The sequence below is a fragment of the Diadema antillarum genome, unplaced genomic scaffold, assembly GCF_040938485.1.
Source record: "Diadema antillarum isolate AM-2024a unplaced genomic scaffold, OU_Dant_1.0 seq00000581_RagTag, whole genome shotgun sequence".
NCBI classification, from domain to species: domain Eukaryota; kingdom Metazoa; phylum Echinodermata; class Echinoidea; order Diadematoida; family Diadematidae; genus Diadema; species Diadema antillarum.
This window is the reverse complement of record NW_027271515.1, coordinates 1,341,217-1,393,141: the sequence shown is the minus strand read 5'-3', so window position 1 is coordinate 1,393,141 and position 51,925 is coordinate 1,341,217. Positions and strand designations below refer to the sequence as shown.

The window sequence follows — 51,925 nt, the reverse complement described above, 5'->3', positions numbered from 1 at the left end:
ACCGGTAAGTATAACATTGTTAATGAAGTGATGGTTATAGATTTAAAAATAAAGACTGGTATACTTGTATGAGACATGTAAACAGAGTGTACCTACAAGACTCCACGCTGACTTATTTTCTTGGTAGCCCCATCGGGCCACATGTATATTGATTTGATAATAGTCCTAATACTTATGATTTAATCATCACAGTGATTAATAAAAAAGTGGGAGTTGATGTACCATGAAGTTCAATGGATAATCACATCTTGTATAAATTTTTCTACTAACTGTGCACATTCACACTTAACCTATCTGCATGATGTATTAACTGATATCTGGCTCAAGTAGCAATAAATGTACTTGAAACAGTGGTACCGAATAGCAATAGAAATTAATGCCAAGAAAAAAAAAACATAAAAATAGTTCAACCCCTTAAAAGATTAAAATGAGGGCCAAATTTTTGATGTTATATATTTGCATCCTAGAATATGATTATAATTCTTCTTGCTTTCTTTTTAAATTCAGATACCAAGTAGTGAGCAAAGGATGTTGCAGCCAAGGCTGTTGCGATGCAGTACCCCACTTTGTGAGACACCACACAAGGTGCAAAAGGACATGTAAGTTTATACTCGTAAGTTTATGTGATCTACAACTTTTTTTTAGCCCTCTTTAGCAGAAAGCTTAAGTGACATACCTTAATTGTAACATGGTATCTTATTCATCTAGCTTGCAAAAACTTCAACATTTTCAACTTTCCTCAAGAGCTAGTGGACAGAATTAAGCAACCAAACGAGGAGTTGATCATCCTTGTTTAGTTAGGAGGCAAGGACCCAAAGTTTTTCAGGTTATGGGCATGACCCCCTCCCCCCCCCCCAAAAAAAAAAAATGGCCTTTACAGGGAAATTGCATCTATTTCTTAATCAACTCATTGTGCAAATATACAGGCAATGTGGGGACTTTTTATAATCTTTGATGTACCTTCTCATAGATGTCTAATAAAGTTGTGTGCAGATTGGCCTGATTCCATGACTTGGGTTCGATAAACGTTAACTTCAACGTAACGTAATGTAACTTAAGTTCCAACATGCCAGTTGCGCCGTTCATTTTTGATAAACCTATTCTTGTTTTCTTCCATAAGAATGCCACTACATGTATTTCTACTGCTATCAGAGCTTCATCAGTTATAGTCAACTCTGTGCCAAAGTCAAATTTGTTGAGACTCAAGAAAAAGCTTTGACTTACAATGCATTCTTATATTTCAGGAGTATACCTGTATGGCAAGGATCATGGATTCATTGAGTATCGTTTGAAGACCTTGAGGAGCTATGACACCACTCATCACCTCAGGCAGAGAGAGAGAGTAGTTGCAGCTCCCACCAAGCCCCTGACCGAGCACCATTCCATCGTTAGATTAGAAGCCCAATGAGAAGAGACAGCTACCATCGGTGTATAGGTCTAAATACCCTTGCTTTTTCCTCTTTTGAGATACAGTATATGCTCCTCTGACGTTGGAACTTATATTCTTGTTGAAGAGTCAGCCTCATCAGGCTCAGCGGTAGTTTAGCATGAAGCTGTTACCAGGATGTACTGCAGCACTTCAACATTAAAAGTAGAACAGGGCTCGCCGATGAAAAGAGTTTGTTGCATAGAATGTGTGATTGTTAATGCTTTAAATTGTTGATCGTTGTATATACTAGTAACTGAAAATAGTTTTGACTTATATAGTCAAGAAAAAATCTCCTCTTCATGGCCACATGTTAATCAATACATTCATCTGTAAGGTGTTCCAAGCATATGAAAGAATGTTTGGCCACACACAGCTTGGCATTCCGCATGATACGAATCTGGCTGCGCTCGTGATTAAGCACCCCCTTCTCTCCAGGCAATTCTGACTTGCTTTAATAAAACCTTTTTATGGTCTAATATTCAAGAGAGAAAACTGTTGACAGACACTCGTATGTATTTTTTTTTTCTTTCCCTCATTTTTTTTTTTTTTTTTTTTTGGGGGGGGAATGGTACAAATAGCAGCTAAATAGTAGAATCTTCCAATGGTCATCCATGCTCTTGGGATGAAGATCATGTCTCCATGTTGTGATTAAGTTACCACATACATTTGTCACCCCTTTGATGAACAGTGATGCAGTACAATATGCATGTGCTCAAATCTATTGCATCCATCTTCTTTGGAGTAGAGGGAAAAATCTAAAAAAAAAATAAAACAAAATTGATGGGAATCATTGATCCCTAGGGTTACAGGACCCAGAGTTATTTTGTACATTTTCACCTTTATGTAATTGATGTACTGTACTTTGAAAAACTTGTGGGTAGAAGCTCAATTGGTTCAACTTCTTTTTCCACGAAACATCTGCAGCCCATCATTGATAAATCCACGGCATTAGAGTAGATGGAGCCAAATAGATTACTTCACTAATGTGCCAAGTCAAACTTATGGATAATTCTTCCCTTGACCTCATAACAAATTATTAAGATAACCTGCAACTGACAATCATATTTTGTTATAGAGTGTTAGCAGTGATGTCATAATTGCCCACCATAAGGCTGCGTTCACATAGAAGTATACTATTTGGGTATTCGGGGCTCGTTTTCGAGGGCACGCGAATAGCTTGAATCGAACGATAGGATTTCCTAACAACGGTTCACATAAGAGGGCACTATTTGAATGTACCGAATAGCATAGAATAGTGTAGCAAAGTGGGAATCGAGCTTGTTCGATTTTCCTGCAGCGTATACCGTCTCACGTTTATGAAATAATGACAATTTTGGTCTGGATTTGCCCTTTAGCAAAAATAAGCATGTAGACTAACATTCTGATGCAGTTTAGAAATTGTTAATAAGATTTGCTGGGATGTAGGAGGAAGAAATCCTCACTGCATGGGATGGCAAGTTGACGGTGAGGGTGATGGTGTACTGGGTGCCCGAATAGCGAATACCGAATACCGAATACCGTACACCGTATATTTCTATGTGAACGCAGCCTAATGAAGTCAATTGCCTAAACTGACTAGAAATCAAGACTGCATACAAAAGCTGCAGCAATGTTTACTTCAGGGAAACCTAAGGCAAAAGAACACCTTTGTTAGAGAGGCATGCATGAATGAATATTGATAGCCTTTGCTATGGAAGCCACCATTATGGTGGCCAACATGACGTCACATGAAATCACTCTATAAGAAATTCAGTTTGCATGCATTAGTTGTTGCTACATCTGGCAAAACTCGGAAGGATTACAAGTGTTCAATATTGTACAATGATGCCTTATTTAGGTGAAGAAGATCAATGATATGATACATGTGGTGTCAACTGTATTGATTGCAATTCTTTTTCCATAAATAGTAGGCCCGGTTTTTTTTGGGGGGGGCCTACAAGCCCTCCTCCCCATTGACATTCCATGCCAAATTTCATGAAGGCATGATTATTTTGGGGGGTTATTGATTGTAATCAATAACATAAATATTTTCATGCTGGACGTGTCGCTGACAAATTTCATAGAAAAGGCAATGAAAAACAAGAAGTAAGAAACAAAGAAAACATGAGTAAATAGAAAAAACAGATACTTCAGAATTTTTTGATGGCACAGTTTTTTTCTCTTTCATATGCTATGGACGCTAGAAAGAATATTTACACAAAAAACAAAAAATGTGCCTTTTTGGAACTTTAGTTATGGCAAATGGTCTGATTTCATGCTCAAATTAGCATAATTTAGCCAAGTGACTTTTTTTGTTGTTGAAAATCAACATTACCGTTTTATAGATTATGTCACAGGCAATTTGTGTGTGGATTTTGTAATGATCGCACGGTTGATGGCCAAGGTCTGGGGGGTTTCAGGGAGGCCCCCCTCTGGCTCTATCATCTACATAAATACCCCACCTAAAGCCTACTTAAAGTCAAGACCATGCTTCTCTGATCGAGTATGTTTAGGTATTTGTGCAATGTACTGGTAGAGCATCACTGTGTTACATGACAGAGGATCCAAACTTGATTAACCATGCAGTATTGAAAATTTCTGTATTTTTGTCAATTTTTCAAAGCAATCACAATTCCTGGCACATGTGTAATTGTTTTTGTATTATAATATAGATAATGGTAACTATCCTTTGCAAGTCTTTTGTAGCTTATCATTGAACATGCAATAATTATATTCACTTGTAGTCGAAAATTAAACATGTTCAGTAAGGGTACTTGTAACATTTTTCACGTTTGCACAAACTTTATGAATTTGGCATATTTTGGGGGAAATGTGTGATGCTAATATTTGAAGAGTTTGTTCGCAAAAACCGATAAGTCCATTTTTGAAGATTTTGAAGTACGGTCTCTGTCATAAAGTACAAAATAATACCTTTTGAATTATATATTGGTCACTACATATAAAGGTACATTTTTGAAGTTATCAAAAGAAGCAAACATTTTCTTATTATTCTCTGTATTTTTCTTGACCTTTAATCGCAAATATCTCCATTTGGCACATATGGACTTATCAGTTTTTGCAAACAAACTCTTCATTTGTAGAGCTTTGGGAATGACAGCTAGAATAGCATATTTACAAGGACCTTGTGATGATTATGGTGACAGTTGTTCTTAAATGATAAAAATATGTATAATTATTATTGGCCACATAATTCATGGAAAACCAGATACTCACCACATGAAGACTGTTTGTAATGGTGTACTGCTCTGTAGTTGAAGTTTAGATATTTAAAGAGGTATATTCCTTTTTTTTTAATTTCAGGTGATCCAGTGGACATCACACATTTATTTAATATAGAGAATCAGCTCATTAAAAAAAACATATCATGCATAGCATTTAGTACATTATCTTCTTATATCCCCCTCAATGCTACTTAATGAAAGAATAAATTAATAAGACAGAATGAAAAAACAGCCAATTGGATTACTAGCTTATATTTATTCAGTTTCATGTATTGATCCAGCTCGGGTAGGAATGACTTTCAAAACTGGAACACAAAGTTGGCAATGCACTGGGCTACCAGTGGTGGATCGTTGGCTTCAAAATACATGCATTAATATTAACAAATATCTATATTATGAACGTTGCTTGCTGTTTTTGTTTGTATTAGTTTGATTGGTATTCATTATTCCAGAAATGGCTCCAGACCACCTAGATTATTCCCAAATTCATCACCATTGTCACTTTTTCTTCCAGGGTTGAATAACTATTGCACTGAGTGCTGTGATAGAGATGTGTGCTCGTGTAGAGTGTAATTCCGTTTGGGATTGAAAAAAGATTGAAAAAGGAGTGAAAAAAGATTGAAAAAGGAGTGAAAAAACTCCGGAGTTAAAGAAGAGTGAAATAAATAGGAGTGAATTGAGAGTGAGAAAGGAGTGAAAAACGTCTGACAAAAGAGTGAAATACGTCAGGAGTGAATTTAGAGTGAGAAAGGAGTGAACATCCCACCAAAAACATTTCCGTCTTTTTTCACTCTCTTTTGGAGTGAAATTTCTGTTCACTCGAAATTCACTCCACTTCTAGTGATCCTTGACGTCACTACCAAGGGGAGTGAAAATCGAGTGAAAATTCACTCTTTCTTTTTTAGAGAGTACTGTCACTCGCACACACCTACACTTTTATTGTCTATACCATGCAGTAGTCAATGGTGCTGCGTGCTGTTTTTTTTTTCTTGTTTTAAAGCGCCAAGTCACTATTTTTCTTTTCTGTTTTTTTTTTCTGTAGCAAAATGTGTTTTGTGTATTAAGATTAAGAGTTTTATGAGTACATAATTGGTGTTGTATTACATTGGTATCACATATTCAGATAGGGCCTCATCCACGTCAAGCTCTGCTTATGATGACGGTCCCCTGTATTGATTTCTCCTTTGTTAATAGATACAGTATGCCTTAGTATGTTATTTTGATTCATAATTATGCCACTTCAGACTGAATGTTGTTACGCAAATGATTTTTCTTTATATTGATTTGTATGTATCTGTATCATTTTGTTTTCATTTGCAATTGTTATATTCGGAGAAAGAAAATGCAGAAATAAACCAACCAAACAAACAAACAAACAAACAAGATAGATGACATAATGATGCCAAAATTTAACTCTTTTCTTCGTGATAAATTGCCGATGTTTTCACTTAGATTTAACCTTTGTTAATGACTTATCATTCTTTTAAGGCAAAAACTATCATAGGCCTGTCACATTCGAGATAAATTGCCGATGTTTTCACTTAGATTTAGCCTTTGTTATAAGCTCATTCTTTTAAGGTGAAAACTATCATAGGCCGGTTATACCCTATAAAATCGCCACATTAACCAACAAGGAGACCATTAACAGGAATGCGTTATGATATTCTGATTTCGTTTATAAACATCAGACACCGCAGACTTAATTTTTTTACGTTGTTTCGCGTGTTCTCAAGGTTTTTATTCCCTTTTCCCTACTGAAGTTTATCTCGTGTCTAAAATTGAGCACTCTGAGTAAACTTGGGATTTCATCGAAAAATAAGTCGTCCGATTTGAACCAGTGTGAACGGTGGATCGGGGTGCGCTCTTTGATGGAGCCATGCGGTGTGCAGGGTGTGAACTCAATTCATGACGTTTGTGGAGTGGTAAGGCCCTATAACTTAAGTTCACAATATTGTTGCGCATTGTTTGTAAAACAAACAAACAAGCAAACAAATCAACGAGGTTTATGGTTACAGCTTTTATAGCCTCTTCAGTGTTATCCCATTCAGCATTGCCAGTATAACAGTATACCGCATGCACTGATGTCGTGGGTCGAGAGGGACGATTACAGTAAGGTTCGTCCTGGAAGTGAAATAAGGCTCGGTATTATAGGTTCAGACTATCCGAAACCGAAATAAGCATCGTAATTCGTTATAGTTTTGATACGCATTCTTTCCATATATTTTGATTAACGAACCTTCATTTTCGGATTATCGAACCGCTGGAATAACAAACTTTTTTTTTTCTTTCGGATTATATAACGAACCATCGCAATAGATAACGCACCCCTTTTCACTCTCTAATTAACAAACATCTGGGGATTATGTAGGCCATTTTATACGGAATAATGTGTGTTCGGAATAATGACTTTTCGGAAACAAACCTTCGGAATATCGAACCTTTGCTCATTTTTGGATTAATGAATCTTCGGAATAACGCTACAAAACAAAAATGTTCGGGTTAGCGGACGCTTATATTCATGTCGAATCAACGAACATCTCAAGTATCTGCGTGTTTCGGAATAACGAACCTTCGGAATAACGAGGCTTAGGCCCATTTCATTTTCGGATGTCTTGAAATGTTCGGAAGAACGAATGTCACCGGAGGGGGACATCCTGCGGGTTAGGAAAAAAAAAAAAAAAAAAAAAAAAAAAAAACTTGTCCAAAGGGCGCCATCTGGCAATAACCAGGCAATAACCAGTAGGACTTATAAAGTCACGTGGACCTACTCAGTATACCGTTCAAAGTCAAGAGTTGTATCCCCTATACAGTGATATCACTTGAGGATTAGCTCTGTTCATGCTCTCATTACAATCGGCAACTTGTTTGTGTACAATATCAATGGGGTTTGAGGTTTGAACCGTCTAAGGATTGGGGAATGTAGTTGCAGAACACTAACTTACATGTCAGAAAACCTTGAGGGTTATGAATAGGACAATCCGTTCTTTGAGTTATGGGTTTTTGAAGTTTTTTCATTGCCACCATTGCCGGATGAGAAGACTGGAATTTTGTGAAGCCCGTCGAATGGACAACAACGATGAAGGATAATAAATAGAGAAGGAAAATTCAATAATCATTGTGTATTTCAGAGGTGGATCCAGAGGGGTCGGACCGGGCGCGCGCCCCTCTTTATTTATTTTTTTTTCAACAAAAGAAACGAAAAGAAAATTGGGGGGGGGGGGGGCTCCCTAAATTTTGTAAAGGCGCCTCCCATGGACGGACGAGTGCTTTATGTGTTTCAGAGAGCAGGGAAAGTATGATATGCCCATGCATAATCTAAACACTGTTTGGAGGAGATTGTAAAACTTCAAAGAGATGAAGTCTTCGTATTCCTTTGACACACGACAACGTAAGTATGTTGCCGTTATATAACCGTGTTGAAATAAAATGAAAATGCAACGTTTGATAATCGAAGGTTTACATAACACAGGAAATATTCCAAAACAAGAACGGGCCTATCATACTTGTACATTAAAACAAAAAAGGTTCGTGTAAATATTCACAGTCTTCAGGCCCGTAGCCAGGATTTTTCAAGGGGGGGTGCGGTCACTAAAAAAATGGACCTTCGGTACCAATACCAATGATGACACACACACACACACACACACACACACACACACAATTATATATATATATATGTATATATATATATATTCTTTGGACGACCGAACTACAAAAGTTGTATAAGAATTTGCGCGCGAAGCGCGCCGCAAATTGTGAATTTTGACTGTTTTAATGACGTTTTAAAGTCTCGAGGAAATTTGTATTTTTGTCTGTTGCATGCAATCGCGTTACGGTATTTCATCTATATAGGAAATAGTATAAACTCATTTAGCCAGGAAGTTGCAAAGTTTAATTGTGTTCGAGACTCTGCGCGCGTAGCGCGCCGCAAAATTGAGAATAGTGATTTTCCTGGTGTTGTTTTAACTTTTATTTTTTCTATTGTATACCCGCGTTAGCAGGCCGGAAGCCAGGATTTTTAAAGGAAGGGGGATTGCGTTAATTAACAAAACGGTCCTTTGATACTGTCCCGGGAGGGGTAGCGACAATTAAAAGGTGGACACCATGCTCATACATGGACTTTCAAAATGGCCCCTAAACGAGTAATGATCATATGATTTTTTTGGGCCTTAAAAACAAGTATTCCTTAAATGTTTCCTGCACCCTAAAGAAGTACTTCATCATGATTGAACAATATACCATTTTCCCAAATTTCGGCCTTTTTGATACCCTTTGATTATATACGCTCGTACATCACACTTTCCATCTAATCCGTGAGAAAAAACGACCCCTATTACGCGTTTTCTTTAGCGAGTATGGTCACGGTGTCCACCTTTCAGTTGGAGTTTTCCATCCCATTGGATGCTGCTTGGAAGATGAAACATTCACTTTACTATACAGTATATCAGCCGTTGGTGTGCGAGTTTGTCACAAACGAAAATAAATAAGAAAATTTTTAAAACAAAATGAATTGTAAATGTGAACCATTTATATTTTGCCTCCTTGTGGTAGGATATTTCCAGCATTTCCGAACTTTCAAATAATCATTTTAGATTTAATAATATTAAAGGTAGTAGATCCGATTCGCAAACATCTCCAATATCAGTCAAATGTCATATTAACCATCATGCTAAGAAGGTTTTCTTTGTGAAATTTGGAGGTCAGTGAAATTCAAAAATTAAACATCCGTTAGCCATTGGAAGAAGTTGAGTGCAAATTCAGACCTCAGGCTTAGTGCTCAGATGTTATCCTATTTGATTTGATCTGTCTTACTGTGCACACTAAGATACATACTGGAATGGTTATTTCTTATTTATTAAAATAATTATAGTAGCATATTTGGTTACTAGCTGTCTCTAAGCATTTTCGAATTTGGGCTGCAAAGAGATCCACTACCTTTAAGTTAGAAGAGAGATAAGTAAATAATGAAACAAACAAAAAAGAATGAGTTTCTTTTGTAATACTATCTGACAAACTTTTTACTTTACCATTTTACTTCATAGCTCAGCACTTTCCATTCTCTCTCATACCCTCTTACCCATTACATTTAAATGAAATACAACTAAGAAATGAGTTTGCGTGCCTGCATAATACTCTTTGGAAATTATAAGTGAGAATGTTCTTAGGTTTTGGCTCACTTTAAAATGAGAACCAATAGAACTGTCACAACATGAGAAAATGTATAAGTAATAATCAACAGTACATTTCCGAATTTGGCCTGCAAAGAAATCCGCTACCTGTAAGTTAGAAAAGAGATTAGTAAATAATGATAAAATAAACAACAAAAAAGAATGAGTTTCTACCGCCGTATCCAGAACAGAGCCTGAAACGGTGCAGGCTCAAGAAATCGTTTGTACTAATACGTCTTGAAGTACTGTGTGATACTGTTGACTCAGACTTCTACAAAGCTGTAAGAATTTTAACCCAATCCGGCTCATTACCTGTGTTTTTTATGAAAAAGATGAATAAAGAATGTAAATTAAATAACGACGCGTCACAATGCAGTCTAACGCTCTCACAATGTTATCATACATAGGGTTTTTCCCTGACTGTTTTTACTCCGGAGCTCTTGCAATATTCAGGCTTTTGTAATACTATCTGACAAACTTTTTACTTTACCATTTTACTTCATAGCTCAGCATTCTCTCTCATACCCTCTTACCCATTACATTTAAATGAAATACAACTAAATTGAGTTTGCGTGCCTGCATAATACTCTTTGGAAATTATAAGTGAGAATGTTCTTAGGTTTTGGCTCACTTCAAAATGAGAACCAATCGAACTGTCACAACATGAGAAAATGTATAACTAATAGAGAACTGGAGTAAGACAGGCCTTTCATTTTGTTTTGTCTCTCCTGATCGTTCGTAAGAAATGCTAATTCATGACCACCTTTTCACAATTTGATTGGAGCATGCATTCATAATGGAAAATAGTTGACATAATAATCTATCCCCAGGCATTATCATGCCAACATGTACTTATATGTACATGTACCATATCTTTGTGAGACGTAGATATAAAATGTCTCAGGTTTTCGATTATAGTAATTTCGAGGAAATTTCTTTAATTTTTATCATAATAATTATATGTAAACTTGAGGCTATTAGATTTTCATCCACTTACCTCTGTTCCTGTGAAAAAATGCAAGTGTCAACCTCAATGTCATCCACGAATCGCACGTACTCGGGCGGCCAGTGGAAAAAAAAAACACCGGTCACACGCGCCAAAGGCCATGGCATGCAGTGCCAATATAATAATAGCTCGCACAAATTGATACATTTGTGTTTGTGTGCATGGGGACGATCCGATGGTTCATACAACAAAAGGGTTTCGTACAATTATTTTTAACATTGTTAAACGTACTCTTCCACATTTACGTAGCATATAATGTGTCTTTATATTTATTTGGATTGTTATCTTGAGAATTGCTAAAAACCGTTATTATGAAAAAGTGGACCTTTCAGAATTTGGGGGGGGGGTGCGTACGCACCCGACGCACCCCCCCTGGCTACGGGCCTGAGTCTTTGTTTAAAATCAAACTAAATTTGATAGATCTATGTTATGCAAAATAACATGCCTCCCTGCCGCTGCGCCACTAAACTGCAAAGTGGCAGCAGATGGCGCTATGACTGAAACGGGTACGACAACGGTCGGTGGAACTAGCTTGCGTTGCGTGTGGCGTACAGCCGGTCTGGTACAACGGTACCGTACGTACCGATACTACACATGTTATGCATATATATCATACTGCGTCTCCGTATCATCACCTAAGATCTTACAGGAAAATGCCCTAGATCTACAGTAGTACGGCAACGACACCCCTTGGGCCTTCGATCACCACAGCCAGGATTGCTGCTATAGGCTCGTATCGTCTCAGCTTGGCTTGTGAAAAACAGTCGCAGCGATAACCAAGACGATAGACGGTAGACCAGCGAGCAAGCAGCTGGAGCTTACGGTGCACTACACAGTCGGAACCAATTTAACTTTCATCATGTCGAACAACCAACCCGATTATGGACCCCTTCCGCAAACCATCGCGAGGGCTCTTAGTGACAAGATGTATGAGAAAAGAAAAGGAGCTGCACTAGAAATAGAAAGGTCAGTCGATCTGTAAAGTATTCATATTCATGGACTGATTAAGGTTGTTTTCTTCACTTAGGTCAGGCGAGCGCGAGTGGAGGTGACCTCAGGTGGCACGAGGGCGTGTACAGTCGTGTCGTCGCGGTAACTCCCCCGTACGCTGGTTGTCGCGTCCCGTTGAAGTCGCAATGCCTGTGTACCGTACGTCTCTAGCGTTACGTGTTCCTTGCGTGTCCAGCGAATTGAGTGGGCGAGACAGTGACTCGTGATCAATCAAATTTCAATGTTTTGATTGTTACTAACAACAACATTGTTATTAACAACGTTTGGCAGGTATAGAATAATCCCCTGGGGCCGTATTCTGAGGGCTTAAAGGACAAGTTCACCTTCATAAACATAAGGATTGAGAGAATGTAGCAATATTAGTAGAACACATCATTGAAAGTTTGAGGAAAATCAGACAATCCGTTCAAAAGTTATTAATTTTTGAAGTTTTTGTGCAGTAACCGCTGGATGAGAAGACTACTGCAGTGTATGAATAACTTGGATGTCACATGCGTACAACAATATAAGGAAAATATAAAGAGAATTTCACAAAATTCCATCTTTTGAAAAAAGTACACATTCCACTGACTCGTTACCGACAAATGTTATTGGTAATATTATTCCCCCTGCCTTTAGAAAGAGGCAAGTCAAGTGCTCTTTTATTATGCGAAAAAAGTGAAAATATGTTGAATTTTCTTTTACATTTTCTTTATACTGTTGTACGCATATGACTCACAAGCTGTAGTAGTCTCCTCATCCAGCGGTTCCAACACAAAGATTTTAAAAATTCATAACTTTTGCATCGATTGTCCAATTTGCCTCAAACTTTCACTGATGTGTTCTACTAATATTGTTGCATTCTCTCAATCCTTATGTTTATGAAGGTCAACTTGTCCTTTAAGTGTCTGGTTAGCACTTAATTAGCGAATCGGTATTCTGAGAGCTTAATTAAGAGGGGGTCTATAACTACCATGACAACAAGAGTTTTGGCGGGAAAGTCTTACGCGCTTGCGCGTATACAATGCGCGTACACCTCTGAGAGGACTTAACCACAGAGTTAATCACAAAAAATCGGTATTCTGAGCGTGTAATTAAGTATGAAAGTTAATGAAAAACTTAATGATACCAAAGAGTGTCATTTACTACTCCGATATCACGCATTACAGAGTTTTTTCTCGGCCACACCGATGCTTACCTTCTTCGGTAACCGAGGAGCGGTTGAGTCTTGTTGTCATGGTATCCGTAGAATTCAGAGAAAAAAAGAAATATAGGCGATCTTCAGGGAATTTTGTCATTTTATGTGAGCTCTTGGCGTGTGTAGGTGAAGGGTTGTAATCAAAGACCGCAGTGTGCGCACGGAGCTCTTGCATTGTAATTACAGGGGGTGTGTGGAGAAGCGCGCATTGAGGGCATATTTGCGCGCGTGATCATCATTTTGGCTTCTAACAACGCGTCTGATTGGATGGAATAACAATTAGATGGGAGGAACCTAAGATAATTATAGGGGACTTAATCATACCCTAATTTATATGTCCTCAGAATACCGATTTTGCCCATGATTAAGGGCCTATTAACTTCTCGACTTAATTACGAAGTTAATTACAAACTTAATTACGACCTCAGAATACCACCCCTGGCCTATGTCATGTTGCTTTTCATGTATTAACGTTATATAAATTCCAAATTCTTAATTCTTCAAAACAGTGTTACACTGCACTGTTAAGTTAGTGGAAAACTCCATTTCTGTATTTAATTCTATAAACATCACTAGAAAATAGTAGAATTTCTAGGCCCTAAAGTAAAGCCTGGCTTAGACCCTATATAGCTAGGTCATGAGGTATGCTCCAAGAGACCAACTTCAAAATGATTTAATCCAACAAGGTTCCTTTTTCTGTGGCAGGCAAGATATCAGTTCGGGAAACCCACTTACAAGGGGGGCCCCTCCTTATAAGTAACCCGTCCCCCTTATAAGTAACCCCGTCCCCCTTATAAGTAACCCCCGGGGCACCCCTTATAAGGAGTCTCCACGCTTTTTTGCAATGTAACGCGAAAATGAAAGGACTGCGGCAATTCGCTTGATTATGTCCATAAAGCTTCACAAGTTTCCTAGTTACTCACGAAATTTGAGCAAAATCGGTTTGAGGCATCATATCTAAAATCATGGATTTAAATGCGATGTCAAACGACCCATGCGAATGCTGAAATGCGAGCGATTACTGGCGTGAGTGTCGCCAGGCGCGGCGGCGCGGCAATGCTTGAGTGCAGACGTGGCGACTGAGTCAGTCGCCACGTCTGCACTCAAGCATTGCCGCGCCGCCGCGCCTGGCGACACTCACGCCAGTAATCGCTCGCATTTCAGCATTCGCATGGGTCGTTTGACATCGCATTTAAATCCATGATTTTAGATATGATGCCTCAAACCGATTTTGCTCAAATTTCGTGAGTAACTAGGAAACTTGTGAAGCTTTATGGACATAATCAAGCGAATTGCCGCAGTCCTCTCATTTTCGCGCTGCATTGCAAAAAAGCGTGGAGACTCCTTATAAGGGGTGCCCCGGGGGTTACTTATAAGGGGGACGGGGTTACTTATAAGGGGGACGGGTTACTTATAGGGAGGGGCCCCCCTTGTGAGTGGGTTTCCCGAACTGATATTGGGTCATAGACATAAAATTAAAGGTAGCAATTTGCTTGCATGCAATTGCTTCAAGCACAAGCACAAGCTTGACAAGCAAAAGATCACAAGTAAAGTTGTTGCTTAAAATTAAATGGTTATATTATATGCATAAGTATAATAACCTAGCTCTTGCTCATTCATAAAGATTTTGCTTGTCCTGCACAAGCGATTGCTTTTGATTTTAACAAAAGACTGAAAGAGATGTCATGCCTGTGCAGACACAAGAACAAATGTGGGTTTGGTAAGATGTATTTGAAAGGGTGTGTGTGTAGGAAACATTTCTTGGCATAGCAGAAGTAGTCCAGTCAATCTAGCGATTTTTAGGGGGTAACCCACCACTAATTGCAACAGTAGGAATTTTACTGCAGAGCAAGTCGTTGAGGCCTCCTGAACACCATACTAAAAGTCCCAAAAAATCCAGCGGGGCAAAATAGTAAAATTTGCATAATATGCAAATTAGCACCTGAAATGAGAAGAAATTGACAGATCTCAGCTTCCCGTTATCCAATTTTAAAGATTTAAATGTATAAACTTATATTATGTAGGTCAATGAACACGATAGATGCCTTTTCGAATTGGTCGTACAAAAATAATTTACATAAAATGCAAATTAGCGGTAACTGTAAGAGTACATTCATAACAACAGTACTCACGTTGGCATAATGCACGTTTTGCATATGGGGACGCGGGGTTGAGGGGGTAACTTTGGGCGCCTCCCAAGGCCGCTTTAAATGTGCATCACTTTTAACTATATAAGTATTGTAAAGCAATGTCTCCTGTATTGATTACATTGCATTTCTTGAAAACAAAAATACCCTTGCTGTAAGGCACGATCGAATTTTGACAGTATGTACTTTTGGAACATATATATTCGCGTTATATGATATCATATGTTTTCTATATTGCCAAGAGGATAAAGGGCATTTCGGGGGCACACGCCACAGGGTCGCCCTTCAATAAGCACCCTTTTTATTGTGTAGATCTTGTAAAGCAAATCTTCTTCTATCATATTCATGACTTTTCATTTATATAAGAGTGTATTTGCTGTATTGCTGGACCTACATTTAAAACCATTCACGCTAGAACAACTGCATTTGCGTTGCTAATATCCGTATCTTGTCATAAAGGGCGTGAGCGTAGGTGTAAATTTAGACACCTCCCCAGGGATTACCTTTGGATGTCCACCTTTTTGACAATGTAGTTATTGTAGAGCAATGTTTCCTCTACTAATTAGTTGCATTATTTGGGGGAAACAAAAGTGCCTTTGCTATACGGCACGATGGAATTTCGAAAACATGTACGTTTGGAACATATGTATATTCGCGTTATATGATATTATATGTTTTCTATATTGCCGTGAGGGTGGAGTATTTTTGGCACATCCCACAGGGTTGCCGTTTGATGCGCACCCTCTTAAGTGTATAGGTCTTGTAAAGTTAAGTTTCTTCTATCATTTTCATAACTTGTCATCGATGAAAATTGTATTTGATGTATTGCCGGAACTACTTTTACAACCATTCATGCTAGAACAACGGTATTTGCGTTGCTAATATCTGTTTTGTAATAAGGGGGCGTGAGCGTAGATGTGAATTTGGACACTTCCCAAGGGATTACTTTTGAATGTTCACCCTTTTGACAATATAGTTATTGTAGAGCAATGTCTCCTCTATTAATTAGTTGCATTTCTTGGAAACAAAGGTGCCTTTGCTATTCAGCACGATGGAATTTTGAAAACATGTACGTTTGGAACATATATATATTCGCGTTGTATGATATTATATGTTTTCTAAGTTGCCGTGAGGGTTGAATATTTTTGGCACATCCCACAGGGTTACCATTTAATGTGCATCCTCTTCACTGTATAGATCTGGTAAGGTTAAGCCTCTTCTATCATTTCCATGACTTTCCATTGATAAATAGTGTATTCGCTGTATTGCCGGGACTACTTTTAAAACCATCCACGCTAGAACAACGGTGTTTGCGTTGCTAATATCTGTGTTTTGTCTTAAGGGTGCGTGAGCGTAGGTGTAATTTTGGACCATTCCCAAGGGATTGTCCTTTAATGTTCACCCTTTTGAGAATATGGATATCGTTAAGGGATGTCTCCTCTATTAACTACAATGTATTTTTGAAAACAAAAGTGCCCATGCTGCATGGCATGATCGAAGTTTGAAACATGTACGTTTGGAACATATAGTATATTCGCGTTAATGATATTCAATGTTTTCTATATTGCCGTGAGGGTGGGGTATACTTTGGGGCACATCCCACAGGATTGGAATTTAATGTGCATCCTCTCACTGAATAGATATTGTGAAGCAATGCTTCTTCTATTATTTCCACGACATTCATCGATATAAAAGTGTGTAGTTGTATTGCCGGAACTACTTCTAAAACCATGTACCAAAGAACGTCAGTATTTGCGTTCATAGTATCCGTGTGTTGTAATTACGGGGCTTGAGAGGAGGTGTAATTTTGGACACTTCCCAAGGGATTGCTTTGAAATGTTCACCCTTTTGAAAATAAAGTTAAGGTAGAGCAATTTTTTCTTCTTTTAATTATATTGCATTTCTTGAAAACAATAGGGCACTTGCTGTACAACCGTTGGAAAATTGGAACATATTCGTGCTAAATGATAGTGCATGTTTCCTATATTGCCCTGGGGGTTGGATGATTTGAACACATCCCACTCTGTGGCCTTTGAGTGTGCACCCCTTTGACTATATGAATATTGTAAAGCAGTGTCTCTACCATTTAAAAATCATGAAAAGTAAAGTGTTTTTATTTACAACCCGTCAAAACGACTTTCTACGTGCATGTACAACTGAATTTGCTTTGGCATACAATGCATGTTTTGTTAACCTGTTTTGGGACCACGAAGGTCAAGGTATGGGTGATTTGGGCACTTCCCAAGGGTTTGCGTTTGAATGTCCAACTTTTTGACAATATAGATATTGTAAAGCAACGTCTCCTGTATTACCTGGATTGCATTTTACGACAATAAAAGAGTATGTGCTAGACAGGCGGAAGAACTTTTCAGAGGCATGTACCCATGGAACATTTTTTTCGCTGTTGTATATACTGCATGTTTTTCATTGCCTTTAGGATTTCACCTTTTCATCTTATAGATATTGTAGAACAATAATTCTTCTATAACTTCCACTGAAATTTAATGGAAATGAAACGAAAAAGACGTTATAGAGGGTTATAGAGGGTGTATTCACGTGTATATACTGTGTTTTGTACCGGGCTGTGAGGGTATAGGGATAAATTCGGGTACCTCCCTCCGAGTCGCTTTTACTCATGTGCACCACTTTTTAAAGATATACTTTCACGGAAATAGTCTTTGCTAGACGGCCAAACGACTTTAAAAAAAAAAAAAAATCTTGTACGCTTAGAACAACGGAAATCGCGTTGGTTGATGCATGTTTTGCAAATGGCCGTGGGGATATGATCGATAGGGGTAAGTTTGGTCACTACCCACCGAGTTTCCTTTGACTGTGCTATCTTCAATATCTCAAAACCCTGAAGGGTGCAAGAGCTGAATCATCCAGATTCGAATGAGCACCTCTCCAAATAGAGTTCATTAATTACAAAATTGGACAAGTTATAGATGTTGACAGTTGTTTCTATTATTTGATTCTACGTAATTAATGGATAAGCTATCATTATCTTTCTGATAACAAACTATTATTCGCTTAAAATTATTCATGCTAGGTTTCTAATGCTGAAAAGTTTGTTTTTGGTGAAGAGAAACTGAAATGTCACATTTGAACACTCTTGATATGCTCATATCGGGCACTTTGGTGCATTTGAATATTCCGTTGGCTCGGTATAGTCTGGGTGCCAAAGCCACTTTTTGGGCCTAACCTTGTTTTACCGTCCACCCAACGTTGTTTGATGGTTTAACCCTATTTCGAAGGTGCTGAATCCGAATCTGGATGATGCAACTCTTGCATCCTTGAGGGTTTTGAGATATTCAAGATGGCCGCCAAAATGGCCGCCAAAACCGGAAATTCTCACGTATTTCATTCTCAATGGTGAGAAATTGAAAACACTTGACGGTTTTACCCTATTTCGAGGGTGCTGAATCCGAATCTGGATGATGCAACTCTTGCATCCTTGAGGATTTTGAGATATTCAAGATGGCCGCCAAAATGGCCACCAAAACCGGAAATTCCCATGTATTTCCTTTTAAATGGTGAGAAATTGAAAACAATTGATGGTTTTACCCTATTTCGATGGTGCTGAATCCGAATCTGGCTGATGCAACTCTTGCATCCTTGAGGGTTTTGAGATATTCAAGATGGCCGCCAAAGTGACCGCCGAAATAACAGCCAATTAAAACAAGAAATTTCGATGTATTTCCTTCTATATGGTGAGAAATTGAAAACAATTGATGGTTTTACCCTGTTTGGAGGGTGCTGAATTCGAATCTGGATGATGCAACTCCTGCATCCTCGAGGATATTGAGATATTCAAGATGGCCGCCAAAATGGCCGCCAAAACCGGAAATTCTCACGTATTTCATTCTCAATGGTGAGAAATTGGAAACACCAACCACCTTGATGGTTTTACCCTATTTCGAGGGTGCTGAATCCGAGTCTGGATGGGTAAGCACTATTTGGGCACCCGTCCCGCTTCATCATGAATATTCATCAGGCAGTAAGATACTGTACTATAGTAAATGGCAGAACGCTGGATACGTGCAAAACGTATGGCCGGGAAATGTAAAAATCTCGAAAAATTGCATCAACGGGGAATGTTAAAACGTCTCTCCGGGAGATGGAAAAATGTTCAGTTTTGCCGAGAAATGTAAAAACGCTGCCGGGAAATGAAAAAAATATGTATTTCAACGGTATTACGGATACATGTAGATGATGAATATTCATGATGAAGCGGGACGGGTGCCCAGATAGTGCTTACCGTCTGGATGATGCAACTCTTGCGTCCTTGAGGATTTTGAGATATTCAAGATGGCCGCCAAAATGGCCACCCAAACCGGAAATTCCCATGTATTTCCTTTTAAATGGTGAGAAATTGAAAACAAGTGATGGTTTCACCCTATTTCGATGGTGCTGAATCCGAATCTGGATGATGCAACTCTTGCATCCTTGAGGGTTTTGAGATATTCAAGATGGCCGCCAAAGTGGCCGCCGAAATAACCGCCAATTAAAACAGAAATTCCGATGTATTTCCTTCTAAATGTTGAGAAATTGAAAACAATTGATGGTTTTACCCTGTTTGGAGGGTGCTGAATTCGAATCTGGATGATACAACTCCTGCATCCTTGAGGATTTTGAGATATTCAAGATGGCCGCCAAAATGGCCGCCAAAACCGGAAATTCTCACGCATTTCATTCTCAATGGTTCTAAATTGAGAACAATATGGTTCTATCCTATTCCGATTCCAAAATGGCCGCCCAAACCGGAAATTTCCACGTATTTCAATTTTAATGTTTCGCAATTGAGAACAATTTTATTGATGATTCTACCCTATTTTGATCACTGTGCTGAATGCGAATCTGGACGAAACCACCCTTGCATCATTGAGAGTTTGAAAATATTCAAGATAGCCGCCAAAATGCTCGCCAGAATAGTGAGAAATTGATAATTGATGGTTTTACCCTATTTCAGGTTTTCATCAATGGCAAAATCTAAACCCAACCATACTCTGCTGATAAACGAATGCATATTGTACATCCCAGTTTGAACTTGCTGTACAGTGAAACCAATTTTACCGGATATCTTGGAGTTTGTAAGATACAGCTGTGCCAGGAATGAATCCTGCAAGACTACAGATGAGGTTGAATATTTGAAAGATTATACTGTTTCATCTACATATCATGGATATGTTTTGAACACTAACAATCAGTGGACAAGACATACCCATCTCGATCATATTGTGATAGTGATGTAGAGAAGTTTACTGAGATTCCCAATATTACCTGTTTTAATCCATGAACAGTTTTAATCGTTTCATCCATGAACACTCACTGGTGGTCTTGATGACATTGTCGAAGACAAGAGTTGGACATTTTTATAGTTCTGCTTCAAATTTTTCTTCAATATGATGTAATATTATATATATATGGGGCGACAAACCTCGTAACTACAAAATGTCACATGTTCAGGAGAGAAAAACAAAAACAAAAACAAAAAGTAAACAAACATGGTAGCCAAAGCACTATAACAAATGAGAGAACCTTTCCTTTGACATGCCATGGTAGCTTCATTTTTGGGGTAAGACAGCAAAGGTTTGGACAGGACATCATTAACTGATTATCTGTTTATTCAAAAATGTCATTTTCACTAAAAATTTCAGATACAGGGTCTTGTCGCCCAAGCGACGATATCATATATACACACGAGGGGATGGAAAAATCACAGGTAACGCGCAGTAAAACAAACAAACAAACAAACAACAACATGTAAGGTAATAGTTGATAGTCCAGTACTTACGAATTTCATAATCACGCAGAGTGCTTTTGAAATTACCTTTATATTGATATCTACTATAGTGGTCATGGATGCAACCATTTCTAGTGACGTAATCAGAATATGCCACAAGTTTCATAAGAGTACGCGGCGAGACTCATACGAATACAAGACAAATTTGAACACCAAATACCAGCAGGCCATAATTTAATATTACTCTTATAACCAAAAAGGATCAACTTCACATCAGTCTGTGGAGCCCTTATTGGCTACCACAGGCATTACTTTATAACAATTGTGCATAAAGAAATTTTCAGTCTTATCTTTGTGTTTGTACGTTTCAGTATGATGTCAATATCATTTTTCTTTCCATTACGTGTTAAAGTTCCGTTTGAGACATATCGGAATATCTCAGTATATTACAATACCATTGTGACAGCCATTTTGGATGCCATTAATTATTGGCTGATTTGACAAATTTGCTCAACCGAGTTGAATTCAAGAATACGGATTATTGCTTTTAATCACTCGTTTCACGTGATAGCGCAATATTCCACAATTTATAAGAAAATATCAAGGAATTTCCGTTTATACAGGACATTTGCAAATATCTCAAAACATTCAGCACCCTCGAAATGGGGAGGGATCATCAATTCATTTTCAAATTTTCACCATTAAGTAAAAAATATTAACATTGGAATTTCAATTTCTGCCAATTATTTTGGCGGTCATCTTGGACATCTCAAAACCCTAAGGAACGCAAAAGTGGCAACAACAAAATGTCGAGGGTGCTGAATAGGGTCTCAAAAATTTCAATATTGACAGTTATTTTGGCGGTCATCTTGGAATTCTCAAAAAAAAACCAAAACACAAGAGTTGCATCAACCAGGTTCGGATTCAGCACCCTCAAAATAGGGTAAAACCACCAATTGTTTTCAATTTTACACCATTTAGACCGAATTAGGGGGCGTACATGGGAATTTCCGTTTTTGACGGCCATTTGGGGGCCATTTTGGCGGCCATCTTTATCATCTCAAAACCATTAAGGATGCAAGAGCTGGATCCCGCAGCTTCAAATTCAGCAAACTCAAAATAGGGTAAAACCATCAGTTTGTTTTCAATTTTACACCATTTAGAAGGAAAAAGGGGGTCTCTACTCTACATGTGAGTTTCCATTTTTGGCGGTCATTTTGTTGGCCATCTTTATTATCTCAAAACCCTTAAGGATACAAGAATTTTATGAAGATTATGATTCAGCACTCTCGAACTAGGGTAAAACCATCAATAGTTTTTCAATTTCTCACCATTTAGAAGGAAATACAGGGGAATTTCCGGTTTTGGCGGCCATTTTGGCGGCCATTTTGGCGGCCATCTTGAATATCTCAGAACCCTTAACGATGCAAGAGTTGCATCATCCTGATTTGGATTCAGCACCGTCGAAATAGCTTCGAACTATCAATTGTTTTCAATTGCTCACCACTAAGAAGGAAATACATAGGAATTTCCGGTTTGGGCGGCCATTTTGGCGGCCAATTTGGCGACCATGTTGAATATCTCAAAATCCTCAATGATGCAAGAGTCGCATCAGCCAGATTCGGATTCAGCATCCTCGAAATAGCTTAGAACCATAAATTGTTCTGAACTTCTCACCATTTAGAAGGAAATACATTGGAATTTCCGGGTAATTTGGCTGCCATTTTGGCGGCCATCTTGAATATCTCAATATCCTCAAGGATGCAAGAGTCGCATCAGCCAGATTCGGATTCAGCACCCTCGAAATAGCTTAGAACCATGAATTGTTTTCAATTTCTCACCATTTAGAAGGAAATATGTGGGAATTTCCGGTTTGGGCGGCCATTTTGGCGGCCATCTTGAATATCTCAAAACCCTCAAGGATGTAAGAGCTGCATCATGCAGATTCGGATTCAGCACCCCCAAAATAGGGTGAAACTTTCAAAAAACATTGGGTGGACTGTAAAACAAGGTTCAGCCTTTGGCACCCAGACTAGTACCCTTTGCATATTATGCAAATGAGGCCCAGATTATGTACATGGAATTGTTTGCATCGCACTAAGTGACACTGCAAACATATGTTTCAACACTTTCGGTGTTCCAATCTGAAACCTAGAAGCATAGTTTTCATGGTTTGCATCGCACTAACTTACATTGCAAACATATGTTTCAACACTTTGGGTGTTCCAATCTGAAACCTAGAAGCATAGTTTTCATGGAAACACTGTATTTTTATCATTATTGGAGCTAATTTGCATATTATGCAAATGAGGCCCAGAATATGTACATAGACATGTTTGCATCGCACTAACTGACATTGAAAACATAAGTTTCAACACTTTCGGTGTTTCAATCTGAAACCTAGAAGCATAGTTTTCATGGAAACACTGTATTTTTATCATTATGGGGAGCTAATTTGCATATTATGCAAATGGGGCCCAGTTCATGTCCTTGGAAATGTTTGCATCGCACTTGCTGACATTGTAAACATACGTTAAAACACTTTCGGTTTTCAAATCTGAAACCTAGAAGCATAGTTTTCATGGAAACACTGTATTTTTATCATTATGGGAGCTAATTTGCATATTATGCAAATTTAGCCACTTTACCCCATTGGATTTCTTGGGACTTTTAGTATGGTGTTTAGGAGCCCATAACAAGTTGCACTGCAGTGGAATTCGTACTGTTGCAATTAGTGGTGGGTGAAACCCTATTTTGACTGGACTAAAGAACTAGCAGAAAAAACATGTCACTCATTAATGCGCACACACATACTGGCTGATTACCATCACTTCCCACACCCTGCTTCCACAACTGCTACCTACATTGTAGTAGCCCTGCTACTCTGTCATTAAAGACCAAGATCTCTACCTTTTATGAGGCATTATCATGCATGGTTTAAATGGTTGATATGGATCCTAAAACCACATGATTAGTTGCGAGCAATCACATGACCAATCTTTCATTGAGCTGAACGACATGTCCAGAGGTTTTTTTTTGTTTTTTTGTTTTTTGTTTTTAAAACCAATGTCTTGTAATAAAAGACCGCTCAGCAATATCATTGCTCAAATATGTGATTGTGGCTTGCTGGTAATCTAGCTTAGTGACGTCACAATTGCTTACCATGGGTACTCTAGCATTACACATTTGAATAGTTCAATTAAAGCGCCTGCTCAATTTTATATTTACTGTAAACAGTTTTTAAGATTGTGTTCAGTATGTTTAGAACATTTTTCCAGACGTCTTAGCTTTTGAGCAAGTTCTACAGTGTACATGTACAATTGAGGTGGCTGGTATCTAACCGTGATCATGAAGACAAATAAGAATACCATTATAGTTTACAGAATCATTTTATAAAACAAATAGTGCACTGGTCTAAGTTTGTGATGTCACTAATAGTGGAGATTCATCTCACTCTCAGGTAACACTAAACCAGCATTCCTGTTTGACTTGTTTTGATGTCAATTATTAACTAAAATGGTGTTTGGTAGGAATTATGTATCTACCTTGAAAAGCTGATTTTAAGGCAAGATTTATGAAATTCCTCGATCTGTTAAACGTTGATCTTTCCTCAAAAATCTGATTTGTGATCACTTTTTGTTTGTTCTGTGATACAAATTTGCAAAATAATCACTGCCAATTGATTTCGTATTCCAAAAAGTTGGTCTGCACATTGAAATCAACACTAAAGTCTGGAACTCACACTGAATACATTATTGCATTTTTAAAAGAATTATTCTAGTTGAGTGCCAGCCTCTTGGATTAACCAAGAGCTTTGTCGCATAATTTGCAAGTTAATAGAGCTTGCTGCTTGCTGTATAGACCAACTGGGCTTTAAAACACTGTGCTTTATGTTCAGCCGTATCTGAGGGGCTTCAGACATAAGAAAAGATGATTCAATGGGTTATGCAATAAGTCAAGTGCATTGTTAGACATACCAAACCCCCAATTGTGGCTGAAATAGGTATATAACATAAAAGACAGGACTCACTCACACCGAATCTGTCTGTACTGAACATGCCATGTGATACTTGTTACCATTAAGAGACATGTCTGTCATTGGGAAGACTCAAGTGGTGGGGAACACACTCTCACTTTCGAAAATAAGTTTGTTTTGAAGCATCGCAGTAAATAACATCAACTATGGCCTCACCAACACTCATGCAGCATTCACAATTGTCATGACGTATGCAGAACAGGTTTCTATTAGATGACTCTGTACATACACTCCAGATGCTTCAAATTTGTTTAAGTGGCAGCCATTCTCAGAGTAGGCTGAGTATTCTACAACCAATGACAGAGGATTAAATTCATGCAGAGTCGGGTGACATCCAGGATGGCTTTAATGTGAAGTGGTGTCACATTTACACTCACTTTATTTCTTGCTTCAGAAATGCAAGATCAGAGTTTGCTTTTAGATGTATTCTAAGTGCTTCTTGTCGTGGCCATGCCCAAGGTGTCCTATTTCTAATGAGGGTGCCTCTAAATGTCACTCAAGTGTACATCATAGAGCTGCAAAAATATGTGATTTTGATATTGAAATTAGCATGTGTGAATATCATAACTTTTGCTCTGAATTTTGTAGTGACCTGGGAAATATGCATACTGTCCTATTTTTAGACTGCCACATCTAATGAGTGGTAATCTCTTTACTGTCATTGAAACCTTTGAACTCTCATTTTGTGTTTACAGTTATCTGAAACACCATGTCACGAATGCTCAGCAATATCTCAGCAAGGCAAGATAGGCAGTGACATTAGGCTATTCCCAGCATGTAGTTTACTGAATATTCAGTTCTTTTTGTTAAAACATTTTAACATTTACATTTGTATTCACATTATGTGTTATCATAATTTAAGATTATCAAAATTCATATTCTCTTTTATAAACTAGTCTTACATTTTTGTATGTTTCTAATTTGGTGTCATTATCAAAGACATAATACCATATTGAAGGTTTGATTTTGTTTTATGTCCAGTGAATATATGTTATACATGTAAATGATTTGGCATAGTGATGTATAGCTAAAGGGTATCAACACAGCTATTTGTGAAAGAAATTTCAATTTCCTCAAAAATCAACCACTGCATTTATGATATGATAGTGATTTTTTTTTTTTTTTTTTGCTTATTTGTCAATTTGTAATGCAGTATATTCGTCTATCAGGAAATGTAATATCTCGTACATGTATGTCATGTGTTTCTAATGTACTAAGTGGCACAGTGGAATATGAGAGCATCGTGATCCCTTATGCTCACAAAAATGCAACATTCTACAAAAGTTTCTGAAGTTACTGTATATGCTAAATATTTTGCAAGGTTTTTATTTTCGCAAATTTTGCGAGTCGGGTGTCATTTGTGAAATAAAAGACATGCAAAAATATTGACTCTGATCCTGATATGAATGTGACGTACATGTATGTATTTCTCTGTTCAGTACGTGTAGGATTCCACGATCGCGAATTTAACCACTCGCGAACTCGTCAGGAAGTACCAATTAGTAAAAATTTAGACTTGCTAAATGTGTGGTGTATATACAGTATTTGTGCTCTCTGTTCTTTTGATTATCAGATTGGTGCGGGAATTGGCAGCCAATGGAGGCAAGGACCAAATCAAGAAGTTGATAGAGGTCCTAGGAAATGAGTTTGCTCTGGCAGCAAACACGAACATGAAGCGAGGAGGATTGATCGGACTGGCTGCCACGGCAACAGGTCTTGGAAGGGTGAGATTCAGCCATAGTACTCTGCAATATCTACCATCTTTTTTTCAATTCAATTCAGTTTTTTGACAGAATTTTTGGTATACAAAGTGATGATTGAAATTAGACATGGTTATTACATTGCGTGGGTAATGTTCATGACTTCTAAAACCTGTGAAAATGTCTTCACAGTTTTATCTGCACATTTTGAATGGGTTGATAATTGCAGAGCTTGTGAATTCATGAACAGGCAAATGTGTTCTTGAGCCTCTCAGCACTAAAATATTGGATTTTACAGTAGAAAGAAAAAGAAAGTGCACAAAAATAATGAGGAAACAAGAAATAGAAAGGAGAAAAAAAAAGAATCATGATTCATTTATAGTGATTGAGGATTGAAGTATCCATTATTGATAAAAGAGAGTATGGAAGAATATGAGGCAGAACTGACCATGCTAGAAGAATGCATTTCATTCAAGTCTCATGTGGGACTCTTTTTCAGCATTATCAGAACAGATTGTCAAGAATTTGAGTGTGTAATTTTTATAAATAGACAATGACCCCAATTTTAACATTCTCCTGTGTTTTTTTTTTTCTTTTTCTGTCTCCTGTGGACCTCAAGGAGTCAGCAGGATATGTGTCAGACCTGATCAGACCTGTGATTCCCTGCTTCAAGGACCCTGACAGCAGGACTCGCTACTTTGCTTGCGAAGCTCTTTACAACATCGTCAAGGTTACGCGGAATGCCATCCTCAAACATTTCAACACCATCTTTAATGTGCTCTTTGTAGTAAGTTTGAATAGTCTCCTCAGACATTTGATTATTGTAGAAATCTTTGATTCATTTGATTGCTACTTTGCATTCATGACCATCAAAGATTTGTTGCACTATGAATAGTCATTACCATAAATTCTATTATTAATCAATTAATTGCTCCATTGTTGATTTCAATATGTATGTACTCATACCTTTGTAACTTTGTACCTAAATAGTGTATTTTGTGCTTGACATTAAGAGTGAAATAGAATTTGTAACAGTTTGATAGTAAGATATGAAAGAATGATCTCGATTCAATATCATTATGAATCAGTGGAGATTTTGTTGACAAAATCTGTAATTTTATGTGGCTGACTGCTGGATCTTGGAACCCAACAAGATATTTTGCTGTGAACTACAGCTGTACTGAATTGTTTGTCATGCTTTCCCTTTGCAGTTTTCACTTGGGAACTAGAATCTTTATCATTTAAAAGTATTTGAAGATGAATAACTTTCTCAGTTAGAATTAAGTGATAGGTGATCAGAAGTCATTCTCTTTTTTTTATTCTCTCAATATTTCACTTCTGTGTCTGATGATCAAGAGGATTGAAGTTCACATTCACTCTTATGTTATTACCATATGTAAAGGACTATAGGTTGTGACATTAAGCCTTCATCTTGTCTTCATGTGGTTCCTCCTTGTTTCAATGACGATTTCTAATTATCCATTCGACTTGATTTGACAGCTTTCTGCAGACCCTGACCTCAACGTGAAGAATGGTTCGGAGCTGCTTGACAGGCTAATGAAGGTGGGGAAGTTATGTCCACAATACATGTCTGTAGCTGATTCTCCATTCACATAGAAAAGATCGCAACTTTAGTGAATTGGTCAAGAGTCAAGTGTTTGTGTAATGCTATAGGAAGTATTTGATTTCCCTTCCTGCAAGTTCATGGATAGTACACCAGAAATGGTGAGGAAACACAAACAGACTGTGAAATCTTTTTAATTCCTAGTGCTAGTCACACAGAGACCATATCCTATAGCAGTGAAAATAAATAGCATGATATGATATTAGATAGCAGAGAATTAATGACCATTAAGTTATTGTCGTAGTTATATTAGTGGGAACACTGTGGTATAATGGATAAGACTCTTGATTTGCAGTGAGTGGTCCAAAGTTCAACTCCAGCCTAGTGCCTATTTCCTTGGACAAACTGTTTTTCCGCGTGTTCCTTTCCCCTTGTGCAACATACTAGAAATTTGGCAATGCTTGGTTATTAATGGTAAAGTAGCAGCAACAGTGAAGAGGCTACCCTCAATAGAGAAGACCTAAAATAATATTATTATCTTTATTATTATTATTATTATTATTATTACTGTTATTACTGTTATTATCATTATTATTATTGTTGTTGTTATTATTATTATTATTATTATTATCAGGGAATAATTTTCAGACTCATATTTGAGTAGCAATCTAAGCTGATGAACAATATTTTGAATGGTACCCTGTACTCTTCTATGGAATAAAACTGCTACACAAAGGTTAGTTTGTGTAGCAGTGTTATAAAAATGCATATCAAATTGCGATGCGATACCAGGAAAACTATTCCATTATTATTGTTATTATTATTATAATTATTATTATTATTAGTATTATCATTGAAATTAATATTGATTACTATTGATGATGCTATCACCATTTTATAATCATTATTGATATTGTTATTATTTTTCTCATAAATCTTTTTATTAATATTCCAAAACATTTCCTGAAAATATATATGCAACTATAACTTTTGTTGCTCACCTATATCATATGGAGCTGTTGGACAGGCAGGGAAGCTGTTGCATGTACAATGTACTGTAAAAGTGGATATTTTCGTGTGACTAATTTTTCGCGCTTGGCCGGGTCGGAAGAGTTTCGCGTGGTTTTAATTCTGCGGAATCAAGACATCACGCACAGGCACATATGGCAAGCAAAAATATTCGTGTGCTTTTATTTTCGCGCTAGTTTCTGGTTGCGCAAAATGCGCGAAAATTTGAACACCGCTAAAATTTCCACTTTTACAGTATATTGTTGGTTCATCTCATGGCAAGTGTGATGTAATGCATTTCAACTGCAGTTCCTGTACATGTGGTATGAATGTTCGGTACATTTCCTCATGTATGTCTTTGCAGGCTCGGTTTATTTGAGTGGGTTCTCTGATCCAAGGAAGAGTAATTTAAATGTGCACTTTAAGGAAGTTAACCTCATCATTTACATATTACATTATTGTTTTTAAAGTAGGCTTGTAAGAAGAATCATGCTGTTATGATTTTTTTTTTTTTTTTTTTTGTGGTTACACTCACAGGACATAGTGACGGAAAGTCCAAACTTTGATTTGAATGCCTTCATCACACTTCTCAGAGATCGGATTTACACCCAGAATTCCTTTGTGGGCCAGTTCATTCTCTCATGGGTAAGTTTGAAAGATTTGTGGTTGATGGATTACAAAATTTTGTAGACATGTGTTTCATTTACATGATAAGAAAAAATAAAAACACTTCCTCAAATGGACAATAATGGTGGTACAACATGACATGAGCAGTTTTGTACAAATTCACATAAAGTCTAAACATTTTGTAATTTTTGAAGTGATTGTATGACTTTCATGAAACGTTCACCGAGTATTTCGCTAGGCTCTCCGCACTTGTTGGATCCACATGCACTTGAGGAAACTATCCCTTTTAAGGCATAATTTACCAATTGCAGATGAAACAAAAACCCAACATTAGCGCTTCAAAATAGTTCTAAAATGTGAGTTAGGGATAGTAACAACCAATGTAAAAATTTGAACCAGTGTAATCAATGTTAAGTATTGTTTAGCATACAAAATGTTAACAATAGTTATGATAAAAAATGTTTTCAGACTAAGCCGTCTACAGTTATGGTTTAATGAGAAAAATATTGATATCTCCTTATATTTTAGTCTTTATTGCAAAAAATATATGGTAGAATGTTTTGTGATACAACTGACCTACACATATGCTTCAAAAGTGATATTTTGAACATTGTTTAAATCACTGCTCCCTAAGGTAAACAGGACCTTTACGCACAGGGCAGAACAGAAAGTGGCGAGCAAGTGATGTCTTGCAAGACAATACATCCATCACAAGGACTGTCACATCCCTTTCTTCCTGTTATGATTAGTATCCACTGTACAAATGAGTCATAAGGTGTCACACCAGATAATGGCAAGACAATTTGTATTGTAGAAACTTCTGTACTGGCTGGACAGTGATGTGGGTAACTTGCAGTACAGTTTTTTATGCCTCCGCCACGAAGTGGTGCCGGAGGCATTATGTTTTCGGGTTGTCCGTCCGTCCGTCCTTCCGTCCGTCCGTCCTTCCGTCTGTCCGTCCGTCCGTCCTTCCGTCCGTCCGTAATGAATTTTGTGGACAGGGTAACTATAAAAACCTTTTGAGGTATCCTAATGAAACTTGGCATGTATGTGTATTAGGGGGTGAAGTTGTGCCTATCAACTTTTTGGTGCACATGCTCAAGGTCAAAGGTCAAAAGGTTAAGGTCAAATACATAAAATTTCACTATTTCCACCATATCTATGCAATGCCTGAAGATATTTTCTTGAAACTTAGTGTATACATGTATTACCCAATTAAGATTCTCTGGTGAAAGTTTGGGTCATGAGGTCAAAGGTCAAAGGTCAAAAGGTCAAGTAAAAATATTAAAATTTCACCTTTATTCTCTGTACCTTGGAAATTGTTCAAGGTATCTTCATGGAACATAGTATATATACATGTACTGACTGGCAGTGATTATCTAGAACATTTAGGGTTCATGGGGTCAAAGGTCAGGGGTCAAAGGTCAAGGGAAACACTTCAAAATTTTACTATTTCCGTCATGTTTATGCAATGCTGGCAGGATTATTATATTTTTTACACTTGGTGTATGCATGCATAACCTAATAGAGATTCTTTGGAAAGTTTTTTTTTTCTTTTGTTTTTGCCTCAAAGGTCAAAAGGTCAAAGATCAAGTGAAAGTGCTGAACTAAGCTTTTCCTCCATATCTCGGAAGTGGCTCAAGTTATCTTGAAACATACTACATATTTATGCATGTTCTGCCTGACAGTGATTATTTTATGAATTTTAGGGTCAAAGGCCAGATGAAAATGGTAACAATTTACTATTCAATATAGAAATTGCACTTTTTCTCCGTACCTTGAAAATAACTCAGATGCATAAACATATGAATGGGTCAAAGTCAAGTCAAAGTCCTTAACTCCCAAATACATGCTCTCCTACAGTTGTATTCATCCAATTAAACCTAGGTCAAGGAAGGTGAACATTTAACACATTTGTGACAAACTTGTCGTTTTAATATTTTGCCACTTTTGTGAAAATGTAATCACACATTGTCCACATGTACTATCTGTACCTATTAGGAGAATCATGCATTATGGCGGAGGCATACCAGTCGCCATAGCGACATTTCTAGTTTTTATTTGTTTTGTAATGGGGATTATTGTATACATGTTTTTCTTTACTCTCCACAATTGGTCTTTGTGACGAAGCATTTAAAAGATGATGATGTCATGACATCTATTCTGCTAGGTCACCACACTAGATGCAGTGCCTGATATCAACATGCTAGTCTACTTGCCAGAAATCCTGGACGGATTATTCCACATTCTCAGCGACCAGAATAAGGAAGTTAGAAAAATGTAAGTGCTGATGGAACTCACCAATGTTTTAGTTGATTACATGTATTTCTTTTTCTTTCTTTCTGTTTTTGCTAGTACTGCCATGAAATAGTGCAGGAAATGTTGTGTTTGTGAGTTTCTGTCTATTTGTATACAAAACGTATGTCCTTTCACTTGTGATATGTATCAAAATGAGATTTAGTGTAAAAATGGATAACCATGCAAAGATATTCTGAGTTTTTTCTGGGGTCATGAGGTCAAAGGTGACATGTCACAGGGTTAAAGTCAAATACACAAATGTACATTTGATTTCAAGTGATAGAACAAGAAGTGTGGGATTAATTTCAGTCATATCCAGTGCAGTTAAGATAAAGGCAATAACCTTAGGTGATTCTAAGTTAAATCAGGTACAAACACCTATTCCAGATTATTTGTGCTTTTATTCTCAAATTGCATCATGAAACTCCTTTGACCTTGAAACAATGCTCAATCCTCACAGAGATTTTGAAAAATTGTACTTAACATTTGTTGGAAGACATCATGATGAATCAAATTTGTATTGTGTGACTGATTGCTAATCAAATTTAAACTCCTTCTGGGTATTTGATACTTATCTAAAATGAGTTTTAAATGGTAATAGTTGCAAAAGATATCTAAAAATTCTGTCTGTGTAATTTAAGTTGTCTTTGTCCTTTTGCCTCAAATTCTCATGGGAAACAATTTTATATTCGTAAAGCAAAGTTGAAGGCCAAGCATAGAACACAATCAGAGATATATGTATGCTGGCCATTTTTCAGTAATCAGTGTCAAATTTACTTCCATCAAATTATGATTACATAAAGTCATCAAATTAATACAGTCAATGTAACTGAGAGTGGTCGCTATATAGTGATTGTATGTATCTTGTTTCTGTGGCTCTGTAGGTGCGAATTCTGTCTGGATGAATTTTTGAAGGGCATCCGCAAGTCTCCGAGCAGCACAAATTTTGCCAGCATGGTGAACATCCTAACAGCACAGAGCCAGTCACATGGTATGCCCAGCCCTTGACTCTATTAAAGCATGTTTACTTCCTGTTGCCAAACTTTTTATTGCACATTACGATCTGGGTTTCAGAAGTGGAAGTACTTTGATGTTCTGCAAGTTTCATTATGTTAACAGTTCAAATGTACTCTTTATCATTTGTTTTGTCTCATGACAGCAAGAGGGACCTTAGAAAGAATCTCTAGGAGAACAAAAGCTTATTGTTTTGGTCTGTGCATTACCAAAAAAAAAAAAAAAAAAAGGTCTCAGGTATGTCACAGATACATGCGTAGTTTCCTGAGGAGACATGCTGTGTAAGTACCTTATCCAGTGCTACCAGATGAGAAGATTACTGTAGCCTAAGAAATTAATGTGTGTGAGCTATGTCTTTGATTATCAAGTAGTAGTAATCTTGCCCATGGTTGTGTTTCTTCTTTAGTCCTTTAAGATCCTCAATGACAGTACCCAAGTACGTCTGGTACATGTTTGTTCGTTTGTTGGTTTGTTTGTTTTTTGTGAGGGATTTGACATGACACCTTGAATGTAATTTTTCTGAAAGCAGATACGCAGTATCTCACCTGTTTCACTGTAATGATGATATCCCATATTATATACATGGAGATTTATTTATTTCCAATTTATTTTTTCTGGACAGACAAGTTCTACAGATTTTGTGTACTGAGTGAGGATAAATGAAATTCACCTGAATGTTTCTGCCAAGTTTCAGTATCATACGTACTGATAGAAATTAAGGCTAACAGTAGTTGAGGTCGCAAATGTAACAGCTGTAATAAAGCAGTTTTCAAAAAGAAAGTTGGACAAGAGCTAATATACACTCTTGACTGGTAGCCGTACGCAAGTAGAATCTCCTGTCGAAATCGAGATCTCCAAGTTTATTGGTCTATTAGGGACGATGATAGTTTGCATAAGAAGACTTGGCATCACCAGCACCAGGATACCTGGCTCCATTCTTTCAATTCCGAGACAATGATTGTTTGATTTTACGACCCTGCCTTCTCACATTGAAAGTCAATCGGCGGCAGCCAGTGTTTGGTGATGATGTTAATGATTTATTGTAAAGTGCTTTGAGCGCGTTTATGTGCCAGAGTGGCCTGATCAAATAGCTGTTGTTATCATTATCATTAGTAGTAGTTGTAGTATCGGTAGTAGAATTGTCATTATTATCATCATTGTTATGATGTTGATGATGATGATGAAGAGTATTAGTAGTAGTAGTAATAGTAGTAGTAGTAGTAGTAGTAGTAGTAGTAGTAGTAGTAGTAGTATCATTATCATCATCTTTATTAATGCTTTTCAACATAACATTCCACTGTTTTCCACTTCGGTAAGAACAATTAAGCATTGATTTTCTCATGTAGTAAATGATCAAAGAGTTTTAGGCCCCAGAAAAATGAACTACAATTGATATGATGCAGTACTGAACTCAACCTGTGAATTGAATGTTTTGTCATATTTATGAAATAAGATACCACAAAGCAATGCAGGAAATCTTTATCTGTAAGTCTTTCTTAATACTTTACAGTGATTGTTATTTCCTTCATACAAATTATTCAAATGTGCCAACATAATTTGTCTCCATGAAATGAGAGATTTCAAAATGCAGAGAAGAGTAGTTTAAGTGATATTAATACTGTTGGAAACATGAAGTATATACCATGTAATCTGAAAATCATAATTGACATGAATGCAAAGTTGTGGAAAAGCTTGCTGAGAGCAAAAACATATATTTTTTTGTCTCTATTTTTTATATCTACCAAAACAACCTTTATGTTATTTGATACCTTTGGTAGTCTTGAGTCATAATTTAGTTCAGTTTGTTCTCTATTAACTGGATATGAAACCGTTATCTTTGCAAAGTAGTCAAATAATGTCTGTACTTTGAGACTCTTGTAAATTAGAGGCAAACATGTCACAGTACGTTAGATATTTGACTTTACTACTGTTTTATTGCATATTCCGTACTTGATTAAATATCAGTGTACAGTAGTCAAACAACGTCCCTGCTTTGAGATATTTGTATTTTACAGGCTAATAAATGACAACACCTGGGATATTTTCCTGAAATTATGTGCTTTATAGCGTCCTACAGTCACAAGGTGAAAAAGGTATCAAATCATTCTTGTGATTGTTGCACCACATAGTGTTAGATGAAAATATTGATATTCTGATAGATAAATGATCATTATTCCTAATGAGAGGCATATTTACATTTGAGACCCGCACAATGATCAATGACTGAGAGTTATTCAGTTCAATTTAATTCACTTTATTGATAATTCAAAAAAAAAAAATATCTACAGTGCAAAATGTGAAAGGGATTAGATGTCACCATTTTACTTTTCTTCCATGTAACAAAATCCTGCATGTCACATGTTCATATCTCTGTGTGATGTTCCGCACCTTTTTTTCTTCCTTTGTTGTTATTGTAGATGAACTGATACAATTCACTGCCATGACGTGGATCAGAGAATTCCTGGGACTAGCGGGACGGACATTACTAAGCTTTCTGTCTGCCCTGCTGGCCGCTACGCTCCCCTGCCTGGCCTATGAGGAACCGCAGAGGAGAAATATCCTTGTTTGACTCTGAACAAGTTTGGTTTACACTGTAGCAAGACCTTTGGACTCTTAACCCCATTGAGGATGAACTGATTATGCTATAACACACATTTCCCATAGACACCTGCCCAAGTGTACTCCACACTAGTCTTCAATGAGATAAATGAAATGAAATTTGAATATAAATGTGAATTGAGTGAATGCAGCAATATTCATAGTAGAACACATCAGAGAAGCTTAAGGAGAGATAGACAATCCCTTCAAAATTTATAAGTTATGAATTCTAAAGTTTCGGTTCCGCCATCACTGGATAAGAAGACTAGACTACAGTTTGTGACATCATGCACCCTCTATATACCAATATGAAAATATGAAGAGAATTCTACAAAATTGTATTTTTATGAAAGTTACTCATTCCCTCAACTCATTATAAAGGTAATGTTATTTCCCCTTCTTTTGAAAGAGGTAAGTCAAGTGCTCTTTCGTTACGCTAGAAACGTGAAAATATGTTGAATTTTCTGTATATTTTCTTTATATCTCAGTCTGTACATGATGTCAACAGTATCGCTGCCTCCATGTTTTTTTTTAGCTACATTCTAAGTCTTATATCAATGATTTTTTTGTTGTTGTTGATACCATAAGCTCCTGAGGGAGAATGTTTGGATCCTTGACTTCATCGCTCACATATCAAAGAAGTAGCCACAACGGTCAATCAAAGTTTGATGCGGCTGGTAACCCACGGCGACGACGAAGATGCACCTCAACAAATGAACTCAAACACGCAGGAGAAGACATCAGAAGGGTAAGAAAAGTTTGGAAAACTTCCCAACTCATTCTGTTACTCCACCTTAAAAATATTTACTTATCTCATAATCTTTCAGGCCACAAGAGTTCAAACTCAATGAGATATATACTAGTGATTTTTAGTAGCATGTGAATAGATTTTTTCAGTTATTTCATTCAGTCAAGTTATCATGTATAGTTGTCTGTACTAGACTGGGCAAGAGATAAATAGGCAACCTCTTTTTACCTACTCCAGTTACAGAGAAACGTATTGAGTTAATGATTTTACTTGTGCAGTACTGTATATATACTGTAATTTCGCGAGTCGGGAGCTATTCGCGAAATTAACAACACGCGAAAATATTACCTTCCAAAATGAATCCCTTGCCTTGATGATACGAACATTTCAGTACTAGTATACCATGTCATGGCTTTACGAACAGACCATACTGGCTAAGCTTGTTTCCGCACGTCCACGTCTACTTACGAATACTGTAGAGAGCCAATCCATTATTGCAAGGGGACCACTCGTCAGAAATCTAGCGCGATGGACTTAACCACTTCAAAAATGTTGAATTCTAACTTACTAGTTCGCAGCGTTTGGTGAGGTTTTTTTTTCATGCAGTGTATAACTAGTATCATTCTTATTTGCTAGTAAGTTGAAAATTCACTTTCTTTGCCACTTCATATTTTCTCTGGTCCCTCAATCGCGAATTTAACCACTCGCGAAAATGTGTGACAGCGGCAATTCGCGAAAATTTATGTACGCGAAAATTATAGCGTATACAGTATATTGGTATCGTTTCCCACTTTACCGAACTGGTTTTGCTGGTAATCATCCTGGCTGATTAAAACATGAGACTGCTCAGTACTTTGCCTCATGTCCACTTTTTCATATTCAGAGATTACATAGTGCTAATAATGATAATTATCACAAGAGATTGTAGTGCAGTGGATGAGAGTAGTGTAGCATAAGCTACATCACAAGTTAATGACAACATCAGAGTACCAAAGTGTGACATTATGGCCATACATCACCATGGAAACTGGTTCTAAACAACCTCACCTGGTCCAAGTGTTTATGCGCGCTCCTTCTTCCAACCTGAACTGTGACAGAAGACTGTGTCATCATCACTTCGGTACTTTATAGGTCACCAAAGACACAAAAGAGGATGACAGTCATGATTTAAAGGGATTGTATAGTTTTGGTTGAGACCTACCTTCACGTTTTTAACATTTTTGTTGTGATAATGAGAAACCTCTATTGAAATATGAAAGAACATGTAATTCCCAGAGGAATTCACCATTTACTTAATAAAATTTGGTTTTAAAATGGCTGAGATATCCAAAACAGAATGATCCTAATATATGGTGGGACCCACCTTTTATTATGATCGCTTTGCATTACTTGTTTTTAGATGTCTCAGCCATTCCAAAACCAAGGGGGTGTTTCATCAGTTTAGTCAGCGCTGACAAGTTGTCAGTCTCTGACAATCACCATGGTAACAGTCAGTGAAGAGAACATCTCAGCCAATCAAAACCAAGGATTTAACTGAAATTGTCAGAGACTGACAACTTGTCAGTGCTGACTAAATAGATGAAACACCCCCCAGTTTTCATCAAATAACTTTGAATTCCTCTTAGAATGGTATGCTCTGTACTATTTCCTACGTGGTTTCTTGGTATCTCACAAAAAATTAAAAGCCAAATCCTCATCTCTACCAATACTACATTGTATACTATTTCTTTAAAGGATAGATTTGAATAATATTGTTATGGAGATGAGGTAATTGCAGTAATAACCCATTAATTTTCCCCACCACCTCTCTACATCTCTTCTTACCCTTTAGGATGTGGGCTGTCCCACCCACGCAGCTCCAGCTAGCCCCCATAGTCCAGGTCCTAACCCGCTACCTGGGACACAAGTCTATGCAGACCAGGGATGCTGTCCTAAAGTGGGTCTACCACTTACTCATCAAGACTCCAAAGAAGGTGAGATTGAGGACATTCCTCTTTGGTTGCTAGGGTGTGCCACAGGGCAAGGATACCAAACTTGTGTAAAGAAGCAAAGTGTTACAACCTGGAGGAGATGGCGATGATTAGCATCACACTCGTCATTTTCTCTGACACTGGACAATAATAAACCCACATCATCACCAATCATCGGGAAGGAAATGACGAGACTTGACTTTAATTCCTAGAGCGCCATGTGTGCCATCTTTAGAAGCTTCTCACCACATGGGTTTCCTCAAATTAATCAGGCATACACTAATTTGCATATGTACATATTCTTGACAAAAGCCTCATCCTAAGTTGTAAAAGCCCAACCCTCAAAGATGCTCCTAATTCCATCATAGATTTATCATGAATTCTAGTGGCAGTGCTGTAGATCTCACCTTCACGAGTGAGTTTAACCATGATGTCATTATAGAGGTTCACCATACTGGATTGAGGAGCTGTCTTGGCTCAGTGGTTGAGATTACAGACCATCAATCATGAGGTTCCTGGTTCAAGTCCCTTGGCTGTGGTGGTTGTGCCCCTCAGCAAGGCACTCCATCCTCATTGGCTAGTCCTTCCGTACAGAGTTAAATCATCAGTCCTGTGGCTGCCTGCGTGTCTTAGCTATCACTTGAAACATGCAATGCGATTTAATTAAATTCAATAATTCATTGCCTCATGTATCTATCTCTTTGTCCTCTATTATGCACTAAAAAGAAGGTGTTATTAGAACATCCAATCTTTTGTTATATGTAGAAAAAAAAATGAATGGGTCAATATTTGTACACATGTGTTTGCCATGAAAATGTTGGCATTATTTATAAGGTAACTTTCTCTCTGTGCAGATCTCATGTGACAGATACCAAGAAATACAGGATTTAGAGGGAACCAAATTACGCTGCATGAATGACTAGGAATTAGATTTACCATTTTTAGTTGTAGCTTTTATACTGTGAATTTTTCAAATGTGGGTCTATAAGTACAAATGTTTTGATCTAAACTTAAAACAAACAAGCAAAGAAACAAACAAACAAAAACAAACAAACGAGTATATTCTATTTATGTATATGTTTGGAAGCACCCGCACTTGACAATGATGACATAATTCAACCCAGGTGTAATTAATGCTATGAGAAAATTCATGTTTAATGCATTTGCACTATCTTTTCAGTCATCTTACCGATGAGTTCATTTTGCATGTCCTTATCTTTTGTTTCTGCAGATATTTTACCATGTCGAGAAGCTCTTTCCAGTTCTCCTGAAAACACTGTCAGACCCATCAGACGAGGTATGTATGATGTGTTCTTATTGACAAGTGCCTTAAGTGAGATGCTGGCTGTGGAAAGAAGCAGAAAAAGTTGTAGATGCCTGTTATGCTGGGACTTTGTTTAGGATTAGGCCTACTGATTTTTGCTTGTTACAAATACTTCTGTTATCTCTCCGTTATTCACATTGAATCACCTAGAACCAACACATTTTTTGCTTTGTGTAATATGACTTTCTCCCTGGATTTATGTTGAATTGAAATGCCAAATAAATGATAATTGTAGTAATGATAATCCCCAGTATTCTTTAGTTCAGCTATTGCAGATGTTTATCACCATCGTAAGGATTATTTGCAAAGTCAGGATGACAAGTGCTCATTGTCAAAATACAAAATATTTGGAATATATATTTTTTAAACAATGGAATTTTCTAAACAGATAAAATATTCCTTACACAGTCTTATAAATCATAGTTTTGCTACATTGTAAAGTTGTGAGTTTTGAGAATAATGATTTACAAAAGAGAGAACAGTAATGATGATTTTTTTTTTTGGGGGGGGGGAGGAAAACATGACAAAATCTTTCTTGTGCAAACTCTCACTTCTTTGAAGTAAATGACCCTTTTCTTACTTTACTTTCTTGGATTGCTACATCAAAAAGTTTTGAGTTTGTAGAAAATTTACAAATGAGAGAACAGTGATGAGGGAATTTTTCGGGGAGGAAAACATGATAAAATCTTTCTTGTGCTAACTCTCATTTCTTCTTTGAACTAAGTGACCCCATTGCTCCTTTCTTGGATTGCTTGTCGGGATTAAGAGATCCACTTTGTTCTTTCCTCTGTCCAGGTTGTTCTGCGTGATCTTGAGAACCTTGCTGAGATCGTGTCATCATCAGCTGGCCCAATGTTTGTCGCCGACCAGCAGTCATCCAATCAGATCATGCCATCATCGACGACCACCGTAGTAAGCCCACGGTCTGTGACCGGCACGAACAAGTACTTCACTGTCTTCATGGTGGAGCTCCTGCAGCTATTCCGAACCAACCCTCAGCTCTTGGAGGACAGGGGGTCTTACATCATCAGGTTTGTGCAAACCCGAGATCTTTGCTGTGATTTCACATATTGCAGTGGGTGCTGTCATTTATAATACCAGCTCAATTTGACATATTTAGCATCATTGTCATGTTTTCATATGCTCAAACCAGATGTAGATGTTGCAGTAGCTTTTTGTATCTCTAGTAGTTGTAGTAGTAGTAGAATTGGTAGTAGTAGTAGTAGTGGTAGTAATAGTAGTAGTAGTAGTAGTTGTAGTAATAATAATAATGATAATAATAGTAATAGTAGTAGTAGCAGTAGTAGTATTAGTAGTAGGGTGGTGGTGGTTGTAGAAACAGAGGTGGTATTACAGTTAGCAGTCACAGGTGATTTATTAATAATTTCCTAGTTTGTTAAAGATTCCATTCCATAGTAGTAGCAGTGTAGTCATAATGGTAGAATTAGTATTAGTGATGATGGTAAAAGTAACAGTAGTAGTAATTGTAGGTGAAGTTGTAGTTGTTGTAATGATGCTGACAATTCTTGTAGCTACAATGGTGAACGAGCATGGAGTGGCAGTGGATGTAGAAATCAAAGTGATACACTGAATGGCAGATTGCAGATCGTTTCAAGAATAGCCCCGATGATAACATGACTACCAGTCAAAATTGAAATCTCCCTCACAGGCAGCTGTGTCTCCTGCTGAATGCTGAGCACATCTACCAGGCTCTCTCCAAGATTCTCCTGGAGACACCAGACATGAAGTTTGCCACCACCATGGTACAGACACTCAACACCATCCTCCTCACCTCCACCGAACTCTTTGAGCTGCGCACCAACCTAAAGGAGCTCAAGTCTGAGGTGAGATGCCCTTCTCCGGGCTCTGAATAATAATGTGGAGTTTGGATGAGGGGATGCTGATATGTGTGATGTATGCGGTACATTTATGCCATCATAATTTGTATCCATGGTAATCCATGCACAAGACTTAAAATTGTCTCTGTGAAGCAGACCTATGAGTTTGATGCCCTTCTGCTTGCCAAGTGACTGTAGGGAATGCACTACCAAGAGTTCTGAATCTTGTCACAATTCATCTGAGTTGCTTCCCCAGCCCAGCAGGTGGCTTGTGGGCACTACCTTTTATTGGTATTTTATCTTGGTCATCAGGAAAATTCCTCACTATTTCAGAAATACAGGCGACTTGAAGTCTGTGGGACTGGCAATTTTCTTGTGTTGTGTAGAAATTTTGTTACAATTAAACAAGTAAAGTATATCAAGATTATATGGATTTTTTTTTTTTACCTGAATTTTTACTTGAATTTTTACTTCGTTGTGAATCTTTACTCCGTTGTGAAAAAATGCTCTTATAACCTTGCTCGGTACGACGTGAGTGCACTGTATAATTTACACCACCACCCTTGCATGTGAAACCAGTGACTGTTTCCTGGTTGTCATTTGAGCATAGCACATGTTTGCAAGTCAAGGGAATTGATGGATGTAATGCATTTTGTAAACCTGTGACCTTTCTACCACCACACAGGCAAGTTGCAGCTTGTTCTGCTGTCTCTACAAGTCATGGTGTCACAGTCCCGTGGCCACGGTCTCCCTCTGTCTACTCACCCAGAACTACAAACACGCCTGTGATCTCATCTACCAGTTGTATCCTTCTGTGCTTTATCTTCTTGTCTTATATGATAACAAAGTCTGAGAGTACTTGCAAGATTTTGTCCTTGTTTTGTTTTCCCCTTACTTTGTCAATATCAGAATGTTAATATGTGCTCAGTATTCACACACTGTGGAAAATTTTATTCAGGTGCTTTCTGGTTTTGTAATCATTCACAAACTGATTTGTTTTGACTGGCTAGGATGCATACAAACATAGATAAGCATGGACAAAAACATGCAATGTATACTGTAAAACATGATATATTCGCGGCATGAAATTTTCATGACTTGGTACCGACGGCCTTTTTTGTGGCATGAAATTTTCGCAAATTGCCACTGGCATTCAATGCATACATTGTATACAAGAACTTTCGCGTGCATTTTAATTTAATCTTGGCGATCGCAAAATTCGCAAAATTAAAATGCACACGAACATTCCTTGTATTACAGTATATAAACACACGCACAACCATCATCTACACCATCAGTGTGCTGTAGAGATTGAGAAATATGGAACCACATGTCAGAATATACCTTGAAAACTATACACCATGCATATTTCAAGTACCTGTTGATTGAATGATTGAAATTTCATTGTATTATCAAAATGATTTATTCCCAGTTGGTTTTGATAGAGATATGTGACCAATTTTTAATGTATGAAAGGTTGTGCAGTATTGTTGTTGTGCTATTCCTTGACATCATGTTCCTCAGTGGCGACCTGGAAGTAACTGTAGATTTCCTCACAGAGATAGACAAACTGGTGCAGCTGATTGAATCACCCATTTTCACCTGTACGTGATTGGTAGCCCCACCTCTCATTTCCTAGCCAATGATTGAGGCGGAGGATGCAGCTATTAGTTACGTTCAGATGGCAGGCCCTAACCTCGAGGTTTGGAAACCTCGAGGTTTAGCTCTTGCCCCCTAACTGCGACGTGTGTCCACACGATGAATCTTAGCCTCGAAGTTAAGCTTCTGCCCCCCGTAACTACGAGTGGGTCCCATTTAATGTTAAAACCACAAAACCGGAAGTTTCAGCCCACACTGCTAACAAGGCGTCTATTTCTTCTTTAGTCCAACCCTGTCGGACTCGCTTACCGGTACTCTTTTTCCCACCGGCGGCACCAGCTTCGGTATGTAGAGATAGCACTGCACTGATGACTTTATACTTTATGAAGATATTCGTCGAAAACAATTTTTTAGCGTCGGAGAAGAAAATAGAAAACAGTAGCGAGTTTGACGTGTTCAGTTTCAGAGATCAAGCGCATGGGAAGAAAAGATGATGTTGTTGTGATGTGCGTCATAGGTTTTTTCACCTCGCATGCACGTGTAGTGTATTTGTGGTGTATTTACGTGTGGGAGGTTGACCCGGAAGCAGAAGGAAATTGTGGGGGCTGGAGTTCACGACAAGGTCACTCTTAACTTCGAGTTCATTGTTTTTTGTGTCCACACGGTGCTTAACTACAAGTGGGGACCCCCCGCGGCTCGTGGTTAGAGCGCTAACCATAAGATTTCTCGTGGCTCGAAACATCGAGCAAACCTCGAGGTTTGCTAACTACGAGTGCATCTTCACGGTCCCTAACTACAAGCTCTAACCTCGAGGTTAAGGGCTCCCGTCTGAACGTAGCTAATGTCTTTGCTGTTACGCAAAACATATGTGGCAAGACTATTGTCTTTGCTAAGCGATATGTCTGATGCAGCGAGACTACGAACAGAGAATGCACGCAAAGCATCTACCACCTGTATCCACTCGTTTCGCTGTAGTTGTTGTTTACTAATTATCAATTTTGAATTGGTGGTAGTTTTTGAACGAAAAACTGCCATCAATTCATAGTCGATAAAAAAAACAGTGACTTAAGCAAGACGAGTGGATATGGGCGGTGGATGCTTCCACTGTTCTTAGTCTTGCCACATCAAACGTATCGCTCAGCAAAGATAATAATCTCACCGCATCAGACTTTTAAGCATTACAGCGAAAACAATAGCTGCAATCTCTGCCTTGATTATAGGCAACTCATTTCCTAGAACTCTCATACATGTAGATTTATTAGTAATGAAATGATCAGGATTCATCACAGCAGAAAGTTATTTTAAATAGAGATCATTGCACTGGAAGCAGGAGAGTGGTTGACTCATGAGCAGTGCAGACTAATATCCTAGAAGTGGAAAATTTAGATTAAATCTCATTAAATTATTTAATTCATGATTAAATAATGTAATAACTAGGGGCAAATTATTTGTTTTCATTCTTATTCACTTGTGTCTCATTTAGGTTGATTTGACATAATTTTTTTTTTTAGTGTACCTTTTTTTACTAATGAGCCAAGGGAAAAATTAAGCCTTGATAAGACATCAAAGAATAATCATTTTGTATGATGTATAGAACACTTTATTTTGCATTCCATTTGCTCGCTGGTTCCATTCTGGATTTGATTTGATTTGATTTGATTTGATTTGATTTGATTTGATTTGATTTGATTTGATTTGATTTGATTTGATTTGATTTGATTTATTTCTGTATGGCATCATTTACAATTCTTCTTTATCAGTATAATCAAATATAGTATATACAAATATGATACTCATGATAGCTAGTTTCTACAATGTCAACAATCTTCATTACACATACATCTGTGACATAATGGATGAAAGCTATGACTCTCTCTCTCACATTCCAACCCAGATCTTCGCCTTCAGCTCCTGGATGCTGAGCACAATCCATACCTGCTCAAGAGTCTGTATGGCCTCCTGATGCTGTTACCACAGAGCACGGCGTTCAGCACTCTCCACAATCGACTGACCTGCGTGCCAAACATGGCCTTCATGGCGGGCTCAGCCACACCCTCCAAGAAGCTCTTCCTACCAGGAAACAAGTCCCATGTGGATTCTTCAAGGTGACAAGCTTTGCTTGTTTTTCCACAATAAATTATATTCATTACTGGTCAGTTTTGCTCTGTTTGCATTTGTTACATACTCAAAAAGCTGCATCACTTCGGTGACCCCTCGAATTTATCCCCAAGTTGAATTATCCTTTGGCTTCATGCCAGGTTCAAGTGTGTATGTGTGTGTGACACACAAACACACTGCTGTAGCTTCTGACCATTCCAGCATTGTGAATTTAGGGTTTCTGGGACGAACACTGAACTAGGACTTTCTATAGCCCTGTTGGTAGAGCATCGGGCTAGCATATGGAGGTCTCGGATTCGAATCCTGATGGAATCCCATTTTCTTTACTCATTTTTCCACTAAGCTTTATGTTTGTTACAGTGTTTGTGCTGGTTCTGTTTGGCTCATTTTAGTATACTTTGCATGAATGTGTATTTGTGTGTGTTTTGAATGAAAACACATTTTCAGATACTTTTGTCATTATTATCCACAGTTTCATTATGTTTGCCATTATTCTCAGTAATTTTCACAATCCGCAATAATTTAAAAACTGGCCACTGCTGTCCTTAGGGCTGTTAGTCACTGCATTTATTACGTCATGGAATCATTACATATTTTTTATGATGAGGCTGTAGTTAATGATGATTCCAGTAAACACTTCAAAATTCAGCAAAATGATGCGGACATCTTCCAAATTTGCACAATGACAAGAAGAAGGTTTTTTTTTTTCTCCTACATGTCATATTATAGCAAGGCCTTCATGTATTCTATTCATATGATTTTGTCTCCTCATTTATTTACCATCATGGTTTACTCTCTCTCCCTCACATCTCCCATCTCAGCAAGGGGAATTCCCCTCAAAAGAACATCAACTGGGCGGAGCTGCTGGACCACTTCAACTGCATCCAGTCAGAGCACGGCAAGGCGAAAAGGGCGCGGCACGGTCCCCTGGGAAACCAGGAGAATGCACTGGAGTCGTGATGGCGTGGAATGACAGCATCCCGTTGGCAAGGAGATGCTCTTGCCTCGTCTGCAGGTGGTGCTGAGGCAGAGACTCCAACTCTCCTGCTTTCGACGGGAGATCTCCCGCTGAAAGCCCATTTTTGCAAAACCTCCTGTTCTCCCGCTTGAGATTTAATTTCTCCCACCCTGGCTCTGTGTCTCCCGCTTGAAATGATTTTTTTACTAAGCGTCATTGTATGTTGAGAAATAAGCCTTAGATAGCATGAGAGAGCATCTAGAACCCTAGAGTTTCCAGGACCCTTAAGATCCCGGCCGCAAGGAACTTCGCGCTCCTGATGTCGAGTCTCCTGTTTGCTAGGGGTTTCAGGTAGGAGAATCTCCAGATCAGAAGGTGCTTGAGGTTGAAGTCTCTGCTGAGGGAAGATGGTTCTGTGCCCAAAGAACTTGGCAGCTTACATTCTCAAGGATTGCATCTTGTATTAAAGAGGAGATACTTCCATAAAGATTGATATGACTGTTGAAGAGAGACCAGCTTGTTTGCCAAGTGAGACTGCATGAACAGGTGAATGGCGCTCAGTATGGTTCTACATACTTGCGTGATCATTATGAAATGTTGATCATTGGGATGTGAATTCAGGTTCCAGGCTGCAGTCTCTAATCATGATGTAATCGGGGAAATAAATATTGCAGCAAAGTCTCATTTTGTGGAAAGTCTGAAATTTACATTTCTTAAAAACTAAGGAGTTTCATTTCAAAGGATGAAAAACAATGTTTGTGTTAAGGTATAATTGTACTGACAGATTCACAAAGTGTAGCTCTACTACTTACATGTACATGACAAACGAAAAGCAAAGAAATTTTCATTGATATATGTAGAGTTGAATTAAAGTCACATTTGAAATGATATTGCGAGACATTAAAATTTGTCCTACGGAGAAGTGGTACAGTAATGGGATTTTGCTCCTCAGCATAGTATTACAGTTTAGAAAAATGCAAGTTTGTCTTTCACTATGCTGACTTGGGGTTGTTTGCATTTAAGAACAAAATATAAATTTCTGCTACCCAAATTTCATTCAGAGTTTTGGTTTGCTGGACTAGTATTTTAGAAGAAATTTTGTACTGTTCTTTGCAGAAAAATTGCTTCTTAAAAGATATTCTATAGAGTGGTATGTCAAGAATGCATTGCAAATTGGTGTATTTAGAAATAAGGTTCTATTGAAGACTCCTCATGTGCAATATATGTAGTAAGTAATATTGAATTTACAAGGTATGGGTAGTTGTTGTGTTACAACACTGGCCATAATGCTGTGTGTAATTTTGGTAGGTGAGTGGCTATGTCCTTATGGTAGTTCAGCACTGACACCAATTTCAAGAACTTTAGCGAGGTTCTGTAGAAATACTTCTTCAACATCTCTGAGATACATTGTCACAATGATTATACATGACCAGTGTTGATGTTTTTTCTGTATTTTGTCTTGCCTCTTGAGGCAAAGTGTTGAATATTGCCAAGTTCATGCATGATACACGTGTGGGTTGAAGAAGGTGAGCAAAGTTATATTGTCTATTCATTTTATGATTTCATTGTTTGCAAATGTTTGGGTCTTTGGAACAGGAGCTGTTCACTGGTTTACATACAAGTATGCAACTAGAAAGAAACTGTAGTCGGGGGATTGGGTCAGACAATATATTGAATAGAAATTTTATACCTGCATAATCAAAGAGATTTTCAGTAATTAAAAATGTTAGACTTGTATGCTGTCTCAACACTTAATCTAAGAGATCTTTAGTTGAACAATGCTACTTAAAAGAGAACTTGAAGGTACTTTGGTGACTTGTAAATAGCAAAAATGTAGATTTTTTTTTTTAAAGGTATCAAAGAAGCAGGTAATAAACATTGGAGTATAGTAACCGACACCATGCAAGAACATTCCATTCTCTTTACGCTTGATGCAAACCATGTTTTTGGTTGATTTTTGTTTTTACATGAGTCCATAGGTGTAAGTTAAGCCGGATCTGAACAACTCAAGGAACTGGTTTTTGTTTTATTTGTTTGTTTGTTTGTTTGTTTGTTTGTTTGTTTTTTGATGACTAGGAAGTAATCATGATACATTGGTTTTGCTTTTCAATTCTCAGAGGGTTTTGACCAGATCAAAGTCTGCTAGAGAGAGAGACACACACAAGCAGGGTGCATGAAAGTTATTGTATTCTGAAACTATAAGCATTTATTGCATGAAATTTTAATGGGATGCCACAGAAATATATATGTAGGTAATCAATCACATAAATCCTGCATGTTCTGGTTTATTGCATCATGCCATTTAATGCATTTAGTTTAAAGGTAAAATATAGTTTCCATACTCTTGAAGAAACTATTGATACATGTATTTGCTTTGAAGTGGACCCATATACATGTACATTACAAATGGGTGAAATAAAGCTGTGATAACATAATTTCAGTAAGCTTTTTATTATTGGTTTATTCATTAGTCATATTTTCACAAGGTTGCTCCATCCATGAGTTGAACACTTGTTCGTGGAGGCCCTGCACAGTATGGACAATACACACATGTATTCATAAGCATCAATGAAAATGGAAAATAATAACCAAAAATGTATGGCGACAGTATTGTTATCTGAGAGTCAGATTGTGGTTGCTATGTAATGTTTTATAATCGATCATCGGTAATCAACAAATTAGGCCATAATAGTGTCCATTGATCTTCCACGCAATAGTGGACAGAGTTGCAGCTTCTTTCTCTCTCCCTTCTCTCAACATAGTCTAATCTCTCCTCGACTTACCTTTCCACACAGGATTACTCATCCTTTCTCCGTTGATTCCGCATTCCACAGTCCACATTGTCCGCCGACTTTGTTCTTCTCTTGGTTTCATGAATCTTCCCTTCTCTCTCTTATCTCCATGATTTTCCAACCTCCAACTCCTCCATCTTCCTCTTCCATTTCATCTTTCTCCTCCTAACGATGTCTGAACATCTTACTTGATTCTCACTCTATTCTTCCTTATCACTCTCTCTGTTCCTTTCTCTACCATCTCCACTAGTGCAACTTCAACTTCTAGCCCATTACTGTCCCCCACTCTTCACTTTTTGCCCTCCTTGCAACCCCCATATGTCGCTTCCCTCTTCAATTCTCCTCTTTCTAGGCTCTTCTTCTGCCAAGCAACGATCCGGTTAAGGATTACATGCACATGGTGTCAAACCTTTCTCCCTCATTTACTTCACCATGCAAACCTTCAAGCAACACAGAATTGCAGCTTGGTGTAAAATGCAATTCCTTGGGCACAATTTATCATCATGTAGTATTCCACCTACCCACTACTTAATGTTGAAAAATCATCGAAAAAACATTGAAAATTTACAAATCAGTAATCTGTTAAATCAAAGAAAAATTCTACCGGGATAGATATACGTAACATGTTTTAATTCTGTTGCAAAAGTCAAAATTCAGGCAATATACTATAATATACTGGCTGTACCAATATTGTTTATCTAGACGCAAAGCTTGGATGGTGCTGTGAAGAATAAAAACTTCAGATATTTTTTATCAAAAAAATGCTTTGCAGCTCATCGTACATGCACTTCATCAATTTTGTCGGTCTGTTCCTATTTTCTCTGCAACTAATCCTTACCAAGAGTGTCACATGAATTGAAGCTAGCAGATGATTAGATGTTCGTCTTCCTGTTAATACCACTTGAATGTTATGTATGAATGCAAACAGTCAGCTATTTTCAGTCCAGTTTTATTAGTTGTCATTGTAAGAATAGACTACTGAAGGTCACATTGAGATATAAAAGGGGAAATCCAGTCCAAATATAAGTAACTCTGATAACAAAGAGTAAGATATTATGAGTTCAGCGGTATAAATTTGATCAACATCAGATGTAAAATAAGGAAGTTATGACATTTTGAAGTTTCACTATTTTTTCGGGAAAGAGTTCTTGAATGGTCAATGTGAATATGCAAATGGCAAAGTGAGCTTGTCATTCCCTCACAACTTGCCATATAGTTTGTACATAAAATTTTGAAATTTACAGTTTTTCATTCAAACACAATTATGCCCCAGGCTCAAATCCTCGTATATCTTGGTGATCACTATTCGGATGCTATTCAACCTGGAATAACATCATGTTCAGACTTCAATGACAGAAACACTAAATTTTCGGCATTTTTGTACACGATCAATGGAAAATTGTGAGGTTATGACATGGTTAGCTCGCTCATTAGGGTATTCATATCCACTGTACGAGAAATGTTTTGTAAGCAAAACTTCAAAATGTCATAATCTTCCTTAGTTTTCCTCTGATTTCAGTCAAATTTTTATTGTTGAACTCGTAGGATTTTACTCTTTTTAATCAGACTAACTTATGTTTGGGCTGGATTTTCCCTTTAAAGGCACCAAAAGCTTAGCTGGTGTTGTTGGTAAGAATTTATACTATGCTAAGTTCGTCACCATATGTAACATATTTTTTATTAAGTTTCTTAAAGTTTTGTGGAATGATATGTTGGTTTACAGTATCTCTAAAACAATGCTATGAAATATGATATTGTGAATCTTGAAGACTAAATGAAGCAAGCCTTTATCAGATGAAGATATGATTGGCCAACTCATTATTTATTTAATAAAACTGCTATATTAAGCAAGCAATCTAGAAAGTGATGTGCCGAATTTGAATCTGAATGTCTTAAAAGTTGTGTGACTGCAGATGCAAAAATGTGTGGATGACTCACATTAACTCTCAGCAGTTTTGATTTTGAAGGGGTATGACTATAATGAGAATTATGAAATGTGTGCCCTACAGCACTCTTTATCCTGCATATAATGAGGGAAAAGGGTTTCATATATTCTGATGCACAACACTGGCGCTGTTCTGAAGATTGCAGACCAGTGACTTCTCAGGAATTGCCAAATGTACTGGTCTGACATGACCGATGAAGGAAAAAACAACATTGTCTGGGCCAGTAGGAAAAAAGAACAGGACCAATAAGTTTAGGTTTTGACAAGTAAAAGAATTAAAGATTTTATATCTACTGGTCCAACAGTGACAGGACAGACCAGTAGAAAAAAGTGGGTTAGTGTGCAGCCCTAATTTGGGGCATGGGTATTCATGGACTTGTCAATCCTAACATGCTGGAATCTGTCTTGGCATTTACAGAAACGTTTTAAATCTGCGAAACTTTCTCTACTTGATGTTGCGATTTTAAATATTAATCAGCTCGTAATTAAATAGGTTTTGTCTTGTGCGATTGTTTGCTTTTTAAAGGACCTTTTACTCTAATGAGTAATTAAGTTTTTGCTAGTCGACTGATACACTGGGCACCTGGGTACACAAGACCTGCTGATATTATTATAGAATTACAGTATAACATAATCCTCTCTGTGTTTGGACCCAATGGAACTCTTGATTTTCTACTTCTACCATTTTTGGCTACTGCCTAGACTGTTTGGGCATATGGTTATGATCAGTTATTGATATACATCGTATTGGCTTACTTTTTTAGTTTGGTACAACCAAAGAAAACACACACACACACACACACACACACACACACATATATATATATATATATATATATATATATATATATATATATGTGTGTATATTGAAACAAAGAAAGGGAAA

The 51,925-nt window shown here is 37.6% G+C and overlaps 1 protein-coding gene across 1 annotated transcript; it reads left to right on the top strand.

Moving 5' to 3' along the window:
• Positions 1–11,655: 11,655 nt before the first annotated feature.
• LOC139735481 (protein VAC14 homolog) lies at positions 11,656–46,304 on the top strand. Its single transcript, XM_071646236.1, has 17 exons — positions 11,656–11,790; positions 26,512–26,662; positions 27,258–27,425; positions 28,139–28,201; positions 29,748–29,855; positions 32,008–32,117; positions 33,020–33,126; positions 35,567–35,704; positions 36,378–36,495; positions 38,327–38,468; positions 39,697–39,762; positions 40,585–40,820; positions 41,459–41,633; positions 42,313–42,431; positions 43,152–43,231; positions 45,121–45,331; positions 46,166–46,304. Exons 1-17 carry the CDS (start codon positions 11,684–11,686, stop codon positions 46,302–46,304), a joined length of 2,238 nt encoding a protein of 745 aa, XP_071502337.1. The 5' UTR covers positions 11,656–11,683.
• Positions 46,305–51,925: the final 5,621 nt, after the last annotated feature.

Excerpts from the sequence above, each read along its gene's own strand:
- LOC139735481 (XM_071646236.1), top strand. The coding sequence starts at position 11,684 with ATGTCGAACAACCAACCCGATTATGGACCCCTTCCGCAAACCATCGCG. Across the intron at positions 11,791-26,511 it reads GCTGCACTAGAAATAGAAAG|ATTGGTGCGGGAATTGGCAG; the intron begins GTCAGTCGATCT and ends TTTGATTATCAG. Across the intron at positions 32,118-33,019 it reads AATAAGGAAGTTAGAAAAAT|GTGCGAATTCTGTCTGGATG; the intron begins GTAAGTGCTGAT and ends GTGGCTCTGTAG.